The sequence below is a fragment of the Maylandia zebra genome, linkage group LG5 (genome assembly GCF_041146795.1).
Source record: "Maylandia zebra isolate NMK-2024a linkage group LG5, Mzebra_GT3a, whole genome shotgun sequence".
In the NCBI taxonomy this organism is placed as follows: Eukaryota; Metazoa; Chordata; class Actinopteri; order Cichliformes; family Cichlidae; genus Maylandia; species Maylandia zebra.
In genome coordinates this window covers 5,958,272-6,030,360 of record NC_135171.1, presented here as the reverse complement: position 1 = coordinate 6,030,360, position 72,089 = coordinate 5,958,272, and the positions used below count along the sequence as shown (strand labels likewise).

At 41.2% G+C, this 72,089-nt stretch overlaps 2 protein-coding genes and 1 long non-coding RNA gene across 7 annotated transcripts in view; 2 read left to right on the top strand and 1 right to left on the bottom strand.

Annotated features, from left to right (window-relative positions):
* Positions 1-38,837, bottom strand: part of plxnb1b (plexin b1b) — a 95,391-nt gene extending 56,554 nt beyond the window's left edge. The window contains exon 1 of one of the 3 annotated variants that reach the window (XM_014408676.3): positions 38,476-38,837. The gene's annotated coding sequence lies outside the window, so the exon portion shown is untranslated. Of the gene's footprint in view, positions 1-2,680; positions 2,857-38,475 lie in introns of those variants that run through there. The other 2 variants (XM_014408683.3, XM_076883655.1) reach the window with 2 other exon arrangements.
* Positions 38,838-42,883: 4,046 nt separating this feature from the next.
* Positions 42,884-45,420, top strand: LOC143418560 (uncharacterized). Of its 2 annotated transcripts, XR_013098556.1 has the most exons (4): positions 42,884-43,017; positions 43,555-43,601; positions 43,972-44,064; positions 44,697-45,420. It is a non-coding gene; the product is annotated as an uncharacterized LOC143418560 (long non-coding RNA). The 2 variants fall into 2 exon arrangements; XR_013098555.1 differs by lacking the exon at positions 42,884-43,017 and having other exon boundaries at positions 43,430-43,601.
* Positions 45,421-52,313: 6,893 nt separating this feature from the next.
* ube2v1 (ubiquitin-conjugating enzyme E2 variant 1) lies at positions 52,314-58,948 on the top strand. 2 transcript variants are annotated; one of them, XM_004559818.3, is made up of 4 exons: positions 52,314-52,371; positions 53,108-53,256; positions 55,331-55,456; positions 57,506-58,948. In XM_004559818.3, exons 1-4 carry the CDS (start codon positions 52,353-52,355, stop codon positions 57,650-57,652), a joined length of 441 nt encoding a protein of 146 aa, XP_004559875.1. In that variant the 5' UTR covers positions 52,314-52,352; the 3' UTR covers positions 57,653-58,948. The 2 variants fall into 2 exon arrangements, with proteins under 2 accessions (XP_004559875.1, XP_004559876.1); XM_004559819.6 differs by lacking the exon at positions 52,314-52,371 and adding an exon at positions 52,529-52,673.
* The last annotated feature ends 13,141 nt before the right edge of the window (positions 58,949-72,089 follow it).

Sequence of the window (72,089 nt, the reverse complement as noted above, 5' to 3'; positions counted from 1 at the left end):
CTTGCCTGGGGAAAAGAAAAGGGAGAAAGAAAGAGGGAAAGAAAAACAGCGGGGAAGAGGGACGGTGATAACGGACAAAAAACCAACGAAACAGACAACAAATACATACATCAATCACCTGGATCACCTGTTGAGAAAGAAAAAAAGAGAAAACAAGCAAAGGAAAAAGAGCAACATAATAAACAACATCATCATGATGATATATGGGAATATAACTGTAAATACTAAATATTAAACATTGTTGTGCAGCACGTAAGATCAACAGAACACAGTGTGCTTTGAGGTACGAGCCAAAAAGGGTGTAGTTTGTGGGTGTGATCACCCGTGTGTACACCTGTGAGCATGGACACGCTTGTTTTTTTTTTAAAAAAGGTTCCTTCATCATTTAGATGCTGAGCGCCAGTATATCTCTGATGTTGTCTGGGCTGAGCAGACGTCCCACACAAAGTAAGGTCACTGCAGGCTGTTGCTCGCTTGAATCCACCCGAGGCTTGTTTTCCTGCCGGTTGTCTACCCACAACTCTGTCTTCTCTCCACTGTTATTACAACAAAGACTACTGTACCTGTTGGGGGTCATGTTCAGTAACATTGTCGCTCAAGTTTTTGATAACATTTAGTCTCTGAACTCTCTCACACCCCTAACGTACAAGCTATAATATAATAGCTTGTATAATAATACAAGCTACTCAAGTAGAGTCCAAAAAAAGACTGATGTGAAAAATTAAGGACTTAGTGGGCTGCAACCTTTACATGAGCATACAGTGTCACAAAAGAAGGGAGGAAACTAGCAGGAATACAGCCCACAGATGCCGACATGTAGAGCACTCCAGCTCATGTCTGTACCGTTGAAACTAAATTCTTGTGAATAAGATGGCACTGTTCCAAGACAACAATGGAGTACAGGCTGGGATCATCAGTGTGTGCCATCTCCACAATGAATTGCAAAGTGCAGCATTCAAATATATTCAAACAAAAGGCAAAAAGGAATAACCTCCCACTGAATGTAAACACACCTGTAGAGCCACCACTTTCTCTTTGTCTACCTTTGGCGTCAGCAGTCGCACAAAGTACGGCCAATGAGCATTCAATTCAATTTTATTCCTACAGCGCCAAATCACAGCAACAGTAATGTAGACCCTACAATAATGCATACAGAGAAAACCCAACAATCGCATGACCCCCTATGAGCAAGGACTTTGGCGACAGTGGGAAGGAAAAACTCCCTTTAAACAGGAAGAAACCTCCAGCAGAACCAGGCTCAGGGAGGGGCGGGGCCATCTGCCACGACCGGTTGGGGTGGCAGATGGCTAATCCTCCTAACCCTAAGCAGTCACATGTTAGACCCTTGGCTGATTTTAACCTTTGAACCCTTAACACAACTATTGCTGTAGGTCTGGGACGGACTCATAGCCACTGAAGACACAATGGTGAAAAAAAACTACTGCTATAAAACAAAAGATTCATTTCCCATTGACATGCTATTCAAGTACACACACACACACACACACACACACACACACCTCTGTCTTCCTTCCTTTAGAAACCAGCACCATAATCCTCTTTTCCTCATAAAGCAGCTCTTTTTCTGAGAAGCAGTCAGCCGTTATACCTAAGGAATATTAAAGGCTTCTTGAAGCAAGGCTGTAGATGGGATTTTGCAAAACACACAGTGCACTCTTCTAGAGAGGCTAGACAGACCACACACACACACACACACACACACACACACACACACACACACACACACACACACACACACACACACACACACAGGCTCCTTTCGGTGCCTGCCTGAGCACTGACAAGGGCAGAGTGAAGGGTAAATGTTAGTGTGACTGCTGTGTTGTCTGCTCCTCTCTGAATGCTGTGTGTGTAAAACACACCGGTACACAAAGAGCTTCTTTGTGGTCCCATGCAGCTAATGCCCCTTTTCCATAATGTTGCCTTAATGAAACATAGGTGTGTGTTGTTTATGGAGCCAGGCTCGTTACATAACGTACTGAGGTGAGAATGAAGCCTTTAAAAAGTTTAAGGAGCCCTGCTGGAGCTCTTTTAATCAGACTGCAAAGGCATAAAAATTCAAGAGCTTCTCCAACAAAGTCGAGATGAAAATCATGATTCTGTTGAAGCTTGCAGCCACTCCAGAGAGTGAGACGCAGGTTGATAACCACGACAAACAAGCGCTAACACAGCTGCATTCACTGGAGGGCTCAACCGAATAAACCTCAGCAAACAAACAAACATGTCACAGAATAGATGCTCTGTGAAAGTTTCCCCCGTTTCCTTTTCTAGAAGGGAAAAGGGGAAACTTCAGTTCACAATCAGAATCAGTTCCATTCTGGGTTTTGTGCGGTTTTTGTGTGGTTATTTTTGTCATCTCAGGTTTGTTTCTCAGCTGCTGTGACTTTGTTCCTCTGGGCATTCTTCATTTTTGGACATGTTGCTCTTAACGGTCGATTCAGTTAAATTAAGCCAAGTAGTTTTTAAACAATTCTGCTTAAAGACAAGCAGACAAAAGTAAAAGCCACCCCAAAAAACAGTCTTCCACCAGGGCCAGTGCTCCATTTTAATCATGTTAAAGAGAGTGACATTTATTAGTGTTATTTATTAGCCCAGGAGCCACAACTTCCACCAGTTTCATAACTGTTGACAGACAGAAGAAAGGCACTCAATCGCCAACCTCATGATCCACCTCAGGAAAAAAACGTTTCCATGTTTCAAGAAATCGAACATTGATGTTCTTGCATAATCCTGTTGACGACACTGAAAACGGTCTTAAGACCATCTTGTTGACTTCCTCAGACAGCCTCCTATGATGGGCTCTGTTAAATGCCTGAGATTCCTCTTAGAATTGAGCATCAGCCGATGTTTTATTCCAGGTTTAGTGCTTCAGGCAGAATGTGATGCAGCTCAAGCAGGCACGGGACCTTTATGAGCTGCTTACCATGCAAATGTAGCCAGTTTTCTGGATATGTTATGGGGGGAGGGTAGAGTGTTTATACATATACACAGAGAGAGAATGAGCGAGAGACAGAGTTAATGAGTGAGTGAGTCTTTGTGGATGCATTTTTAAGTATCTGTGCAAGTTCATCTCTCCAGAAAATGCCTTGAAGTGCAGTTTAGCTGTGCAGCAGTGTGAGAATGTAGGCCAAAATGTGTCACAATAATAACTGCAGCCAAAGAGCAAGGGCAATGTTTGAAACCATGAGTAATCCTAAACCAGAAACCTGCTCTGCCACAGAGGACCACCCCTGAAGGAGATCTTGCCTTCACTGTTTGGGCCACCCCTGGTGAACGGGCTGCAGGCTGGAGTCAGTCTTGCTGGTCAAGCAGAGCCTGCGCACTGAGGCACATCATGGAAAGAGAAGTTCAGTTTTAAAAAACTGAAAATGTAGATGTGCATACATGAAGCAGAGAGACAGAGCATCACTGTCTCTCACTCTGTCCTATTTTATATGCCTGAGGTTTATAATAAGCTGCTGAAGGACACGGATATCAGCGTGCTTATTAGGCTGTAGGACTGCAACATATTTCAGTTTCTACACATCAAAAATCTGTCTGGATATTACATCCACAGAAGGGCAAACTTAATTGCTATACACACACACACACACGTCATAATGAACATAAATCTACTCGAAAGAGAAAACAAATAGAAAACATTAACCACAGAACATGACTGTGGTTAACTGGACTTCAAGTAGAAATCAGCATCTCTGTAGCAAGCTAGGTTTCGATCTCTCTGAAGCCATCACCACCCCAAAGCATCACTGAAGTGTGCAATGTTGTAGGAACAACTGCATCAGATTCCTTCCCAGCCTACATCCTCTGACTTCATTCCCTAACCATAAATAGTGCTGGATCTCTGAAGCAGGTCCGTGTTCAAAGTTAAATGCTTACACAGGGAACATTCCCCTCCTAGCATCAGTCTTACCTCCTACAGGGAATGCACACTAGCAATCTGCACTCCATAGCATGCATTTTAAAGGGGCGCCACAAGGAACAGGGATTTAAATCATTTCTGGCTCGCCAGACAATAAGGCTGGTAAAATTTTAAAAGGTCTTGTAAAGTTATTTGTGTGTGAAAAGAGGCTGACCTTTTCCTCTGGTAGCCACAGTGGTGGTGTGGAGTGCTGCTCATCCCATGGGAACATAGTTTAGTTTCTGGTTGTCCGTACAGTTCTCTAGGTAGATGTTAAATCATTTCAGTGGGTGTTTTCAGCTCTGTAATGAGCTGAAAAATGGACTGTTCACTGTGCGTTCATCAAATAAGAGGTCTAAGGAACTGAAAGCCATTCATTTGAAATAAGCAGAGGTGCTTTCATCTTCATCTTTCTCCAGGACTTGTGTTATATCAAAACAGAGTGTGTGCACGTGTGGCGTTGGAAGCTTGAAGTCTGGGATGAACTAGACCCATCGTTCAACTGTGGAAACATCTCTGAACGCATTAAGTGCCATGACATATCTTGTCTCATATTTCCAGTGGCAGATGCTCAGTTTAAACATGGCCAAAGTTTCAGTTTATGAAGTCAATAAATGTACAAATAATCCATGTGAGCCCTTAACACTCAGTTTCAAATGATTTTAAAAGTTAAAACTGTTAAGATACTGTGTGAGAGTTCAAGAACAAAAACATGGACACCAGGACCCAGAAATGAGTAGAATAAGTCTGATATTACATATGTAATATCAGACTTATTCTACTCATTCCTAATAGAATAAAAGAGCAGCTTTGCATGATTCAAAGTTCATTAAAATGCTGTATTTATCTTATATTTGGCCTTTATCTGAAACAAGCCGGTTAGCGCCCCTCTCTCCAAAGGCTAAGCAGTACACTGCTGCCTGGTATTCAACTGCAGTCTCTCCTGTTTAGTGGCCTGTTAAGTGATTTAAGTCACAATTTCATACTGTAGATGGTTATTTATACAAAGCTGCTATTTATTTAACAACAGAAGGATTTCAGCTGTTACTTATCTTTTTCCATTTAAAATGTGGGAAAACTTGGACCTAGCCATATGAAATTGTGAAAAGCATCGTTTTAGCATTGGGAATAAAACTCAAATATCACAGCAGAATCTGCTTTGAAAGAAAAACTCAACCACACCCAGCCGTGGGGATTTCAGAGAGTAACCAGGTGTCAGGAAATTAATGTACTGGATCTAAATCTTCCTCAAAGGTGTGTGTGTGTGTGTGTGTGTGTGTGTGTGTGTGTGTGTGTGTGTGTGTGTGTGTGTGTGTGTGTGTGTGTGTGTGTGTGTAGGGCTGAGAAAACCACACTGCTGTCACATCTCCACTCTTAACCGTCTCATTCATCATCATGCTCCAGACAGCACAAGGCTCAGCCGCCCCTCAATCTCCACAAAAACACACCTCATTATACATGAAGGCAAAGGATTACAGCCCTGCTCTGAATTTACCCAAAGCTCCGTTCACAGTGAAACAAAGTCTGAATGACCTGAGCTTGAAATGCAAGCAGGAACCGGCACTTTGCTTTCTTTGCATCAGCAACAAAAGTGATAAATGCCATACCTGCATGATTTTTAAAGAGAAAAGTGTATGCAAAGTGTCACCAGACATGCGGTACAGATACTATTTTCCTCTCATAACTTAGTATGCTTACTAAACTAAGAGTGAATCATGTCTGCTTAACATTGTCTACAGCATCGATGTGGTTACCTCTACAGGACATTTCATGGTGTCTGGATCCCACGTCTCTAAGTCTTTTCCTGTGTTTACAGATCAGTGTAAACACATTAAGATTGGAAAATGATGCATTTTACCTCAAAATGGAACCATTTGTTGTTCAAGAGCTGATATGAGGATGTGTTGTGTTAACACTTCCTACTGCTTCAATCAGACATGCCAAGATCCTGTACCTAATATTTAGAAGTAAAAATAAAGAATTAGATAGTAGAGGAAGCTAAATGCATATTATTAGCATATTTTCGCTCCTCGTTGTGGTTACACTTGCTGTTTTAGAATGAAGAATTAGCACGAAGAATCACTTCCTCAGCTGCTGTGCTTGGTAGGTAACATGTAGAAAACTAAATTATCAGCATGTCAAAGTCTTATCCTCATCTTGCCAAATGCAACTTGTTCTGTCTCAAAATCTTAAGTCAGGACAAGTGAGCAAAAATAAAATCAAACACTAAGGTGACAGGCAGTCGGCTCGTCTTTAAGGACCAAGTTGACCCCTTAGCATAAATGCAAACAGCTCTGAGGCCGACGCACTGCTACAAGGATCAACGAGATTATACAGCATCAGTTACACAGCTGCTAGTGTGTGTGCATCATAATGTCTAACTCACAGTCAAGCTAAAACCCATAGAATAACCCATAATATTTTCATCTGAAACAACTAATCCTGAAGGGGGAGGAGGGTCACACCGCACCTCACCCCATCCATCTTTACGTAATGACAGACCCAGTCAATTCCCAGTACAACCAGTCCCAACCAAGCCAGGGTGAAAACACAAGAAGATGCTGCTGTTGCATATATGTGGGAGGACGATAGGAGCTGGGACAGGTCAGGGGTTTGATTTATGACTCACTCCAACCGTTGTGGCGCAATCAAAACGGATCAGTGGTCCCATTTTCTGTCCTTGTCCTCCTCCCCCTGTGGCAGGAAAAGGGAGGCTGGGAAAGTACAGGAGGGGGTAGTGTGGGGCTTGTTCACACTGTGTGACCATCTCTCACCCCTTCTTTTGTAATAAAAAGGGGGAGGACAGCTACATTAAAAACACAATGGACACCCTCCTAGCCCCCATGAGCCGCCCGCTGCCTGCAGTTAGCAAAAAGAAGAAAAAAAAAAAAAAAAAAAGTGGCCCACTAACAGTACAGCAGTTATTTAATGAGCAATAAGCTGCGTAGTGCACCACAAATTTAAGCATGAATATGCTTAGTGTTTTATGAACATATAAAAACACTAACTGAAACTAGAACACACACACACACACACCCACACACACCCACACACACACACACACACACACACACACACACACACACACACACACACCAAATCGCCCTAACAAGAATGACAAGCCCAGAAATGTTTGTGAAAGAGCTGTGTGTCAGCCTCCAATGATAATTTAGTATCTAATATAAACTGAGCTACTTCAACAAGCTCCAACAAAAGCACAGTACTTTGTAAAATGTGCAGGAAGATTTTGTTCAGGCAACAAACACACCATCAAGCACAACCAGGCTATGAAGGAGAAGATACTGGCAGCTGGTGATGTACGACCCAAATATAAACAAATGACTCAACCAGGATTTGCTGGAGTACTTGGTAGTTTCACTCAATATGACAGGAAGAGCAAACAGTAGTTGAGAATTACAGATGTGGTTACATGGTGGAAAAGCGTGGATTTAACATACCAGGCAAAATATATTTCTCTGTTTTATTCACCGATATCTTACTGGCCCCTGACAAGTTACAGTTACTGTTAAAGCCCAATCCCAGTCGTCGAGGGCTACTATCCTGCAGCTTTTAGATGCATCCCTACTCCAACACAGCTGAATCAGATGGTTTGATTACCTCTTCAGCATGCCATCACATTTGGCAAAGGCCTGATAACAAGAGAAAAACCCAACAATCATATGACCCCCTATGAACAAGCACTTTGGCGACAGTGGGAAGGAAAAACTCCCTTTTAACAGGAAGAAACCTCCAGCAGAACCAGGCTCAGGGAGGGGCGGGGCCATCTGCTGCGACTGGTTGCGGAGAAAGAAAGAAGACGAAAGACATGCTGTGGAAGAGAGACAGAGGTTAATAACAGATATGATTCAGTGCAGAGAGGTCTGTTAATACATGTTGAGTGAGAAAGGTGACTGAAGAAGAAACACCCAGTGCATCATGGGAATCCCCCAGCAGCCTACAGCTATTGCAGCATAACTAAGGGAGGATTCAGGGTCACCTGGTCCAGCCCTAACTATATGCTTCAGCAAAAAGGAAAGTTTGAAGCTGAATCTTGAAAGTAGAGATAGTTTCTGTCTCCTGAATCCAAACTGGAAGCTGGTTCCACAAAAGAGGGGCCTTTTTTTTTTCCCCACCCTGGCTGAGGAATACTGTTCACCTCTACTAGGAGACTTGTGAGACGATGTGGGAACCAGTCTGTGGTGAGGAAAGGACTGCCAGTGAAGGCGTTCTACATTCCTGTATTCAGCTGTGGCCATGTGCTGCACTCACCTTTAGAGATAGGACAAGGAGCTGAGAGTAGAGCTACTACTCATCTGTATTAAAAGGAGACCGTTGTGGTTTAGGCAATCAACAAGGATGCCTATTGGATTCCTAAGGAAGGTGCATTGTACAAGTGTAACCTGAGCAGATGGAAAGCACACTGCAGAGGTTTGGCTGACCTAGAACCAACTGGGTACAGAGTGAACAGTGAATTAGGAATTTCAAAGCTGCAAGACTGAAGAAAGGAAACGTATAGGTGCATAGCAGCACTTCACTGTGTTCATGTGGTTCAGTCGCACACCGCAGAGAAAAACAGCGTTTATTTCTTCTTTGTCTGAAACCCTCACAGGGCAGAAAATATTTGGATTATGTTTAAATCTCCCCTATACTTCATCTTAGCTTCGTGTGTACTGTGGATATGTGAGTCAAATTGACAGTCTACTTCCACAGACTCTCCCACATAGTTATCAGCACAGTAGCCTGACTGCAGTCTAAATACTAGTCATTACTCTGTCCTCCCAGCTGGCATATAGAGCCAGACTCATAGCAGCAGCTCGATGCATCACCAAGACCGACGAGGCACAGACGGTGACATTAGTATGGCACTACACATGTAATTATGAATTATATGGTAAATATAAAGATTTAAACTTCCATCTTCATTTCCATTAGTTTGCTTACATGAAAGCCATTTCCTCAGAGCTACAGTAGAGACAGATAACAGCTCAGCTATGGTGAGTTCAGAAATTCATGTCTTCTCCTACACCTCATGGATGTGTGGATGTGCTCGCTCAGCTCCTAAAAGAGAAGATTAAGATTTAAAGAGTATTTGTTTTGACAGACTGCAGGTCTCCACTTCTTTGGATACGTAGGCTTTGAAGGATTCAGGTAACAGATGCACAGGCTGGCACTTAACTAGAGGCCAGTAATTACACACGCTGAAGCACACACAAAAACATCTAATCAGCATGTAAGCACACACAGTCAAACTACAGTGCTGCTCCAATTCCCAAATGTCTTAATTATTTCTTCTTTGCAGCAGCGAGTCCTCTGTGGTCAAGCCCGTTATCCGAGCTCTGCGACTACAATTAGGGCTCCTCTAGAACCAGAAGAAAAGCCCTGAAAGTGACGGCCTTCAAGCCACGCGGTTGCACAGTTTAATCGAGTGCCCGGTTCTCCTGTGAGGCTGAAGAAGAATATCCACTTTCATTAGACAAAATCATTACGGAGACTCAGTAACCACCCCCACCCGCTGAGTGAGGAAGGACACACCCTTGTTTAATTGACCCACTATTCTCCCAGCTTCATCCCAGCTGGGACATTCATTTATTAACAAATGTTTGATATTACAAGTCTTACACTATCAGTGTCCCAATGAGACAATACGTCACTCTGTTCTGCATACTAACCAGGAGAAAGGCAGGGAGTGGAAGCGTGAGGTAGGAGCACCTCACTGACAAAAAAAGGAGAGCCACACAAAAGTGGAAGGAACCACCGCCACAGAAGGCCCTACTGAGGCAGAGATCTTTTGCCCTGCAGTGGACACCATGTGTGGTGGAGCTCCACAGTGGTCCCAAACCACATCATTTCAAGTTTCTGGCTCCAGCTGAGGTAACGCCTGAAGCCAAAGCAATGCAAGTGCAAGAAAGTAGAAGATCCACCCGGGAAAGTGCTATGCTATCTGCAACCACTGCCGAAACATATTAAGGTCTGAAGGGAAAGAATGCAGTCTGGGACTACAGCAGCAACAAAAACACCCAAATATCACACCAAAAAAGAGAAATACTAGGTAGGTAATGAAATAATAAGAATAATTGCCAGGGAATGTGCATTTGAATACGAGTGTGATTTCACAGAATCAAGCTCAGGGGCTGAGAGAGGTAAAAAAACCTCAGACTAATGGGTGTTAGAGGTATTTTTTAATGTGAGTCACATTTTCCCATGTAGTTAAGTCCTGAACAGTCTATTTTATCAGTACTGTGCCAGTGCTGACCAGTTTTAACCCATGAAATACTGATTTCTTTTTAATTTTTACTTCTTATGAAAGAAACAGCGCTTTTGGCAGCACCACTGACACGTTTTTAATCACAACACACAGTGAGTTCAGTCATCTTTAGTTCATAGTTCAAAGCTTTAAAATAATATCCTTTATTTTCTGCAGCCACCTGGAGGATTAAGAAAAACCTGGATGAAGCAAAAAACTGCAATCAAAGGGAGCTGCTGAATTTTTGAGTAGTTTGATATTTTTTAGCAGTTCAGCACGTTTTACTGTTTAATGATGACACGTGTGTGTTTCTTAAAATCTAACACTGCACTTCAGCACTCCATGATCTCATCTCCTTCCCGTAAACTGTCAAAACCAAGTTTGATACTGCAAAGAGAAGCGCGTGCAGTCTACTGTGACAGAGCTCGTACGCTCCAAAGTCAGTGAAGTAAATTCTAGTAAATTCTACTGAGCTCAGTTGACATAACATTTCAGTTCAGCAGCAGCACACAAAGCAGCGTCCCGCTCGTCAAAGGTTCATTAGCTGGTGGGTTTAAAAAAAAAAAAAATGCAGGGAAAATGTCAGGATCTGATTCGTTAACTGCCTCAACCCCCAAGAGAACACTGATGGTGTTGCTGTGTGAATGTATATGTAGTGAGGTGAGGGGGAAGGTGGTGGAAGTGGGGCCTTCCATCCCCTGAGGTATACGTGTCCCTTAGGCCAAGCACACCTTATTGATCAGCCTCATGTGTTTAACTGTACAGCTCAGTATCATCTGGCCTCCATCCCCAATATGTCCCTTGTCTCATTCAATCCATTCTCTTCATCTCATCACTATTCTACCTCTGTTGCACCCAGTATTGCTTCTCTCGGTCTCTTTGTCATCCAATTTAGCTTTGTGCCTTTCATTGTCTTTGCTGTCTTTCAGCCTGTATCACTGCAGACTTTGACAGATAGGGGAGGGGGGCACAGGCAGACAGCTGCTTAAATAAGACATGTATATAGTATAGGACAAGCTGGAGGACAGGAATTGTTGAGGCAGAGAGGAAATAAAGCGTCATTTCCATTTAGCTGTTGGCTCTGTGCATGATTGGCCACCTTTCTGTGAAAAGTCTGCACAACCTTACCAGATCAGACCATTTAAATACATTTTTTCAAGCAGTGTTATGACAGTTGATCAGCACATGGAAAGAGTTTTAGTGATTGCCATCAACATTAATAATGTGGAGTTACCAAACACTAGGTTTAAAACACTTCCTTTCATTCTTGGGCTCTCACTGTGCTCACACCAACGTGGAAGCAAAAAAATGGCTTAAGCAAGAAAGTTTACCTAGATAAACTTTCATAACAAGTGGAGGGAGACACATTTAAACTGAAAAATAAAATCTTTAACAAACCGGAAAATCCGATACATCTGCTAAGCCGATATCAAAGCAATGCAAATAATCAAGACTGACCCAAAGGAAAACAAGCAGACCAGCAACTTGAACATTTTAATACATTTGATTAGCAAAAAGCAGCGAGCGATGCAGGCTATGGCCCACATGCGAAGACCACATTAGGACTACACCGGAGATGTGGAGTCACATTTCATGCTCAAATGTTTTTATTGGGATTTGAGTGAATTTGCATTCACCTATTTGGAGTGTGGAAATTAAAGATTAAAATAGAAGCTCTGTACTGTGTAAGATTATCAACAATGTATTAAAGCTCTCATTCTAAATCATTCTTTTTAAGTAGATACCTCTCAAAACCAGGCACACTGTGGAAGAGTCGCTCACATCTTTATCTGACAGCACAGGAGGCCAACATGAAAAGCTTTACAGCAGCTGGTAAAAGCACTCATCGCAGTCTGCGTTTAATATCATCACGGTGTGGAGCATCTTCAAAGAGCAGGAGGACGGCGGCATTAAAAGAAAGGCATTGAGAAAATCTTCATCTGACCGAAACGTCAGAGTCAGTGAGTGAAAGTCACAGAGTGGTCATCAGTGATTGAGATTCTGTGCGTCGCTCTGTTTGTCTGGGAAGCCTCAAGATTAATGTAGGTGACTTTAAATTAAAAAAAGAAGAAGACGAAAAGGACACAATCAGTGAAATGAGGGACGGACCCTACTCTTCATTCCTCTGTCATTGATGGAAGTTCAGGCGTATCTCATGCAGCTTGGAGACAAAGATATAGTTTAAAAGAGAGACGAGAGACACAAAAGACGAGAGGGCAACTAACTGGTATCATTTCATTATATTGTTGTGCTTGCTGCCAGTGCTCCAAATGGCTGGATCCAGGAAAGTCATCTTGTCTGAGGGTACAGTTCGGTGGGGTTCAACTCAGCTGTGCTTTATATCAGTTGTAAAGCTAAAACACTAAAATTGTAGCTCATAAATGTCAAAAACCAATGGCTCAGTCTAGGGCAGGGCAACATGACCAAAGATACTTCTCACAATATATATTTGAAAAGTTGCGATAACGATATAACTGACGATATAATTGATGCGAGACAAAATACTTTACAACTTCACAACTTTAGTAGTGCAAAAAAAAGAAAAAAGATTTAACAGTGCAAATTCCTTGCTGACAGATTAACCAAAAGGCATTTCCAGTGGAAATGGGCCGACATATCCTGAGCCTAACCATGGTAAATGGCCTGTATTTATTTAGCGCTTTACTAGTCCCTAAGGACCCCAAAGCGCTTTACATATTCAGTCATCCACCCATTCACACACTGGTGATGGCAGCTACATTGTAGCCACAGCCACCCTATTATACACAACCATGTACAATATCCACAAAAGTTAAAGAGGTGCTTTGCAACATGAAACTGCAGTAAAAAACAGACAAGTCCAACTTTACTCATCTCATTCTTCTTGCTTCCTCCACGTCTGTACCATTGATTCATGAATGCTGAATTCTCTCACAGCTGCTCTATTGCCATGTTCTACTGCATGACTTGAGTTTAAAATCCACTTCATGCGCATGTCCTGTAACAGGTGCCATTTTGGGGTCCCCACACACACACACACACACACACACACACACACAATATTATGTTGAAGCACAGTATGTATCACTCCGCGAGGCTCCTGACTACGGTAGCCGACAATCAATCAAGCGGTGCAGCTTCGTAGCTTAGCAAAGTCGTAGCGAAACATTTGACAGATTTTTGAGCGCCAGACAAAAACCAAACCAGTTCCATATCACTGAAGCAGCATTTTTACAAACGATTCTGGTTCATCTGTTTCCGCCATGTGCGTATGAAGACAAAGGCCCAGCGCATGTGTGTTGTACCCATATTCTATCGCGATATTCCATTTTCATATCATTGCCTAACATTATACCGGTATTACCGTGAACGGTATAGTATGGCCCTGCCCTAGCTCAGTCCATCTTTTATACTGTGTATGGTAACACAAAGACAGAATCAGAAATGAGCCCCACATCCTGCCCCACTGAAAAAAAACCAAAAAAGAAAAACACACTATCCCCACCTGAGTGAAAACAGTTTACACAGTGAAACTAGTGTTAAAGAGCAGATTTAACAGCTTCCTGAATAATTACAACTGTTCCTTGAATGTCACAATGACCAATTAAAAAAATCACATGTTTAATTGTTAATAAAATTGCTTGTGAGCGTCCATGTTTCTCGCCTGAACAAAACACTTGACATGTAATGTATACAAAATTATTATCATCATAACAACAATTACATTTGGCTGCATCCTTCTAAGCATGGCTCCAACTTCAAGTTGGTAACGAAAGAAGAAAGTGTACTTTATTGGTCCCCGTGGGGAAATTCCTCTCTGCATTTTAACCCATTCACTCAGTGAAGCAGTGGGCAGCCATTGGGAGCAGTGTGTAGGGACGATACCTTGCTCAGGGGTACCTCAGGGTAGCTGTTCAGGGGAATCGAACCTCCGACCTTCCGATCATGGGGCCACCACTCTACTAACATTGTGGACGGGATTTTTATGGAGGTGAATTGGGCGCTTATTGACATGGAGACATGGAGCTGATCTGACAGGAGCTTTACAAAATCAGCACCTTTGTTATTAGAACACGCATTTCCTCCACCTGCAATTTACTGCCCCACAGGGACAGGATTTATGATAAGCAGACACTTTCTGAGCCAACCAAAACCCTTGTGACACACACACACACACACACGATAATGGAAGCACTACAGAAGAACGATCTACCTAAGGTACTGATTATAAACCATATTACATCTCACGTGATCACCTCTGTAGGGAAATGATGCCATTTGCTTTCACCTCGTGAAGTAGACGACGGCTCACTCAGTAACCCTTCAAAGACGGCACCGTCTCGTGTTTATCCGTCATCACCAGTTTTGCCATTTTTACATCTGGCTTCCTATTTTGTTCATCCGTACTACAGAAACTGCTTATACAAAAGACAGTGTGATGAAGGACAGAGACTTAAAGATTTTGGCCCATAGATTATGCTTATATCTTCAAGCAGACTTATTACAATGAATAAAGTCCAATTTTTCACAACAAACCAGTTCATGCTTTAATATCCTTCCAACAGCAGATGGCGAGTGCAAAGAGTGAAATCCAAATAAGGTAAGGATGATTAAAAAGCTTTTTGGGACAATGAACCAAAGTTATTACTAAGTTTACTGTCATTACTTACTCAACTGCTTCCACTTCTATGTAGCACACTAGGTTTGCAGGCAGCAGTCTACATCAACATCAACATCATCAACATCTACATCTACATCAACATCAGTCTACAGTCTGCCGTGTCTGATTTATCTGGAGCAGCAGACACCTCTGTCTAACCCTGATCTCATTACTAGACAACGCACAAAGACAAAACAGTGTAAGGCACAGTGAACCAACAAAGAACACGTCAACAAGTGCTGTTGTGGAAAGAATTCGCAACACTACCTCATGATGGGCTCAGCAGGCCTGCACAGTGCTCAGATGACTCCAGCTAATCTGTGGATGAAGTTTTAGCTCATTTAAGCAGATTTAGTTTGTATCACTCCCCCCATGACCCCCTGCCTCACCCTCCAGTCATAGTTAAGATGTCTGATACGCTTACATGCACACTAATCTGCAGACCCCGTCCGTCCCTTTGAGCAGATGACACCTCAGGTTCTACACAACCTGCTGCAGGTATGATGCGATTCACATTTATAGTGAAAAGAGCGCAATAACATCCAAAACCTCATTAAATGTTTTGTTTTTTTCCACAGGAAAAGATTCTGTTGTGTAATGACCAATTAAAAATGTCTTATTTTAGCCATTTGGTTATTTAGAGAAAAGACAAATGGCTTGGAAACTTATGTTCAAAAGTGAAGTCGTTTAATTACTGTCAATAAACATTCTGGATGCTGTTATTAAAAGTGAGCCGTGGGGGGAAAAAGAAGAAAATATCAAACAAACGCCACCATGTCCAAAGTGACACATTTACCATGAACTCCGTAACTGCACAAAGAAACACTTTATTTAGCTCACATTAACCCATATGGAAAAGCTAGATATAAATCTTATAAAGTTTCTGTCTTGTGTGAAACTTGTATGAAAAGCATATAAGAGTGAAAACAGATATAAGATCCCCTGAAAAATTATATAATGAAACTTGTATGTTTTGGATATTTACTAAAACAATATATGAAAGCAATGCAAAAGTGGCCACTTTCATGAGTAAATCATGTAAGCCTTATGTGATTACTCATGAAAGTGGCCACTTTCATGAGTAATCACATATAAGTTTTTACTGTTTCTTTTCCATATGGGAACCTTCAACGTCAACTTAATAAATTATTGGTCGAAAATTGTCAAGAAGCCGTCAAACAGGTGTAGTGTGTCAACAAATACAAAGTACTGTATAAAGACTTAAAATATTTTGTCACATTTGACCTCTGACCTCTCCTTTAAGGACAAAGTGTACAAATTTACAAAAAGTAAATTCTGCCCACAGTGAGCGGCCTCGGCGGAGCGCTGCACTCTTGAAGTGCTTCTTGTTATTAATAAATTTAATGCTTCCATTGTCCTGATTCCCAATTATTTAAAATCAAGGTGTAGGCCTACTTTTCTGAGCTCTGTAACAGCAGTTCTGTAGGTGCATAATGATGCATTACGGGAGATTAAACAGGATATAAAGTATTTAATATGATCTCCAGCTTAGGCATGATTACTGCGATTGATGGGAAAACATTTTTCTGCAGAAGAATTACAATTTGCCAATAAAATGTATTATGAATAGTGTTCGAAACAGTGCTGAAGGAATAGTTTAAAGAACCTCCTACACTGCTCATCATTATCATTTTCAAATCAGTATTTACTAATACAGCAAATATTTATTTAACCATAGAAGTAATATCATTTAATGAGTACAGACAGCTGTCCAGGAAGAGTGCAGCAAGCTGCAGAAGTCTGTCAGCATATATAAAAAGAATAATACAGTATGTTTAAAGCTGGTGCAATACGTCTGAACACACGAAGAGAGCAGGACTGAAAGATTATTATTATTATTATTATTATTATTATTTGAATGCGCTTCAAAAATATCAAAACTATAAATCAAGCTGTAGAGACTGCAGGCTTACATAGAAAACATGTAAATAAATAAAAACAACAACACAGAGCAGCGTTTCCCCGTCTACCCTGGCTGCTCAGTTTATGGCTGCTCTTCTGCAGTTAGCTTTAGATTTTTAGCTGCGAGTCTACATGCATGCGTGTTGGCTTTATTTACTTAAAACGAAGCTAGTGACTGAATAATGAAACGAGATGGCTTTAATAAACTCTGCCCTGCTCTTAAACTGCCTGCACTGTGTGGATGTTTATGTTTAAAACTGTGTTAACATAAGCATATTTCAATGTTCTGCATAATACAAGGTCAGGTGTGTGACCTATAAAAGTAAATGATGCGCTGTATGTGTGAAAGTGGAGGAGTCTCCAAACACAGCTATAAGGCTCCTTTAAAAAGTGACCCAGTGTTAGCATAGCATTCACAGGCTCAACTCACATACACGAGATATGACTAATTATGCACATGTCTCGTTTTGCAGTTGTAGAAAAAGTGGTGAAGCAGTAATTCAGTATTGTTTTAGAGTCAGTGAACATACGTGCATATGACGCTTGGATGTTTCTGCACCGAAGATATTCTGGCTGCAGCTAGAGACACCAAGTTCCTGGGATAGCAGCTCATGAATGAACAGAATACAGAGCAGAAAAAAGCCATCACTAGTCCAAAAGCATACAGATGAATTTTCACTGACTGCAGCAAAGTATACGATGGAAATCAGGTTAGTTGATTAGCAACTGAACTTTCAAAATATGACCGTGGGGACTGTCCGGTAGTAAATCAGTGTTACCAGAGGAATGTTAAAAAAAGATGAAAAAAGCTTAGCTAGGGCAAAACAGCTACACAATTACGTGGGATCATCTTCTGTGCTTATTCAAATATATGTGTCAGCTATTAGGAGATAACCTATTAAACAGAGACTGAGGCCACATATGTGCAAAGCACACTAAAACAAAAACAAGACTACCAAAAAGTATTTAGGAAATCAGCTTATAATCACGTATTCTGGAACAACCATTACCAACATTCTGTTTCTGATTGGCTAGTGCCTACTGAGCTGAGGGGCTCTCCCTCTCCCTCTACCGTTATTAACTCTAAGGAGTGGCCAGATGTGTCATCCAGTTATTAACTCTAAGGAGTTAATAACTGGATGACACATCTGGCCACTTTTAATCAACTGCTAATCACATCATATTATTTACACAGTATTTGTGAGGGACTTGGATTAGTACACATCTGGCACTGTAGGGAAGGATTTCTGACAGCAGGACGGGGTATGTCGGATCGAGTAGAGCATTAACTGTCCTGCATGTGTTTTCATGATAACGGTGACTCTGGGCTTCCAACATAACCAGAGGGCAAAATGCTCAGTAAAAATGAAATCAAGCAAAAGTTAATTGACCAGCTGCTGGCCTACATGGCCCAGTGATGCCGTTTCCCGCCAGTCGTGCATTCACCCAGAATGTTCACTGGCTACTAATGAATCAGTGATTGTGCGAGACTAGACGGTGCGAATGTTTCACTTGCAATTGAGACTAAACATAGATGTCCGTAAAGTGTGAAATGTCTCCGAAACATGGCGAGTGTGTTCAACCAGCGTCCGCCTTCCTCACCACAGATAAGATGGCACCATCATAGTCGATGATGGAGCCTCTCCTGTCTGACTCAGACACAGCAACCAATCTCTTAATGTGAAGAAAAGCGATCTTTTCAGCAACTCGCATCCAAATAAATTAAATGATTAAACAAACTTTAAAAAAAACAAAACAACAATACTTGTTTATGCAAGTATTTTTTTCATTGTGCTGGACATGGGAAACTCTTAGATGTTTCTAATATCTCCTTGCTCTCGCCTGCTGAGCACACATACAGATGTTTTAGCATTATGGCTCAGGCACAGCTATATAAATACGCACTCCAGGAGACTGTAGACAAAATGTATTAATATGCAGTATTAGGATATAAACAAGTAGGGAGTGAAGAAGGAGGTCTCAGTGCATCGTGAGCTGAGCACTGCAGCCCTCCAGCAGCCAGAGCCGACAGCAGCACACCTACACCGTGTTTGGCATCACCTGTACCTGACACCGTATTGACCACACTCACAAGAGTTCCCTTTATTGTTTTGTTTATGATGTGTACTTTGAAATTGGCGCAAAAGAATTGAAAGTATTTACAAACACTGCTGATGATTTTTTTTGAAGGACAAGATTTTGCCGACTTTTGTTTTTATATATGCCTTTCAACTATTATTCTTTTGTAGCAGTGGAATTGTGCAGGCATGTGGGCAGGTGCTGATTTAGTGAGTGCTTGAGTTGCTATTCTGTATCACTTGATCATAATCACTTAGTTGTGGTTAGGTTTGACTTTGTAACATTGTAACAGGGTGTGTGATTCCTTGTGCTTCCTCGTCCCGCTGAAGAGTTAGAATGTGCCTGGTTAAGGGGAGCAGCTTAATGAGGTTTAGATTACCCATTCAGACCCCCCCCCCCCAAAAAAAAGAAACATCTGGTTGTGAGAATACACAAATGGTTCACCCTCCGACACCATCCGCCCAATCCCACCACAGCAGCTTCCTCTCTCCCCCTCTCTGGCTAATCCTTTGACTTGGTCGTCCACGCTACCCCGGCCTGGTAATAACTAGACTTGGCTCCGTTTTCACCATGTAATCAAAACACTGGGTTTTGTGGAAGCACAGAGGATAACAGACTGGCAGACTGGTGGGACAGGGAAGAGAATCGGAGGGGAGAAAAAGAAAAGAAAAAAAAAAAAAAAAGCCCACAATAATCTTCACAAAGAGGAAAAAAATAACAGGAGCATGACAGAAGAGGGCTGACCAAAAGGAAGGGAGGCATGAAAACAAAAAGCCTCCATTTGCGTGGCCTGAGCTTCTGGTTTGGTGTGGGGAGGAGTAATTGGGAGCAGTCACTAACACTTTAAATAGCTGATGAGTGCGGTGGGATGCGGTCTGGGGGGAAGTGGGTTTGACACCACAAGAGGAGGAAAGTCAAATCCCATGAGCAATTGTGTAATTTGAATGAATTGACAGAAATAATTCAAAAGCTCCGAGTGATCCTTCTGCAGAGAGATCTCGCTGTGGATAAAGTCAGCACCGGGCAAAAGGTTTACGATAAGTCAGTAGAATGTGCTTCTTATTTTTGGCTATGTGGTCAGTTTTAAAATGCAGGGAGTGACCATTTAAATCTTTTTCTTATTTTATTAAATCTAATACATAAAACTGTCAAGTTAATTTTCAAGAAATGCCTTAATTACGACTTTGACCAAGATCTGGCTGTTATTTATTTATTTAGGCTTTAGCCGAAGCAAGCATTGAGCCTGAGCGTACATTGAGCTTAAAATAGACCACCGAATTTAAACAAAAACAACACAGAACACTGAAAAATAGATTTAATTAAATGAATAAATGAAATCCAGCATTTTAACCTCCATAAATTTTCATTTTATGCTTGTCTTTCACTGCAAGTGCAGTTAAAGGTGCATGATGCCATCCCACAGGACATCCTAATGGCAAACATGTCCTAGGAATGCTGTCTTAAAATAGACAAAAAAAAAAGTAAAACCTGGAGATTTTCCCATCTGCTCTCAGGGCTTTAAAAACAGAGCGGTTTTAAAATATACAGGTCTCTGCCAGCTGATCCCACAGCTAACTATGCCCTCTGGCTGGGATTCGTTGGGTCTTGTTTTGTGGTAAATCCCCTCTGGTGAAAGATCACTTAAACATTATTCAAGGTTTTCCTTTGACCCAGACTCCAAGGGTGAGGTTTGGAGACAAGTTTGAAGTTGAAACTATGGAAAGGAGTTTTTGTAGACCTATAGGCAAGATTGATGGGCTGATAAGCTTGATGTGGCAGGAACAGGAAGGACTGTGGTCGATGCTCTGATGTTTGTTCTCCTCATCCCATTTCCTATTACAGGATTAAAGTTGACCTGAATCACACTGTGGTTCATCAGTCTAAGCAAACAGGTTTCATATGCATTATTAGACAGTCTACAGCACTGTTACTTTAGGTAGGTACATTCAGCTGAAGTTGGGTTCTTCATCCTGTTTCGTTTGACTCAAGTTCAAATGAAGAAACCTGTTTAAACAACATTAACACAAGAACAACCCCCGTTTCATGAAAAGGGCCGTGACAAGAATCAACCAAGCTTTTCATAGCTAAGAAACAAAACGTGACTCGACTGGTGACACTGTGCGTTCGCTTAGCAGACCAGCCAAAACAGGCAGGCTAAGACCAACTCCTGTCCTCCTACAAACTCTACAGGAGGAGAGATTACAGCATGCCTAATACTACAATTACAAAAGCACAGAGAAAGGGGCAGAGCAGAGAGGAAACTACCTCAACATTGTACAAGGCCCAGATTAAAACTGGGGGGCGGGAACACTGTCACATTCCCATGAAGACGAACAGGACACGTTCAAAGCAGCTGTCACAGAAAGGTTCTCGTATAAATAGAGTTCCAAAGACAGATGTTACCAGCCAATATAAACGCCTAAACTTAGGAGCATCGCTTTTGGCTCACTGAAGACTGAATTTTGGTAAACATGGCAGCAAGGTCTTGGCTGCTTTATTTTGTCTGTTCATTGGAGCTGGCACATAATCATATCCCAAACACATCAAAAAACCCAGCTTTCACAGGAGGAAATGACACAGCATCACAAAAACCAACTGTGCCACCATTCCTGAAGTTGTTAAGCTGTCGGCTTTAAAACTACCCCTGACCGTGTGCTTTTGGCCATGGCCGCTCTGTAATTAAATACCAAAAATTTCTGTTTTTCCTCCATCTCAGTTTCTTGGAAAATATATACAGCATCTAAATACAACTCCTGCCCTGCCCTCTCAGGCTCGTACACACATTGATGATGCTATCCTGCTCCATTCCTAAAGCCACATCTGGTTATTGCACTTCAGAATGAACAAAGGTTATACCCACAAAGTGCAATGAATAAGAAAGGGGGAAAAAGTAAGCCATGCAGTCAAAGTGAAACTGAAATAGCCTTGTGGTTGAATTCCAGAGGTAAATATGTTCCTGTACCCCTCTTCCTTGGGAGAGTAGTGCAAGCATAGGGATTATTCTTTTAACCTTGTAGTAAACCAGAAAAGACTGGGTCTCTCTCTAGGATGAATGTTTCCAGCCACAGCTCAACCATTAATTCTAAATGTGCTCTCACACTGAAAAGGACAAGTAGTGTGCCATCTCTTTGGCCAGTTCTCTAATTGCATGGAGAAAAGGATCAACTCATCATTATAATCTGACAACAATGTGTCATGTGGGCCAATTTCCCAATCCCTCTGTGATTTTAGCTGCGAGTCAGTAGTGGGAAAAACCATAATGGTGACCATCACCCCCACTTGCCTATTCCTTACTCTTAAAAGTGTTAATTATCTCATATCTATACAGAAAACCTGGTAAATATTGCAAGCATTAAATAAAGTAGGTCAAAGAGGAGCATGGCCATCCACCTACATTTTCCAGTGTATTTCATATTTTTTTAACTTAAAAAAAACAAACAAAAAAAAACAAAAAACCACCATCTTAAACCATGGCTACCTGTTAACTTCTGCAGTCAAGAGTTTACATAGACTCCCCATGGGCATGAATATCATGAGAATTTCATTTTTTAATGAATTATGTGAACTGTTCTATTTTTGGGGGGTGGACTAACTGAACAGCATACTTCCTAAATGACTTTTAAAATGCAAATACTCCTTGAAACATATAGCTCAGTCCTTCTCTCGTCTGATCATAACACATTTCTCCAGAAGGCAGCTGGCTTGTAATCCTGTAACGATTGCGCTTGGCAGTCGATACCAATGTAAAACTTTCACAGTGGACAGTGACGATGACGTTCCAGCAGTTTGCAGTTCATGACCAGCCCTGGTGGGTTGGTCCTGAACATCCTAACCAATTTCTTCTCATCTGAGGGTGACAGTGTGGTTCTTCCAGACCTTGGTAAAGTGTTGGCACATCCAAATACTTTGTGCTTACATACAGTTATCATCTGTTAAACTGTCTGAACTGGTATTAGAAACTGTAGTGGTTATATAAATCTACAAAGGTCTACAAAGTCAATAAAAAAAAATTTCATTGTTCTGATTATTGGTCAGTCCACTGAGTGCTAATTTGTTAAGCGTGCACACATATAATCTGCTTTTCCCCATCAACTAAATCAACTTACTAACTAAGTGCTTGATGAGGTGCTAATGCTGTTACACTAGCTATAAAAATAGTCTGGTAATAACATAATGTAGTGGGATAAAATTGACTTCCTGAAGCCCAGGATATCTTCATGAAATTCCACTAAAACATAGAATCAAACAGACTGATGTATGACATCATCTATGTCTGCAGCTAGCAGCTGTTAGACTAATAAGTCAGAGATCTAAAAAGAGGTCACTGCCTGTTGATTGAATCCTACCAGCGCAGGGCATCGGGTCATGAGGCCATTATAGTAATCAATTTGTTGTCTACGATCAGCAGGCAGCACAGGGAACTCGTTTAATCGATAAGGGCCATGAGGACAGCCTCACTGTAGCCGGATAGCATCCTGGGTTATCCAGGCCTTTAGGCCAAGAGTTTGAGACTTTTTTAGGAAGCATTTAAGTTTTTATCTAGTTTTTATTTATTATTTAGTGGGACTACATTGCTAAACAGCATTAAGTCACTCAGTTTGGAAGCAAGTAATCAATGTAAATACTAAAGAAGACTTAAAGTTTTCCTTTGTTTTCATATATACATAGTGTTACAATGGTGAGCACTGACATGAAACATTGCCAAGGTTTCAAATAATGACAAATAATTAAACAATTCAATTAATTAGTTAATGTACAAGTAACCCACATGAGGCAAAAACAAACAAACAGGCTTTGTTCTGCTCTAAATGCTCTGTTTTTTCTACTGTTGGCCAGTGACAGCCAGTATCCCTGATAGCTAATAGTCATCTCTACTGCACTGACTTTCAGCTCCAGTTTATTTTTGCATGCTACCAGAGTAGCTTTGCAAACTCTAGTAGTAAGTAGCCAAGTCATGGAAATCTGTAGTGTGAGCCAGAATACGCATAGGTATCTATAAGAACAAACCCGATAACATGCAATCCATTTTAGATCCAACTGCATGCTCACTGCCAGGACCTAAATCAGTGTAACACAAGCTCATTGTAAGCAAAGGGCACATGATGACTAACAACTGTCAGCTACTCAAATAGAAACAAATGTCTAATGTGTTGCTGTAAAACAACAAAGTTGAAACAGGAGGGGTAGTTAGTGCTATAAAACTTTTATAGCTTCTCCGCTGATAATCGCTGCTGCTGAAGAACACTTGAGGTAAACCACCTACACTTCACAGCCCAGCTCTTTGCCTGCACACACACACCAACTAAATGAGGGGAAGCCAAACTGGGTACACTTTAAGGACGCAAACCGGCAAATAATGGTCCATCACAAAGCATTTTTAATTTTATTGCAACAGCATCAATATTTCTATTTTCCAGTAGTCACCATTGTATTATTCTACCCGGTTTGTGTATCACTACACACTACAGTCTTTCCAATGTCTGCAATTTGCAAAGGAAACTTTTTAAATCCCATTATTTCTCTTTAACCAATGACTCTTTTCAACCAATGAATTTTCTGTAAGAAAACAGATCAGCATAATAAACATATGTTGCTTTTTAATGTTCACAAAAGCTCATAAACATCTCTAGCAGCTCTGAGGGACTTCAGTTTTATCAGGCAGAAGCTTCGTGGTCTCAGGACTTGGGCTGACATTTGAGTGGAAGGAATGTTAATGCCCTGTTGGGCCTGAGATAGTCCTGCCTGTTTACAGGGCAGCACAGGAGGAAGAAAATACAAACTGAAAATAACGTTCAAGAAATACATTTAGGATAGAATTTTTCCCTAAATGAAACTAATGCTGACAAAGTTGCGATATTTACTCACATCATCATCAGTTACATCACTTTATAGCCTGTCATTCCTCATGGATGGAGTTAGGACCATCCTGGTACAAGCGACTACTTAGCCGATCATGCAGGACGCAACTTATTTTATGTGTTTGGAAAAAAATTACCATCATCCTTCAATGCTGGCTTATTAATTCTTTTTAGCTACTTTTTCATTCAAAATTCCAGCAGGTGCAGCAGGTGCAGCAGGTGCAAGACATTTTAAGAGTTTTCTTGTATACAAATCATTTCACAACATTTACATAGGATTCAAATTTGAGCATTGACCAGGTCATTCCCTAAGGCTCAATTTAATCTTTTTAAGCCAAACACAGTAAATGGATGCACTATTTAAAAAAAGTAACAAGGGAATGCTTGTTACTTTCAAAGATAAAGGCACAAAGGCAGAAGGTTTGCAGCAGTTAGTTGGAGACACACTGGACATAAATCTTTAGATAATTAGAGTTACTCAATTTCACTGTTTGCTCCATTTTCACAATATGAAAACAGCCATTTATAAATATTGATGCTATTTGTTAACTGAAGCTATCAGCATACACTGCAATCACATATTGTTTGATTTAAAATCCGTTGTAGTTACGCACAGAGGCAACATTTTAAAAAGTTGTACCAGAGTCCAAATACATATATACCCAGCTGTACACCACCCAGGGAATAACAATATTAGTCGTGAGCTGCTGTTAAGTTACATGAACTTGAATGGTGTGGCTTAAAAAAATAAATAAATAAATAAATAATCCCACAAACTCACCAACACACAAACCCCTTCAAGGAGCTAACAAAGGCCTGGTTCATTTGGAGCCAGATTAAAACTACCAAGGGGGAAACATTATTCCTGGTAAGCAAGGGGGGAAAGATCCCCTCCATTAAAAACATGAGAGGTCCAGTATTTTGTGACGCAAGCTGCTGCTTTACAGATGTTATACCAGCCCACACATGCAGACGCTGTTCACAAAATGAACAAAATCAAAGGTTCACATTGAATTAGATATCCTTTAAGTCAAACAACACAGTGAAGAGCTACACTTAGGCCAGTATACTGCTACACTTCAGCTCATCTAACAGCAAAGGCTGCAAGGAAACATTGTGGGCTCACACGGAGTTCACACTCACACACAGATGCAGTTACATCTTATTGCAAACATTTTAACCTCAGTCCCCTGCTTTGTTAAAACAAAGCCCTGCTGAGGGAGGATTATATCAGTGCAAGGGTAGCAGAGCCCCACGACCCATGACCTCTAAGGGAGTATGAACTAACAGGAAGTGTCATGGTAAGAAGACACATGATAGGCAGCTTGTAAAAATACTGCTGTGCTGGGACAACACATTTACTTTCTGCACATGACGAGCAGCAGGATATCGTAAGCGCACCAGTAGCTCCTGCTGCCAACAAGAGCGAAGATAACAAGAGCACATGGGCATTTGAATCATTCAGCTTCACAGCTTTACAGATGTGGGCCTCGTTGCTAAGGGTAGCCGAGATAGCATTAGCATTAAGTAGGGTTGCTGCTAGCAGTCAACCAAACCGTCAATGAGGATTTTACTTTTCATTGGTCGGTTGTTCATTATCCCAAACTTAGAAAGCGAATATACACCTTATACATATATATAAGAAAGTTCAACACAGTGAAGCTTTCTTTAAGGTCCCACAAAATTCTTATATTGCCAAATGTATTCACTCATCCATCCAAATCACTGAATTCAGGTATTTCAATCACTTCCAGACTGTTCTACAAACATCTGTGAAAGAATCGGTCGCTCTCAGGAGTTCAGTGTGGATGGATACCACCTGTACAGCAATTCCAATCATGAAATTTCCTTGCTACTAAATATTCCAGTCAACTGTTAGTAGTATTCTAACAAAAAGGATGCAATAGAAACAACAGCAACTCAGCCACTAAGCAGTAGGCCATATATAATAACAGAGCAGAGTTTGGTGGAGGGGGGTTTAGGGTGATGGTTTTTTTTAGGAGTTGGCCTCAGTCCTTTAGTTCCAGTGAAAGGAACTCTTAATGCTTCAGCATGGGAAGCCATTTTGGACAATTTCATGCTGCAAACTTTGTGGGAACAGTTTGGGAATGTCCCCTTCCTGTTCTAACATGACTGTGCACCAGTATGTCCATAAAGAAATGGATGAGCGAGTTTGGTGTGGAAGAACTTGACTGGCCTGACTCTACCTTTGTGATGAATTAGAGTAGAGACTGCGAGCCAGGCCTTCTCGACAACAACAGTGTCTGAACTAACAAATGCACTTCTGGATGAATGGTCAAAAATTCCCATAAATGTCCCTAAACCTTGTAGGAAGCTTTCCCAGAAATGTTGAAGCTGTTACCGCCGCAAAGGGTGGGCTGACATCATAGTAAACCCTATGGATTAAGAATGGGATGTAGCTCCAGTTTATGTGTGTGTGAAGACAGACAAGTGAATACTTTTGGCAATACAGTGCATGTTTGTCTGCATACAGACAGTGAACAGAGCAGGGTTTTCACCCATGGCAATCGTGCTCCTGTGCAGTCCTCCAAAATTCAACTGCAAATTGCTGGATGCGGATGATCACTCAAATGCTGATTAACAAGCTGGACCAGAATAGAAGAAAAAAAAAAAAATCTAAAATAATAATGCAGCATGAAAAAGACTGATAGTAGCTGCAATGGATACTTTTGTTTTCAATACTTGGTTTCACTTTAGCTCTTTGTATGTTCTGTGCTGATGATAAAGGGTAGCCAACAAACTGGCAGACATAATCTGTAATCTGCTATATTGACAACAAATACACTGCAGATACTGCCTTCAAAACTGCCTGCAGACTGTGTTCACGCTAGGGCTGGGCCATATTATACCGTTCACGGTAATACCGGTATAATGTTAGGCAACGATAGGAAAATGAAATATCGCGATAGAATGGGAGTAAAATGCGCATGCGCAGTGCCTTTGTTTTCATACGCACATGGCCGATTGTTGAGTGAAACAGATGAACCAGAATTGGTTTGTAAAAATGGTGCAACTTCAGTGATGTGGAACTGGTTTGGTGTTTGTCCGTCAGATACACAACAAAGCACATTTTTTTGCAGAACATGCAACCAGCCGTCGTTATTGTCGTATTTGTCGGACTAAGATGCTCTTAAATCTGGGAGTAATCTGGGTCCTAAACTCCGTATGCTTCAGGTCAAACAACACTGCAGCATCACTTAGAGTTAAAAACTGTCTAAATTCTTTCATCTTTAATAAAACGATCAGCATTGCTGCTTTACCAGGTGTAACTATAAAGTTTAACTTCCAGGCATCCATGAAAACAAAAGTTATTACATTTAACGGAGTTAGAAGTTAGCAGGAAGCTAGCGGAAGTTAGCTCGCTAGTTTCGCTAGTTACCTAAACATGATATAGCATGTTCTGACTGAGAGATTTCTGAAAAAAATCAAACGTACAGCTCTGCTATCACTTCCAACATAAATGAAGACAGGAAACTAAACAGCAGTGACGTTTGTAGGGTTACTGAAGTTGGGCTAGCTGGTATATAATGATGTGCTACGTGATCGCTAGCGACACAGCTATGTTAGCATAACATAAACAGTGAAGCTGGAGGACGAACACTAACACTTTTCCACTTATAAAAGTTAACGTGAAGGTTCTTCATGATTAGAGACAAATGCAATCGCATGGCAGGATGCTGTAAACGGACCAAACTTCAGTCAGGAGAACAACTGAGATAATCCATCCACAATACGAGGTTAGTCATTAATATACTGCAACAACATGGGAATAGAGCAGCTGCCAGAGAATTCAACATTAATGAATCAATGGTACAGAAGTGGAGGAAGCAAGAAGAAGGAGTTTAATAAAGTTTGATTTATCTGACTGCTTTTTTTCGCTTAATGTGCCTTATAATCCCGTGCACCTTATGGTCCGAAAAATACGTACTGCACACTGCAGTTTAATGTTGCAAAGCACCTCTTTTTAACTTCAGTGGATATTATACATGGTTATGCTCAGGATATGTCAGCCCATTTCTACTGGAAATGCCTTTTGGTTAAACTTTCAGCAAGGAATTTGCATTTGCACTGTTACATTTTTATAAAGCTTTAATGTACATAAAAACCAGCTTCTTGTTTAAGTGAAAATAAATGGAAGGTTGTCTTTTTGCGCTAGTAATGTTGTGGAGTTGTATTTTGTCTCGCATCAATTATATCGTCGGTTATATCGTTATCGCAAATTTTCAAATATATATCGTGATAAATATTTTTGGCCATATCGCCCTGCTCTAGTTCACGCTACATCTGCTCAAACCTAAAACAAGCCTTAGCTGGCTCAACAAAACCTAAGACCACTGTTAGAAATACCGGGTAACTTTCTGCTTCAGGCTCTGTGTGTGCTCACACAAAAAGAGGCATTTCACAGGTAATATGACTCTTCTTGCACACAAAGTGAACCGTGGGAATGCGACTCAGTCCAGTCACAGACATTATGACAAAATGGTGATTAAAAATAGAAAAAGTGAACTATACAAGTAAAATGCAACAAGAAACTGATAAATCATTGAATTGAAATTATTAATCTGGTGATCTAACAGACAGAGTAATACAATAAACATTTTAATTCAAGATATTATCTTGATACAAGATATATACAAGACATTTGCAGAGCTCTCAGTCATAGTAAGCATGTTAGAAGAATAGACAAAACTAAAACATGACAATACTAATATAAATTGTGAATTATAAATTATACCTCTTTTACAAGAGGGTGGCACACAAGGAGAATCTAATTATATTACAGATATTGCACATTTCTCACTGTGGGGTTATTATTGCACATGGTGAGAAACTTTAGCTTTTTGGAAGATCAAACAAAACTTTTTATTGATTGCACAGATACTCCTGATGGTGTCCCGTCTTCTACTTACTTCAATTCCAGCAGTGTAAAACCAAACAAATATAGAAACATTTGTACACTAAAATGACTAATGTACAATGTCATCATTTCTATGACAATGTGTAGACCGTTTGCGCTTTGTTCAGTGGTTTTAGTAAGGTACGGCTTAATAACTTGCACATATAAAATCTCTAACAGAAAATCTGTATCGCACTTAAAACATGCTGTCAGTAAAAATCAGTAAACACGTGGCGCTTCTAGACAATTTTAAACCGAAATTTAGACCAAGTCTCCATGGTAATATAGCCAGGTAGAAAGAGAGCAACTTTCAAGTCTGACTTTAAGCTTGACATAGCGTGCTAACATGCTAATCCTGCTTTATAGCACATTCCTCAGGTGTGGGATCATTGCAGGAGGGCAAGAAAGTCAAAAGTACTTTCTGCAGGCAAACATTCACTTATCATTCATCAGGTTTATCCACAGCTTTGCAACATACAAAGAGTCCAATGTCAGCCACTTAGCATGGTCATTCAATCTGACATTAACAGCATCCTTGCTGGATACAATCATTACCACAGTTCTATTTGTGCATCCACATGTAGAGTAGTAATGGGAAAAGATGACTGATAAAAATATTCCAATTAGGTACTCCCAAAACCTAAGGTCATATGTGAAAACAGCCTGGGAATACTAGGAAAATCTTTAGTTGACAGACATTAAGTACCCAAGTACTTAAATTAATACTACTCTTCTGAGACCAGAATTTCTTAAGAAATTCATAATGAATTAAATGCTTGTTGCAGACCCTACTTTGTTAGCCTTGAAGATTTAAAAAAGGTAGAAGTTCAGGTTTTCCAGTTTTGTACCTGAGTCCAGCAGCAGCTTGCCAGGGGCCTGAACTTTTAACATGCCTGTCCAACATTCAGCTTTGGCCTACCATAGCAACCTCGTTTTCCCAGGACTCCCCCCCCCCAGGGGGTATAATGGGACTTAAGGGGGGGGGGAGTCCATTTAGGGGAGGGGAAAAAGGGTGTTTCTAGGGAAACTGAGCGTTCACTGTTCTCCAGCAGCCTCCATGGTTGCCACTTGGCAACAGTTGACTGTCGGCATTTCAAAATGCTGCTTTTCATGCTTGTCTGTGTGTCATGAAAAGACACACACACACACACACACACACACACAGACACACACAGAGTAAGAAAAGAAACCCAGATAGTGTCATCACAGCAGATGCTTCTCATATTGTTGCCTCTGGAGCCAAAAACCAAAGCTGACTGATGTCATGTGGATTATATTAAATTCTTCTCCCTTCAAATCACAATTCAGGATGAATGGCCACCTGACTGCAGCTAAGCAATGCAAGGGACAATACAGAAAAACTTAGGAGATTTCTAATTGCCATCCCCTTAATCTGCTACTAAATCACCACATTTCAACATGAAAACAGTCATGTATGCTCAAAAAGTTTTCAAAAGCAGTTTTCTCAATATGAAAGCCTGGACTCACAAGGTTATCTTCCAGATGGAGGACACTCCCTCTTCCACCACACCCACTCACCTGTCGTTTCTCTGAGTCTACAGCCAAAACACCAGCTGTTTTCCAGCTAACAAACAAGAGAACGGAAGAGACACCCGCCCCCCCTCTCGCTCTCGCTCTCCCCCCCTCTCCTCGAGGTATGCCTACGTGTCTCTAAGCTCCCACCCTTTCCTTACAATCTCCTGTCTGGTTGGCCGGTCTTTTCAGCCTCCTCTTCAACAAAAGAAACAAAAAGAAGGCATGGCCACGTTCTCTTTATGAAGAGAAAGAAAAGCGTGGGGAATGCAGAACACCATTTTTAAAGCTGCAGAGACCAAAAAGCAGAAATTATCTGCAAGCGAGACAAAAAAAGGAAAAAAAGTTTTCTTGCATTTCTGTGGAGCATGCAGAGGAACGACCAGGTAACTTCAGCCACAAAAAGCCAGAAACAAAAAGCCTCAGTTTCATTTTGAGTTGAGTTCTGGATCAGTTTTCAGCCAAAGCATGCAAAGTGAATTTAACAAAAAAATAAAGAAATAAAAAATTACAAGTATGCATGTGGCATGTTCATATACTCCTGCAGCTGCAGGATACCTGGAATTTAACACCATCCATCCATCCATCCATTCACTACCGCTTATCCTTTTCAGGGTCGCGGGGAATTTAACACCATGCTGCCAAATCTTTTTCACTGCAGGAACATAACGTGCAACAATTATCTCAGGTTCTGTTTCCAGTGAAAGCCAAATTGTTTTTAAACACACTGCATGTTAATGTCCATTGTGGCATAATTATTTACCCTCACATACTGATTACAGATACCTAATGATACATGCCTGAAGACCAATTAAATGTTGTGCTGCTGCTCTATATTTCAATCCTGTCATTTTCACAGTAAAGTTCTTATTCTGTCACCATATTCTTTGGTTTTGTGATTTCATAACCACAATTGTACTTTGTGTAACAGTATTAAGTTTATAGTTTGTTTGTTTTTTAAATTTCTACAATTTTATTAGTCAGTTCTGCCAGCAAAGCTCACTGTGGTATAGTGATGTGTTACCGTCTGGCATGGTGGCAGCCAAAACCTTAACAGTGAGACTTCCACTGAATCCAAAGTGGCTGATGTCATGTTACAGAACAACAGTGACTGGGTAATGAATATAAATAAATCTTGAACACATTGGATATCATGCATCTCCATCTCCAGTTGTGTAAAGACAGCACAAAAGAAATGTGAGCATCTTTCATTCTGGCATGTTTACTTTGCCTCAGGTCCATTTTGGCTCACATACCAATATGACTTTAAACAACACCCAGCACTACACACAGTTTCCAGACAAGGAAACTGTGCGTAGTTTTTGCAGTTTCCTAAAAAGCCTCTTATCTTGTGTCTACATTGATGTGGGTTTATAATTAGGGTCTATTACAACCAGACTTTGATTGCAGGATTAAAGCCCAGGTTAGGTTAGGCCTTAAAAAAATAAAAATAAAAAAATAAAAAAAATTCTTCCATACTTTGGACCTCACGAAGGTACAAGAACAAAGGCCAAGTGTGAGATTGCGTGGTTCAGGTAAAGGCAGAGGTCATATCTTCTCTTTGTGAGTACACTGACAAAGCTCTTCTCATCCATGTCAACCTATCGCACAGCAGGGCCTCGTTCTTTCAGGGCCTTCTACAAACGGCTGCTTCAGCGCAGAATGACAGGATGCTGAAACAAATGAGAGCTGCAGAAAGTGTTGAGTGCTGAGTTAGGAGCAATGAATGGAGAGGAAGAGATGGATGAAACTGCAGAGTTACGGCATGAATTAAAGTATGGCATCACTTTCCCCACAATTCAGACAGAGCTGTGTTTATGGGTTAGCTCCATTATTACAACGTTGTTTTATCAGATTAGTAAAGAAAACTGCTGTGAGAATATGGTGTGAATAGAGCCTGAGGCAGACAGAGACAAACCAGGTTTTGTTTGTACCATAGTGCCTGTAGCCGTCACCATCGGGTCACACGTTTAGCAGCAAAATCATAAATGGTGCCACACAGTGTACAAACATGAACAGGAAGTAAATGCAGACCAATCTTTACTTCTGTATTTGTCACAAAGAAGCAGCTTTCATTCAGAATTAGTAATAAAAGAATATTCTGCATTGCAATTGGGAACTAAATGTGTAATGCAGCTGCAAAATTCCTGTAAAAGCTGATCCAGATCTGACAGTGAATATGCACATTTTAAATCTGCTGCCATCTCACGTAAACAGTAAACTTCACTTGATTCATTTCAATATTCTTTAACCAATTGAGTTTTATTTGCATAGCACCAAATCACAACAACAGCCAACACTAAACTACTATATCAAACCAACATGAGACCTTTTCATTTTTAGCTCAATGTTCGACATGAATCCCCTCGTACGTCTGTGATGTCAGGCAGCACAAGAGTTCGGTTGTAGTTTTCAGTTACCTCACTGCAACTCAGGAGGTAGACTGTGTTTGGGCAAACCACCGTGTCACGTGTACTCCTGCTTTGAGACTGACCTTGTGCAAACACACTAGCCTCATTCAAGAGGGAGCAACTGTAAGCACATACACGCACACGCCAAAGAGCAAGGGGTGGAAGCACACAGCCCATTGTAATAAGTTAATAATCCACGTAACTACAGAGCACTTCACTTGCTGCTTCAAAGGGCTTTTGACTATCAAATCCATTTTACATTCCATAGCACTGCCTGTATCTGGGTCTCCATTTACATATCTGAATAATGAACAAACTCGTCTGTCTAATTAAATCCAGAGGCGCTCCTCAGTCACCAAAAAAGGCTTTTCAGAGCCAGATAATGTGTACAGTAGAGCACAAACTGTCCAGTTTGGGGCTTCGAATTAATGTCCGCCATAACCATCGTTAAAATGCTGGTAGGTTAAACTAGGTTACAAAAATCGAGAAGTGCATGCCTAGCCCAAGCGTCAGAAATATTGTGCCACGTGCCGCAGAATGCGATGTCAAAAATCACGGCGCAACAGAGTAAGCTTGAAACATCATTGGGGTGAGGGGAGGTAGACACCGTGGAAGAGTGACACAGAGTAATAATAAACAATGATCAAATGTGTAGTGTTGCATAAATACATAGGAGGCTTTATGGGCAGCCCCCAGCAGACTGGGCCTATTACAGCGTAACTAAAGGTCACAGACTCATCAGCCTGTAAGCTTTATCAAAAAGGAACGTTTTAAGCCTAATCTTAAGCACAGAGACTGTCTCCCAAATCCAAACAGCTGGTTTCACAGGAGGACCAGCTCTCAGGTTCTGGAAGCTGAACGCTCTGCCTCCCACTCTACCTTTAAACATCCAAGGAGTCAAAAGTAAGCCAGCGGTTCGAGAGTAAATAGCTCTATTGGTGATGACATGGCCCCATGAGGTCTTTGAGATGAGATGGGGTCTGATTTTTCAAGACCTTGTATGTGAGGAGAGGTATTTTAAACTAGATTCTGGATTTAACAGGGAGTCAATGAAGAGAAACTAATATGGGAGAAATCTGCTCTCTTTCTAGTCCCTGTTGGTACTCTTGCTGCACCATTTTTGATCAACTGGAGGCTTTTTAGGAAGTTGTTAGAATACCTGATAATAATGAATTAGTATCCCGGCATTTTTGACCAGTTACCCAGCAGACAGTGTTGGTGTCTGCTGGGTAACGTTGTGTGACAGCCGGAGGAGGTAAAGACGGCATTCTTGGTATCAATACTGTTGCAAATGAGTATCTAATGTAATAGTAATTTTTATTATCAACTTCTGATTCAACCTTATATAAATAACCCTAGCTGTAACACTACGGGATCTCTTCAATTGATTTGCATCAGTCTGTGGTGAAACGTATGGCACCGCGCAGTAGGGGCTCATGTATCAGATTCCATGTCTGTCTTTTATCCCTCCTCTCAGGGTTTGCAACACCAGCATATAGTCCTTAATCTTGGTGCATCTGTTGGCCCACAAAGCTCCATTAAACAGCCGGACCACTCCGATAAGGTTATTGACTTAATGCTCAGTGACATAATTAAATTGAGTATTTAATCTGGCCACTGGAGTGGAGGAGCCCCCGACCCCCGCCAGACAAGAAGAGTGTTCATATCTTGCTGCCATTACAAATAATTTCTACTCTGATCGCTATTGAGGTGACCAGACTGGCTGAGAGTTGTCCTTTCCTGTCATCTGCAATAAAAACTAGAGCTGTGCCATATCATGCCTACATGCCTGAGAGCCCTGTGTCAGCCTCTAATCACAATTCAGTACCTAAAAGAGAGCCTCCAACAAAGCACTGTAGTCTGCAAACTATGTGAGAAAACTGTTCCCGCTGAAGGTGGAAGCCATAAATATGTTTCACCACTTCAGGCAAAAATACGCCATCAAATACAACCAGGTTACAAAGGAGAAGATACTAGCAGGTGGTGATGTGTGACCAAAATGACTGACTCAAATGAGCATCACTGGAATAATCGCTAGTTCCACTCCACACGACAGGAAGAGCAAACGGTAGATGGAAATTACTGATACATAAGTGGAAAACCAAAACTTTAAGCAGATTATTAAAAGCTTCACCTACAATCCCAGTCAGAAATATTTTACAAGGTTACTTTAGCCACTGTTAAAGTGTTAAGCAGTTATTTTTCACTTAAAATGTCCAGGGGAAAAACTGGCTAGACTACTTTTGTGCTTACAGTTGACTTCAGTGGGAAATCTACGTTGTCCCTTCGACCGTAGCTGGAAACCCCTCTTAACCCTCCACTCAACCTGACGTGCACTACCCAAGAAAATTAACTATAGGTTGGGTCAATGCAACCTGCAACGATGTCCGTGAGCGTGGTGGTTTTTCCTTTATTTATTATTTTTTCCAAACGGTGCAGACAATTTACATTACAATGCATCCACTATGCTGACCAGGCGTCAGACTTCAAGCGGATGTCAAAAAAGTGTAACAGGAAGGACGACTCGGCCAACAGGTTTCCAGCAGAGTATAATCTAGGCTTAACCTTCAAGCTGTGACAAGGCTGGCAATACAGAGGTGACAAAGGAGGCCGAGTATAAACTTCCTCCTCTTTTTCTACATTTTTCACAACCAAGACTTCAAAGAGAAAACGATCTGAAAATGTCTCCCTTTATCCCATCTTTAAACTAAAATTACACCTTCCCCCTGCCTTCCTTTAACCTGTAAACATTTGCTGATTTCAGGCATACCCCAACAATAACCACTTGGTACCTTTTAGAGAAAACGTCACACTTTCCGTACAGTATTCACAGATGCTTCATCAACGCCTAAACTGATGAGCTGCTGCTGTGAACAGCCATCCACAGTTCATCAAACCTTCATCCGGCCTTGAATTCTCCCCACCTGTTCATTACAAGAATGACAGCAGACACTAACCGATACAAAGCTGTTCCTTTAGTAAGGCAGTGTTTGCCTTCCCTTCAGCTCATGACACCACCTGACAATGGTTTGCTGTGAGGATATTGGTTTTGACACCACATGCTCCTCCATTTGCCAAAACGAGAGCATTCAACACCCAGCCCCCATCACCTTTTGACCTCTGGCACCTTGCTTGTGAGAGAGTTTGTGAGGTGAGTGTGGTTTATTAGAGAGGCACTTAACAACCTCTGTTGCTACAAATCCTGGCTGTTGAATGCTGACATCTTTCAAGGCGCTTACCAATTATTACTTAAGTCAGTCCTGTTATGCATGAGACCTGTTCAGTTATACCGAGAAATCAAGTCAAAAAGCTGTAGGTACAGAAAGGTAAGAGCACACTTGCTACTATACTGTTAGAATGAAACATCTGAAGAAAATGGCAACCAAGCACTGATATTTTCATGTAAAGTTTTCTCCTGTGCATATTCTAAACTAAAATTACTGCAACAATAAATAGCTGTTCATTTATCTTGCACCTTTTTAAAACTCCAATTTTCTTCCATTTTTGGCCGCTGGAGGTCGAGCATTTATACCCCATAAGGACCCCATAATGAGGACATTTACAAGCTCATTTCACAAGACCAGAAAGCTCCGTTTCCTGCTGACTGACTGTATCCATGTACAAGCAAGAAAACATGTCAGCTACTGGTTTTGCTGGTCAACAGCATTTCACTCAGGGACAATGAAAATACGTGCCCCACTTAAGTCAGCCAGACCCTACTTTAGCTGTTGTAACACCAACACATGATGAAAGAACTATACAAAGACTGCAAGAAGTGACGAGTTTTATCAGATGGGAAAAAAAACAAAACTTTGACTCAGTCAGCTGGACTACACCAGAGTCTGAACTAAAGTCCATGTTTGGTTGTTGTTTTGCTGTACCGCCCTGCATCGCTGCAGCCTCTGGCTTTCACAATTTAGCTGCTTGAAAACCTGAAGAAAGACTGCCAGTCACTTTTTATTTCAAGATGCTAACAGCAACAAGCAGCTCATGATGGTTCTCCCAGCCTTGGCAACACTCTGAAATACATGAGCAATTATTGCCATTATAATTAGGAGGATCGTAATAAACCTTCAGCTCTGTGATGAGGCAATAAAAGACACTACACAAGACAGGCCGAGCATGATCCATGGTCACACACTCACAGTCCCTCTTTTGGAGAGCCCCCGTGACACCTGTACCAGAGTGTATATTAATATCATAATGACATTTTACACAAGCAGCTACAAACTAACACAGACCCAGATCTGACCTTTGCCTTTAAAGAATATCATTAATAGATGAGGACAAGATCTCTCTCTTCTGGTTTTCCGATTAAAAGCCTCTCCAGGCAACACTTTCGCGTTGAGAACAAACTGTTGTCTTATGATGGGATTAAATATTTTTATGCTAGTTTGGGCTCAAAACTGACTCTGACATTTTATTTTGAAAAACTAAATTTGTTTCGTCAATGAAAAAGAAATTCTGTTTTTTTTGTTTTTGTTTTGTTTTTTTTAAATCAACGGACCGAACACTCAACAGATAAAAAAAATAAAAGGGGGGTGACTTTTAAAAAAAAATTATATTTGCACTCAAGTAATAAAATAAAATAAAAAAAGACGCATAATGTCCCATAAAAAGCAAGGAGTGGAGCAGCGGTTCCTGGAGGACGTTACGGAGTGAGTTCACTTCAACGCTAGCTAACCCAACTCTCATCAACCTGCTCCAACTGCTCCACCACTAATAGCGAAAAGTCTGTAAATAACCAATAAGGAGCACGTGTGTGTGGATTTGTGTGAAATCCACATAAATATTGGTAAATAAAGGTTTTCACCCATTTCCCCGACATTGCTGATCACAAGGCAGAAGTTTGAACACTTAGAGGAAAACAAGTGGGAAAAAAATCCCAGTTTGATTTCAATGGGACAGATTTTCAGAGACTCACAGCACAGCCCTCACCCACACTCACCGTGCTCTGTGTACAACTCTTCGGTCACTCAGCTCTGGTTTACTCCTCCTTACAGCGAAGTTTTAGTAAAGTATCCAATTTTTCCGCAGCCGGTGCTTGTGCAGACAAATTAGCGGGCAAGAAAGCGAATCCTCCTCGATATTCCTGCCGCTCAGTCCATGCTTGGAAATTTCCTGTCAGGCGTCCAACTTTCACAACTTTACACACCTAATTTACTGATGAAAAACAGCGTGGTTACTCCATGTAGCAAAAAAAAAAGTTTCTCCTGGTTCTCTGCTTGGTTTCATTCAGCAGCTCTCTGCCTCCACATGCGCCCTGTAAGCAACAGTGAGAATACTTCGCTCAGCGCCCAGCTCTCCACAGGCGTAAAAAGGGGGCTGGCGAAGGGAGGACACATGACGCTCCCTTCAAGTGCTCCTCGTATTTTACATAACCACGTGCGAACGTAAGGTAATCTGTGTTAAATAGCAGTGACCAGCTTTAGCTGCACAGTGAGAATGTGAAATTCACAGAGAAACCCCGGGATCCCCCCACTGACATGACCGCTGCAGACAAAATAGAAAAAGTCTGTTGCTTTATTACGCATTCAGATTGTGTATCATGTTTTTAAAAAGTAACTATGTAATAAAGTAACTAATTACTTTTGAAAATAAGTCATCAGTAAAGTCGTTACTTTCTTGGAGAAGTAATGAGTAATTAGTAACTAATTACTATTTTCAAGTAACTTGACCAACACCAATATGTGCTTCTTAAAAGATTTTGAGTGGTTTTGTCTTTTGTTGTTCACCAGACCACAACCTGCGAATTTAAATAGATAACTTTCACTCCATTTTCATATTTGTAGTACAAAAACCAGTGACTGTTAGGATGGAAAGTTTATTGAACGCAATAACAATAGTGTAAAGTCTGTACTTCCACCAGTTCCTGAATGCAGCATCAGTTGCTAGAGAGCCGGCTGATGCATGGCAGACCCCTTCTGGCCAACAGGAAACATGCATGGACTACATCTGCCAGTGTGACCATAGACTTTATTACATCAAATAGTCCTGCTTTAAGAAAAACTGACGTCCATTTTTCCAGCCCCAGGAATCTATCTGAGATCAAATATATTCAGAGAGACTCAAAGGGCCAAATATGTGATAAAAACACAATCATCAGAATAACTCTTTCAATATTGCAAATGTATGTTGCTGAGAATTCATAAAGTCAACATACAGAAATATTAATAGATAATCTTTTGCTGACTGGTTTGAAAAAAACAAACAAGCAGCAGTTGTTTACTATAGTGAACCATGAAACAAACATTCACAACACATTAAGTCAGCGTGACTGGAACTGTTTGTTGTGTGGGATGACTGTGGTGTTATTCAGGGTGCAGTTCTTATCCACTGTTCAGTTTAGAGATGCCATGTCACACTGCGGATCAACAGAGACCACACAGAGATCACAAAACCCGCTCCACACACTTTTTATCCTCAAGGAGAGTCTCTCTCTGAATCTTTGTCTTCTCCTGTGAAAAGAAGCCTTTTATCTTACCCTTTTTAATTCTCCTGTAATGAGGTTTGAAGCTAGATAAACTTCAAAGATCACACTCAGCCCCACCCACCACGGCACTTGTTAAATCCCCCCGAGCTCTAATACAAGACAGTAGAGTCTGTTCTGCTCTCACTATGTACACTCATATTATAATAATCATGTATATTTATCAGGGACATTTGCATCCAGAGCATGGAGCTCTTTTTGTGTCACAAAAGAGTTGTACGCGATGCACACACTACAGCACAGATGAAATTAGTGCAAAAAAATAAGATCATATTTTTTAGACATTGCTATTTCAGATAACTGAATTATTTCTTTTTGATTATGCAAAGATCCTCAAAACCTCACTGAAACATCAAAGAAAGTATATTTACATATAGTCTACACAAGAATATCTCTCGAGAAGATAGAAGCCACATTTTATTAATATAGGGTTGGGTTCCTGTTTTCTTTTCATGCCACTTCATAGTCTTAGCTTCTTAGCTTTATATCATGCACATTAAAAATATTAAACATTATTGTAATCTATCACCCTTCTCTGGCTGCTTGCATGTACAACACAACCAATGACTGATCAAGCACCTCTCCTTCAGGTGAGTGGCCCAGAGACATCCAGTGCCCTTGGGTCCAAGCCGTTCTCAGGTTTGTTCCCCCATTTTAAAAAGCCTTGTTATCCTTGTAAGGAAGAGTACTCCCTTACTTGTATTATAACTTGTACAGCACTTTAGGAGCACTTTATGTAACATCACACTTTAACCCTCTGGGTTTGTTCAAAATCACGACCCTTTCAGCTTGTTTGTGGCCAAAAGTGTCCACCAACAGATTAGGTTTTATTACTTTTATGGGGGTTTTTTTGCCATTTTTTCTGCATAAAGCTTTTAACTAACTTCAGTTTTTTTCATAAATATAAAATAGTTATTACTTTTCACATTTTTAACCCTTTAAACACCAGTTTGTTTGTCCACTGCACTAGCTGGAAGACAACATCACATCTCGCAATTTTCTATAATTGCATTGCTACTGGAATTTCTTGTATTATTAATAGTAGAGTCTGGGGCATGTAATTGATTCACATCAACATTGATTATAATGCATTGTTATTTTTGTGCAGGGAGAGCAAAAACATAAAAACTCCCTCTCAGCTTGTTCGTGGCCAAAAATGGCCACCCCCTGTTTACGTTTACAAAATGCTATAAAATTAATATATATTAAGAATAATTTCCACTTTTTTGGACTTGATTTTTTAGATTAGCACCGGTCCTAGTCATGAAAACCAAAACATAATTCAAATTCAGATATTATACCCTTTGAAAAGCGTAGTAATAATATTATGTATTATTACTACGCTTTTGGGGGAAAATAGTAATAAAGTTCAGATTTTTTAGCATATGAATGATGCAGGTCATCATTGCAGGTCAGTAACAGTAACAGTAATAATGATTTATTTTTACTTTATTATTATTTTTTTCTTTGGGGAGGGGATAAATGACCAAAAAGAAAATCACAAAAGGTGTGTTATTGGCCAGAAAAGCAATTTAATGACCAAATAACCACTGAAATGACCAATAAAATGATCAAAATTTATATTCCACTATGTGTGTTCTTCTGTGTGCATCCTCATTAGCAGCAAGATGTACTAACCACAGTAGAGTGGTTTTTATAGGCACACTTTCTACACCTGGTACAAGGGGCTGCTGTTACAATCCTGGAGGTGCGCCTTTTGCACCTTCTTCTCATTTCGTTGGTGGGGTGTGGGTCACACTCTGGTTCAGACTAATGTATCTTGAGATCAATGGCAGAAGTGGCTGAGAATCAGGGACAAGTGTGTCTTGCAGTTGTTGAGGTCACCAGCATGTGTCCCAGCTCTCCCAGCATCACTCTTCATTTGTAGGTTGTAGAGGACTCCCCCACTTCAGTGAAGTTGTTTCCGGTGGGACAAAGGCATCGTATCCCAAGACATCCAGGAGATTGGAGAAAAGAGCCATCAGCCATCAGTTAGTTTTCCTTCTACAACTCGAGGTGCCAACACCCTCTAAGTTATCCAAGCAATATTTGTGCCTATTGTAGTCCAGGATTGCTTCTTGCTTTCACGCATCCTTTATTCCCCATCACTGACTGCTGGTTCCTTGTGTGTTGCTGTCAAAAGAAGCACATTCCTCCGTTGCTTTGGCATGTGGGATATCGCTGTGGTAGTTTTGGTGAAGCCAAAGACAGACAACAAAATCTTCCTCTGTTGCAACTGGAGGAGCTGGGGAGGAAGCTCTGGGTTGTTTCCCCTGTGCCAGTTTTCATCTGAGGAGTTCCTCTGCCAAGGTGACCAAAGGAAAGACGTTGTCCTCGGAGCTCCTCCGTCAGTTGGAGTCTGAACCCCTTTCCCTTCTTTACTTCCTGAGAACTTCCAGTGTTGTCATCCAACATGCTATGTATTGCTTTATTCTGGTTTAGGCTCACATCTCCACTTCATCTATAATCCTCCAATCCTCACACCTTGGCCTCCCGTGCAGCTTTGTAAGGGTGCACAGCAGCTAAAAGATCTCCTTTGTTATAAAAAAAAGTCAAAAGTAGATCTCAGGCTGCTAATGCATGAAACTGCATACAGGCTGAGCCCTGGTTTGATACCAGTGGGCACTGGATTGTAGAGCAGTCTCTCTTCAGTGGTTTTCCTTTCATGAGGGATCCACTCAGTCACTCTCCTCGGTCTCAGAAAATGCTCCTACACTCAAAAAAGTGAAATTTGGTGGTTATTGCATTTACAAGACTCTAACATGTAATTTGAACACAATGAATTTATGTTTCTAAGGTGAACGTAATAAAATCATATAAGATCTACAAGAAATTTACCAACTTAGCGCCTCTTAAATTTATTCTTGTTGATATGACATGATAAAATCTAACAAGAGTGGTTAGCTGCCTTAAAGACTCGCGATATCACAAGATCACGTGAGATTCTAAACAACAAGAGGCAGGAAAGCACATGGTTTGCTTCACGGTCATCTTGGAAAGGTAAGAGTGAATCTATCTTCATCCATCTTGATGAAAATACTTTTTGCACAAAGGTATCATTAGTTTGTCGATTCTTTTCAGTTCTATTTATTCACATTTGTTTTTTTGTTTTTTTTTTTAAAAATATCTGTTTGTTTATGCCATTCTAGCTAGCTAACACGTTAGTGCAAGAATATAGCACAATGTCATGCTAGCACGATAGCCTAATATGAAAGACTTAGCTACTCCAAATATAGATATTGTTTATAACTTAACCTCTGCACATAAGCTAGTTTGGCTCTACCACAGAGACTGTTGTGATAAATTTACATTTTACGTGTGGGTTGTTGAAATTTGTAAGTTTGTAAGTTGCAACTGATGGACAGTGGTTTATTTAACAATTTATGTGTTTTTAGTACATTGAGGAGGAAAGACAAAACATGAACAGATATGTTTTCCTGTTTTTTAATTTTTTTGAAATTAAATATTTTTCTACTTAATAAACTTGGAGACTTGCAGTTCCCTCCTGTAAAGATAATAAATGTTTAATCTTATCAGGTGGTGAAAGGTCTGGAGAGCTGGCAGGCCAGTTCATCAAATTCATGGTGAGCTAATATTTTTCTTAAAAATTATCACATTCCCATGTTAAAAATGTAATATATTCATTTGTAAGTGACATATAGTTTTGAGACCAAGAAAACATTGCATTCTGATTTTATGTACACATCATCTAAACTTTCTTGAATTGGGGGTATGGCATGATTAAATTAATACACAAATTACAAAACAATATTAAAATGACAGACTTGTCTAAAATGCATAAATACTATTTGAAAAGATTAAGACTGTAAAACAATAGCCTCTGTATTTCTCACAAATTCCTGGTAATTCAACTAATAGTTCTTTAATCCCACTGCCAGGTCGTTGAGATGGATTTCCCTATATATTTGTTTTTTTCCCCCTCTGTGTATAAAGACTGATGCTGTTGAAATCAGAAGAGAATACATCGCCAAAGGTCTTTGCATGTACCTGAATGAAGATCCTGAGAAGCTGGTGAAGAATTACCTGGTATGTTAACTTGCCTGTATCCTTAACTAAGGAGATGATCAAAGATAAGCTTGAACTACATACAAAAAGTTTCAGGGGATGGGGTTTTCCTATAAATTACCGGTGGCTGTAAAAAATACCTTTTAAAATAGGAAAAGTAAGAGCTTTAAGTTTCTCACTGGATACTACACACACCATTCTTGAGTGTTTTATACTATCATTATTATAATATCATTATAATAACCTCATTCATACACACATTCATACAAGATTTTTATGTAACATTTACACTTCAATGGATGTATCAGGAGCAACTTGGGGTTCAGTATGTTACCCATTGATAGTTTTAGTATCAGATTAGAGAAGCCAGGGATTAAACCAGTAGACAACTTGCTCTACCTCCTGTGCCACAGTCACCCCTATCACAAGATTTTGAAAGACAGGACATTGTTGAGGTATTGAATGAACTTCTCTTGAGTCAGGAAAAATATCGGGCAGTCATTTTTGATTACATTTACATTATTATAAGGCTTGAATGAATAAAGCTTTTAGGTATTTTACATTAATGTAAAACAGATATTTACTTTTAAAACTGTTTGCAATGGACATTAGTGAGAAATCATTATCTTTTTTTGTTTGTTTTATTGTCACAGGAAGTTGATAAAAAGCATCGCCACTGCCATAGCAGAGACAGTCTTTGGAATCTGTGTCATTCGGTCAGAGGGTGCGGAGCCTGGCGATGACCCTCAGGATGTTGTGATTGTTCTAGAGGGGGTGGAAGTGATGGGTGAGTTGGGCAATGTAGTTTTTGCAGTGACAATGTTGCTTGGTCTGGTCTATTCACTGAACCTGAGCTACCCTCTGGAACTCAGGTACACCTTTGAGGTCCTGCACAAGATTCTTATGGAATTAGATGCACACGAACTATCCAACAGCACACAAAGTACAGGTTCTCAAAACACTATTTTCTCGTTGAGAAATGTTCCCATTACAACAGCTACACCATGTATCTGGACCATGAACCTAAAATAATTGCAGATATTTTCTTTTTTGAAAGTGCATCTGTTGACCTTCAAAGTAGTTGTATTGGTCATCGGAAAATCACCTGCTTCAGCCATTCATTGTTGTTAAAAAATTGTTTTAACAGGTTAACTTTCCACTTTGTCCACTACTTTTTTTCTGTTATGTAACTTGTACTTGCATTTCATGTATTCTTTATACATTATGTGAAATTTGCTATAAATTCAATAAATTGGAGAAAACAAAAAGATGTGTATGACAAATTTTTATTTACCTTTTAGATGTAATAGTGAAATGTATGTTAACCAGACTCTAGACTTTGTTAAATGCTCCAAAAAATTACTCTTTAAATTAACTTAAAATAATCATGGAAAGAATTTCCACGTGATTAAATTGCTTTCTATTAGCATTAAAGACTTGTGTTGGAATAACTTAATTTGTATGAGTTGGTTCAACTCAATTAACTTAAGCTGGGACCAAATTTAGTAAATTAGTTGGAGAAAACCTACTGAATTGAGTTGGAACAAAACTCTTTAAGTTGGATCAACACTATTAAAATATATTGGATCAAAATGCAGTAAATACGTTGATTCATCAATCTTTAATTAAGTTGGTCCAACTTGAGTGCATTAAGTTGGAGTAACAGAATTGCATAATGCTAAAATAAAGCAATTTAATCACGTGGAAATTCTTTCCATGATTTTTTTATGTTCATTTAAAGAGTTATTTTTTTGAGTGTATGTTCTTTTCCATCAGCTGCTCGGCCTCCACCTCCATGCCCCCCAACCCCAATCTTCCCCCAAAGAAGAGGATTCAGGCACTGGCTAGTACTCTTCATCAGTGGTGATGCAGTCAGCTTCTTTGGAGATTGTCCCCTCATCTTCTGGAGAGGAAGTTTCTTCATCTTGGGCAGATGACTTTTCTTCAAGGACAGATGACTGCTGCTGTCCTTGCTCTCTGACCAGATCATATAGGCAGTGCTTGAAGCAGTGATGACCTTCTTGCCATACAGCCAGAATAAATGATCTGGAAGCTGTTAGGCTTACTTACAGCAGTAGCTCTGTCTGCACCTGCAGAAACTCCAGGACACGTTTGGTTTGAACTCTGTAAAATGTCCTGTGATTGGGGTTTTTTTGTTTTTGTTTTTAGAGTTAATATTTTGGGTATGGTATCTTTTTATGAAAAATACAAGAGTAAAACTGCTTTTAACATGTTCTTCAAAGCTGAGTTTGACTGGGAACCTCAAAGCTCAATATCCTGCATCCACAGAAATTCACTGCAGCCTATGTAATGTTTAATGCATCATTATTTATTCCAGTCTATCTTGCAAATACATGTTTGTGCTGCAATGTCATGCACAAACACAAACTATTAGATCCTTAAGATCAAACCTATGTCAAAATTGTTTCATTATTTTGGTCTATTGGAGTGTGGTAAGCCATCAAAGGCTGCTACTAGAAACTAGGAATGTTACATGAAATCGCTTGTTTGGCCAAAAATGGGTAAATGATGTAATTTGGTAAAAAAACATTAAAAACTACAATTTTCATGTGTTGAGTTTAGAATGAAAGCAATTTTACCTAAATTGCATGATATAGTGTATATGGTGTATAGTGAATATTATTGATATTATTAAGGAGCTGATGTTGAAAATTAAAAAATCTGAAAGAAATACACACCTTTGGGAAGTTTCATTCCACTTGCATTAACAGAACGAAAATGGTTGAAAAAAGAAAAGTGAAGTGGCCACAAATGGCCAGGATAGAGCCCAGAGGGTTAAGCAATATTTGCACATCAATAACATTTGCACACAAGAGGTTTAATTATTTATTGAATATTTATTGAGTATTTTAACAATTCGCAGGTAGCCTTTGTTCCAGGTCCTGCACAGCTGCTCCTCATCAAGAAATGTAGTGGTTGTCTGTGAGAAGGAAAGAATTGTCACTGGGAGCAAATAAGGTTTACCATTTAGGAGAACTTAGGCAAATGTGTCACATGTCTTTTCTGTGTCCTCTCCAGGGTGTTTGGGCAAATGTTAAGGTGTAAGGGTAAAGTGTAGAATATTTCATCTAAAATGTTTAATTGTATGAAAATGGTCAAATGTATGTATATATTTATTTAATTAAATGTTGGTGTATTGTAGAATGTTGGTGGAAGGTTGGGATTTGGAGTTTGTGCTGTGAGAAGGCTTGACATGCCAGTAATTGTCATAGCCTCAGAGCTATATGGGCTAAATGCTTCCACCATACTGTACCATTCAACACAGCAACTTCAGTGACTACAGACAGCCTTTCCAAACTAACTTTCACGAGTCCTTCCTCCAAACTTTCAACATGTCTATCAGACTCCATTCTAACTAAACTGACCATGGATAGACTCGTCATTAATTCATTGTTCAATTTTAAATATGATTAATTTATAGCAGGACATGTACTCCATGCTGGCTGCTCCTAGTTAAAAAGCTTTTGCTTGAACCGGCTAAGCTTCAGTCAGAAATGGCACTAGTGAAGGCTACAAATGACTTTTGTGGGGTGATTAAGCTCTTCGGGCTGTGATGCTCTGTTCTCCATACAGCCAAAGACATGTTTTCTACCACAAGGTCTTCTTTGTGTTGTGCTTTTTAAAAACATAACTCTTGCACAGCTTTTAATTCCACTTTTCAGTTTTTATGCATGAGTTATTGTTTTTGTTCTTCTAGTTTCTGTATTGAATTTCATTCAGACTTAAACTTTTATTCTGTTTCATATTTCAATATTCTTTCTTTTATTTCATTTCATGTAGTGCTGCTTTTAATTCCACTATGATATGATGTCTATTGGCTGGTAGTTATGGGTCTGGTAATGCCATGGCTTTTGTGTGTAAAGCAGTATTCCTATATTTCTGGTATTAAGTAAAGGATCTGAGTACTCCCTGATGACGGTGGAAGAAAATGCTGTGGACACATTGCTCCAAAGTAGGCGTTCTGATTAGTTGAGATCTCATGTTATTAAGGCTATAGGATGAGATTTACACTATTTTCACATTGAAACTAATCAGTGAAACTAATGATTTATTATCTTTCTCACCAATTTATTCAACTGTTTCCTTAAATTCCACTCACAGAACACTTTGGTAAAAAGAAGTCCTGAAAACTGTTTGACTAAAGTGGATTCTGCCAGTGCCTCAGCAACAGAGAAATGAAGTAAAAGAAAAGGGCTGAGACAAGTTGGAACGTGTCCTAATGTACTCCTGCAGACCACGAAGTGTTTAGTTTAAATGCACCATAAAACGGTGTGTTATTGTTGGACTGCTGTTACCTTTTAAGTTAACACTTTGGTCTGTGTAGATATTTGTGTAGACTGTGTGAAGGTTTCCGAGCACAAGCCTGTATTCATAACAGGATGACAGAGAAATGAGATGGAAAAGTGGGAAAGCAGAGTGTGAATGAGCACGCCTGTCGGTCAAGAGCAACACATTGCATTCACATCCGTGTGAAAAACACTGAGCCATTCATCTCCAAGTTTTACTCTCTCTGTGTCTTTCTCACACACACACACACACACACACACACACACACACACACACACACACACACACACACACACACACACACACACACACACAGGCTCTGCTCTGAAAGCCACTTGTCCTTAGAGAGGAAAGAGGAGCTCGGTGGCTGCCTATGATGGGGGATGGAGGACTGATTGGGAGACTGGCTGGTAGGCAGTGCATGACTGGGGGAGGTGTGGGTAGGCGTGGAGCAGAGAACAACCTTCCCCCATCCCCAGTATGTTCATTACTACATACCCAAATATGTGACTCGCTGTCCAGTCTCATCTCTATTGTGACTGATGGGAACAAAAATTCAGAATATAAGTAGCTGAGAGAGAGAAAGAGAGAGTGAACTCCTACAGGCTTGAATCTTTTACATGAAAGAACATGCACTGTTTCCATCCTTACTTCTGCAACGGGTAAAACGTCACCTTTACTTTCTGCCTAGGGATAATTCCTCTTGTGCACCTGCCTACAAGAAAATGAAGATGTACACAACCCTTTACAGTAAACAACTGAGCTTTACCACAATTCTACCAAATTCGACTCGATTTAAGAAAGAAGAAGATGGTATTATCAACGATTTTCTGGAAATGTAAACCATGAACACTTAAACAACTGCAATTTTGCTGGTAAAAAGTATTCAAATTCAGTGAAGCACTGAATAAAAAACAGAAAAAGTAATAACCAATGTTCCCTCTAATTTTTCACGTGTCTGAGCGAACACACAAACTCCCTGAGCGGTCCCTTGGACCACTGTGAGAAACAGCAGGCATGTGCACTGTGGTCACGCCAGCATCCAAGCTACATGGTTTATTAAAATAATCTGATTACAGTATTTACATTTATGTTAGACTACTTTTAATTAACTGCTTTAGCCCACTTACAATGAAAATGTAAAAAAATCTTGTTCATGACCTGTGTAGCATGTTAACTAAATAAATAAATTTAAAAAAAAAAAAAAAAAAAAAAAAAAAAAAAAATATATATATATATATATATATATATATATATATATATATATATATATATATATATATATATGACCAATGTTGGGTAATTAATTATATAGTTACTTCTTCAAAAAAGTAACTGAGTTATGCAAACAAAGTTTTTTGCAGCTGTTTACCTAAAAATGCAGCCAAGGCGTTTTTATTAAATAAACATTTCAAACTATTTATAGAACAATCAGCTGTTCTGCATCAAATCTGATGCCACACAAATTATTTGTTCACTCCAAAAAATAATTTCTGTCCACTATGAGATGAAGGAGAACAACAGCCTGATACCTGCAGGCCTGACAGCAGCAGATGTATCACTGCTGTAACACCTGTAACATTCAAAAGTCGCCTCATTGTTCTGACACACACAACAACACTATTGACTACACTACACACTAACTACACACTAACTACACAAGATTTGCGCTAAACATCGCAAATCTCTCACATCTCAAAACACCGCCTTCACTCCTAAAACTTCCCCCTTCCTAAACAACTAAAGGCCATGCTGCCATATCAGTTTTTGATTGGTCCACATGGTACATTTTTCCACCAATAGGAAAGGGTGGAGTTTTTTGGTTTTGTTTTTGCTCACAGGCTTTAGAGCGTTTTCCTTATAAAACGCTGTTTTTACCGTTTCTTCCCGCAGTAAATATAAACAGCGATAGTATTCAGGAAGAAAACCAAACATTGCAGATATTTTTATCATAACTCTGGTTTTGCGTGGCCGATCAACACAATTTAAAAACTGGTATAAAGTCCACACTTTTTCCGTCAATTGTTCCGTCTGTCCTGCTCACATCTCCAGTGGTTGTACACGTTGTCATTAACGTGGCTTCACTCCACATCAGCCGCTTTGCTCGCTAAAACACCGGTGTTGGCGCATAAAGACGCTGTCATAGCCTGTCAACGATGTGGATTAGCTGCGTATATATTGGCTGGACTATGGGATAAGGTGGCATCGTTCTAATCCCGTACGGGAGCAGCCAGTCACTTTCTGACTAACACTGCAAAACGGAACATTGGTAATAATCCCTTTGGATGGTGTGATCACAGACTATGTGTAAATGATGCACATAGTCAACATACCATGCTGCTGAATGTGAAGTCCTGCTTTAAAGTTACAACTTTAATGTTACAGTGTTGTACATTGTACACTGTCACAGTACATTAAAGCTAATGCTATGTCCTCATCAGACATGACTGACTGTAGTTTCACTCACCAAGAGTCAGAGGTGCAGCTCAGTAATTATAATCACTGAAGTGATGCCTAGCATTGAGCTTGGCTATAGCCATTGCTGTTGGCATTAACTGTCAGTTATGAGGCCAAACCCTTACTATTCCAGAGTTGAAGAAGGAAAGCAAAACTATTTTTGTACCAGACTGTAAACTTGTTTTTTTCTTAAGTAAAGTTAGAAATGTTAAAATAATAACTCAAGATTAGATTTTGTGATGGTCCTTGGCTTTGAGATTTATATCTGAAGTTTTGTTATTCAATGTTGTATTTGATTCCCGTTGTTGCTTCTCAGTGCTGACCTAAAACTCATTGTCAGGTATCAGGTTGATAAGGTGGACTTGTTGGTAATAGTGCAGCTGTATCTGGATAAATCATGTGCTGTATTTGAGTCTCAGTCCTCATGACGTCACACAGACTGCAAAGTGATTTCCATCAGAAAACTTGTCACTTATATTAAAAACATTTTCCTTCACCCTCCTCTCGCGGATCTGAATTGTTTTGCTATTTTCAGACAGAAACACATGCACTTACTTTTTCTTATTGTAGTTAGTAGGCCTACACCACCCTCTCCCTCATGTACTCTCTTTGGGTCTGCTTTTTGAGATACTAATTTACTGGGTATGAAGTGACCGGCTGGATCTTTGCATATAGATTATATCGTACTGTGAGTAAATCCCCCTGCCACTGGCATCACAATCATTTGTAGTAATTAAACCATATCTACCCCTCAACCCATAAAACTAAATGCATCTTTTTATTTTTCATATTTACCAGCTGGATATGTTCCAGTGTGAATCAATGAATCGAGGTCATAATGTTGATTTAGAGAGTGTATATACATTTATGGTTGTGTGATGTTCAACTATAGTCCATCAGCCCGTTGTTGAAAATTAAAATATATTTTAGCAGATTATGGTCTGAAGTGGAAAATGAAATTACAACACCGTGTACATGTAGCTTTGCCAGTTGTGTAGATCATTTTCATAAATGGTCCGTTGCTATGAATTATAGGACCACATTTTCCCCTCTCCTTTCATAAAGAACGGTATCCTGTGCTAACCGCTCTAAAGATGTTCTGGGGCAAGAAAATGTGAACTTAAGACTATTCCGCAAGTTTACATTGGCGATATTGTACCAGTAGATGGCGATGTCGCATACGAATTAGACACCGGTGTCGGTGGCGTGAGCTATTCCGATATTGTACCAATATTATTTATATTGTTCCAAGACAAATCAAATGTGAGTTCAGCTCGTGTTCTGGCCTTCAAATAAATAAAAATAAATAAAATAAAAGTGTCGATTAGTTCTTAAAAAATATTTGTCGTGAACAAGTTATTAAAGAGGCAGTGTTAGAAAGCTAGTTTATGTCGATGCTTTTTAAGGTAAGGAGTAAAATAATAACATTAATAACAATAATAACAACAATAATAATCATAATAATACATTTCAATTATTTTTCGGGCGGGCATGCGCAAGCGATATTTAACATACGTACGCGCTTCCGTAAAGCAGTGACAAAGATGGCAGTCGCCGGACAAGGTAAACCGACAGTTTACGTGCTATATTGTCGTGATTTGCAGTTAGAGCGAAAATGCCCAGCTTCCCATTTAGCAACAGAGTAGATGAACGGTTCCTAAGCGTATCGCTGTAGTGATATTTTGTTTGTAACTGGGCTTTGGTGGCAAGAAAATGCTGTTACTAACGCTGGTTAGTTAGCTAAAGGACTCGCTAATTTGGCCCACGGTCCCTGAGCGTTACTCTGCCGCCTGCAACACCCACACTATATCGTTTTGTAATCATCGGGGGTCTCTCTAGTGAAAACAATCAAGTTTTCATCCCAGGTGGCATTTATAGGGTCTACTATGACGTTTTTGTGGTAATAGTTGAGGTGACGCCCGTAGCTAGCTTGATGTGTAGCTAGATGAGTATTTTGCTCGGCGCTAGCTGTAAGCTCAGTCACCGGAGACACAACATTCCGGAAGAAGCGCTTGAAAACACAGCGTTACAAACAAAATGAAGCAATTGTCTCTGTTTACTCAACGCGTCGAGCTTCTGTATTTGATTACATTTAATTTTATTCAGATCAGTGTAGTTTTGTTTCTCCTTCATTCTGGTTATGTTGTGTTGAAAAATTTGACCAGATTGATTGAAACTAAGCTAAGCAGTATAATTTATTTTTTTCCTTTCTAAAAGAAATCAGTGGGTTATCCTGCGTCGTGTCATGGCACAGAAGTCGCCTAATTGTCATTTGTTTTGTGTGTCTATGTTTGTAAAGGCGTCAAAGTTCCCCGCAGCTTTCGGCTGCTGGAGGAACTGGAGGAAGGTCAGAAGGGAGTTGGAGACGGTACAGTGAGCTGGGGCCTTGCAGATGATGACGACATGATGCTAACTCACTGGAATGGCATGATCATTGGCCCTGCCAAGGTGAGCCACGTCAAGCACCTGCTCTAACACTTCAGTATGTAATACTGATCTTCTTCAGTCGGCCACTGGGCTTTCTGCCTTGGAAGCTGACTAAAAGGGGGTTTCTTTTTAAACATCACAAGACAATAAAATGCAAACCACACGGTAAAGATTCTGTTTGACCATGTGGCTGTGCTGCTCACAAGCAGAGATTTCACGAGCCGATATGATTTGTTGAAGCTGTGTTTGTCACACCCTTGTGTCAGCAGGAAGATTATTAATTCAACAAGATATAATGTGCATGAAGGTGAGGCAGGAAAAAGTCAAATATTAGAAAAGCCAACTTTGAAAACCTTAACAAGTTGTAAGCCATACATGCAGCTTTACAGTGCCGTGTTTCTGTGTGGAGAGAAACAGCACTGTAAAGCTGGTACTTGGATGAGCCTTTTTTTTTTTTTATTTATTTTTTTTATTTTATTAGAAGCCATATTCACACACACATTCCCGTAGCTCTTATTTCTAACTATCACACACTCACTCTCACTCCAGTGGATGCATTGGGGACAATTTGAAGTTTGGTAATGTTCGGTGTTGCCCAGGGAGACTGACATACAGCCAAGGAAGGAAACATTGATTTTCCAATTGGAGCATACTCAGCATCTCACTTATTCCAAACACAGTGGGTTGAGTTGATGCCAGAGAGCTCTATTTTGGTTTCATCTGACTACAGCACTTTCTCCCAAGCCTTCTCTCAATTATTTAGATGTTCAAAAGCGTCTTACCTTTGAAGGTCTTTTTCCCCAGTCCAACCTCGTGCAGCTCTATAATCTTGTCTCTGACATCCTTTAACAGCTTTTCGGTGTTGTCCATGATAGTGGAGAGGTTGGAATGGAAGTCATTGATTCTGTGGACAGGTGCGCTTTACAAACATCACGAGTTGGGTCCAAAAAAAGAGGTGAATGTGGAGCTGCCTAAAAAGTGTTACTCTCCTTACATTTCTATGTTAAAATGGCCATCTTTACAGCATACCTGTTTATAGCTGTGTTAAGCAGTGTTGACCACTGTATAAATTAGAGGTGGTTGTTTTGATTGACTGATGTCCTGACACAGGGAACTCGAGCTAATCGTGGTCTAGTAATTCACCTCTTGTAGTCCAACCTCTCGACTTTGTGTTGTTGTTGCCTTCTACAGCATTTTAAAGAAATTGTCTGACAAATAATAGAAGTCCATGCTTCAGTTTTGGTGAGTGATATTCCAGTATTTTATGTGATTTTACTAAATGGCACTAATTAGCAGAAATGTGTGTCTATGAGTGCAGTTTGCTAGCTGTAGCTGCTGAATTAGCACTCTAGCTGCTTGTCCACATATTGTCATTTCTGAAACAGTAGTTACCCAGTGAATGTTCCCTGAGTAACTGAGCCTCAGGTTTTGGAAACTCTGTGTGCTGAAAGTTGGAATACGCATTTTTATTTATTTATTTTTGTTATGAGCATTTGTTTTAGGGGCTTGTGCTGCCTTTGGTTGCACCTCCATGCTTTATTTTGCCCCCCAGAGAGGTGTGATGATGTGTGTGGTTGACAATAACGAGAAGTCTGAACTAGTTAGCTTGCATTTTTCCCAGCACTGTTTATGGCAGCCTTGCTGGTTTACCACAGCATATTCAAATGTTGGTAAAGTGTGACTCCTGTGTGCCAAGTTTTTCTTTTCAGCGATTTCACCTCTACTGCTGATGGCTTATAGACAATGTAAACAAACATAAACTTTAAAAAGAGCTGCTGTCAGCGTTGAACCTTATTTGATTTCATCTATGTCTCTGCACCTTTATCAGCACGTCCTCACTAAAGCTTTGTAGTGACAGATTTAATATAAATGTTTATTTTTTGAGCCGAATTCTTTTATCAGGCTTTGTAAAGCATGCAATATGTTTTTTTTTTCTTCTCACAGTAGTCTCACGGTTCAGAAAGAGAATAAAAAGTTAAATGGGCTCTAATGTCAGCAGTTGTTAATTCCAGAGAACTGGTGACAGTAGAGCTTATTAGAGTTTGTTAGACTTTGATTCTTTGAGCTAACCAGTCTTCTGTTCTTTTCATTGCAGACTGTCTATGAAGGCAGGATCTACAGTCTGAAAATAGACTGTGGATCCAAATACCCTGAGCATCCTCCTCATGTCCGCTTTGTGAACAAGATAAACCTAAGTGGTGTGAACAGCTCAAACGGTCTGGTAAGTATCCCTGCAGATATTCTTGACTGAGTTATAATATTCACTCACACGTTTTTCTTGGTAGGATTCTGAACTGTAAATGACTTGTGCAGTAAAAACATAATTAACCAACAAATAGTCTGCTCCTGGTTGTAGCTGCTGCTGCTGTAGGTATAACATATGGCTCGAGTCTCAGGAGTAGTAGGAAGTAGGTAGACTCAACAGTTTTCTGCTTTTGTGCTGCGCGGTTATGCAGTTCAATAAAATATTTCACTTCCAGTGAAATAAAATAATTATCATGTTGAATTCTGTTGCACAAAGGTGCTTATTCTGTCTTTCATTATAAAGCTAGCATGACTTTTAGCTTTTTAGAAGGGCTCCTGTGTCTCTACAGAGAACTCAAAAACTCACTCGCTGTTTAGTTTGAGCAGATGGAACTCGAGGAATTTCAGGGGAAAAAGTTGGAAAACTTGCATTTGTATCTCATTTGACTCTGGACTCTGCGGTCCAGGGTATAATTGGCAGTTTTTGAGTTCTTTTGATTTTACCTCTATATTCCACCTTTAAAACTGTTCACCTTGCCCTGTTTGGTATCATTCTTTTCAGCACAACCTCACGTCTGAATTTACACTTATGTTGTCATTTTGACATACTGCATTGACACAATTGATCAATCTAAAATCAGACAAAAAACATAAAATCCAGGTAGGAAAAAAGTTTTATTTTTTACTGTAACAACCACAAACATGTTTAACGAATCATTTTTATAACTTGAAATCCAAATGTAAATAGTAAATTTTAAAAACCTGTGCACACGTTTTGCAAACAACAGTTATTTGCAGCTATTTACCTGGTATTAAAAAAATAATAAAAATTATGATGGGGGAAAAATTATGAATGTTTATAAATGAACTTTTTGCAGATGCAGGCTTGATGAATCCTCAGTCTGAAACTGGGATTTGGACGTGACACGTAATAGACTACACGTTTGTCTATGACAACAACAACAGACGTTATTTATATAGCACATTTAAAAACCAGTGGTGTACCAAAGTGCTTAACATGCAAGAGGGTAAGATGAAGTAACAGGGGAGGATGAAGGCTATGTCAAAGTACCAACATGGTAGCAGGTTAAATGGCATTAAAAACACAGAAGCAAAAGAAATGCATATAAAAGCATAAAAGAACAATATATGTAAAGGATAAGACAGTCAAACATTTAAAAAAAAAAAAAAAAAGATTAAAAGTAGTTAAGAATAGACCGAAGATAGAAATAAGCATTTAACTAACAAACAATCATTAACTGGTAGAAAAGGCGAGGCTAAATAGGTGGGTTTTTAACTGCGATTTGAAGGATTGAATGGAATCAGACTCGCGGACAGCGATGGGGAGGTTATTCCATAGATCAGGTGCAGCCAAGGCAAACGCTCGGTCACCTCTAGTCTTCAGCCGGGATCTCGGCTGTACCAAAAGTGACTGGGAAGATGATCTTAGTACTCTAGCAGGGGTGTATAATCTAAGTAGCTCAATGAGGTAGCTTGGAGCTATATTATTAATAATTCAGAAGGTGAGCAACAGGATTTTGAATTGAATGCGATACTTAATGGGAAGCCAATGCAGGTCGGCAAGGACAGGAGTGATAGAGACATGGCGTCCACTACCAGTAAGGAGATGAGCGGCCGCATTCTGAACAATTTGCAGTCTATGGAGAAGAGTCGAGTTCAGACCAAAGTAAAGGGAGTGACCAGCAATAGCTTAGCGGAGGCCAACTGGAGCAAACAGTGGCATCTGCTCAGTGTGTACGCAGGGTTTCTGGAAGGAAAGTTCTTACACCCAAAAGCTTTCAAATGGGTGTTACAAGATTTTGGTACTAATTAAATTCAAGGAGGGAAGAGGGAGACTGAGTCTAGGTAAGATGTGTTGTCCACTCTGAAACACCACATGGGATCAAGCATTCGGTCGTGACACCAGTTTCTGTCTATAATTGTCTTTTCTATGTAGATTGAACCAAGGGTCATTGGTTACTTAATAAAAAGCACCTCCACCATCCTTCTGCTCATTTCCCTTCAGGTCGACCTAAAGGCTGTGTCATCACTGTCCCGGTGGAAGAATTCCTACAACATCCGGGCAGTGCTGCAGGAGCTCAGACAGCACATGATGATGAAAGAAAACAACAGGCTCTCCCAACCACCTGAGGGCCAGGTGTACAACAACTGAAGTTCCTGCTGCTATTCATTACTCTCTGACACACACACACACACACACACACACACACACACACGTGCATGCATGCATACTACACAAGACTCTCTGCTCCCACTTCCTCCTTCGGGAGCCTTCCATTGGACGGAGAGAGGGATGTGCAGGTGAACCCAGATTCCTGACCTGGTGCCCAATCACTCTTTGAGGTTCACAGTGCAGACCAGACAATGCAAAACAAGAATACTGTACATCTTACTATAATGTTATTTTTTATGATCTTTGTGTTCTACATCCAGATTGTAAAATGACTTGAGTGTACCAATTATGTGTGTTTTCTGGGCTTTTCACATGTGGTGACAGTTAGTCCCTGATGTATGGGTATCTTGAGCCACTTTTCCATTCAAAGTACTTTAGTTCCAACGAATATTTTCAAGGTTCCTTCTTACTGTTGGTAGCTTATCATTCCAGTGTCAAGATTAGAGAAATGTAATCCACGAATGACTTTACAGCTATGATGCTGTGACAAAACAAAGGACTACAACGACAGTGAGCATGTCTTGCTGCTGCTGTTCACTGTGATTTAACACACCGTCAGTGTCAGTGCATTGAGTAAATGTTGGAAAAGAAAAGCAGCAACAGCGGCAAATCATGTTCAAAATGTCTATAATGGATTGAATGAAAAAACAAACCACTTCTGTAACCCCAGCTATAATAGCGCTCTTCATTTTTGGGATGCCTCAATACTTGAAAGATTTCCCTGAAATAGAAATAAAAATCTACCCTTTGCTTCTGCGATATCCCGATGATGTGAATTTGAGGGGCCTTCCTTAAACAAGTGTATATCTGGTACACACAATTAAACTGCTACTAGACATTCGTATCTATCAGCAGGGTACTGCTGGCTCATCACTCGTGTTCTCAGGCTTGTCTTCTGTGTGCCATAGTGCTTTGTGATGGTAATTAATTATTAGCAGCCCGTGGGATGAGGGAAAGGAAGGGTGGGGCGGGGGGGTCGACGCTGTGGGTGGGGTGCTTCGGGTCCTTGTGCTTTCCGTGTTTGGCACTTTTCCGGGATCGTCACTGTACCGTGGAACAGGAGCAGCTGTGATTGTTTTGTTTTTCCCTCCCGTTTTGGGTTGTTCACTTTCTGGGCTGACCTGTGTACATTCCATGGAGTTGTCTGCTCTCATTCAGTGATCACCCACTGAACACAATGTACTTGGATGTTTATTTTATAACGGGTTGAATCTAATCAGGGTTATGGTGACCTGTTGCATGGTTTTATTTGAATTAAACATTATTACTTTTCCACAGGCTTGTGTCGTCATTGTCCAAATGGAAGGTTTTGAAGAAAAAAAAATGGTAAATTGAAAATAATGATTCACTATTTTGATTATTTTGATTAAGCCACAGATGGATGAAAATTGATCAGATTCATACTACTCATCCTGATGACATGAGCAAATAAAGAGGAATTATTGTTGTTCACCTGAACATTTGCACTGTGTACTAAAGCTTTAGAACATGGTTCTTCAAATGGTGTCTTTGGTCTGTTTGAAATTTCTCAGTTATCTTAAGTATGGCCATATTTTATAGGAGAACACCCCCATGGATATGGTAAAAGAAGCACTCAGCTCACATAATCAACTCTCCTCCTCAGAACATTCTTTTCTTTTTTGAGTATTTTTTTAAATACACGAGGGGTGACAATACCTCCAGTGTATGCGTAGATTATGAATACTGATGTGTGGTGAACAAATACCAAAGACGCCACGTCCCAGTGGCCCCCAGGATTACAGGCCCATGGCACTGACCTCTCCCACATCATGAAGACCCTGGAAAGGCTCATCCTGGACCAGCTGCGACCCATAGTAAGACCACATCTGGATCCCCTCCATTTCGCTTATCAGCCTCGTCTTGGAACTGAGGACGCCATCCTCTACCTGCTCAATCGTGTCTACACCCATCTGGACCAGCCCGCGAGCACTGTGAGGGTCATGTTTTTTGACTTTTCTAGTGCTTTCAACACCATCAGGCCGACCCTCCTGGGTGATAAGTTAGCAGCGATGCAGGTGGATGCTTCTCTGGTGTCCTGGATTGTTGATTACCTGACAGGAAGACCACAATATGTACGTCTCCCACAGTGTGTGTCTGACAAGGTAATCAGCAACACAGGGGCACCACAGGGAACTGTCCTCTCCCCCTTCCTCTTCACCCTCTACACCACAGACTTCAGCCACTGCACAGAGACCTGCCATCTTCAGAAGTTTCCTGATGACTCTGCGGTGGTTGGATGCATCAGCAGGGATGATGAGACAGAGTACCGGGCTGTGGTCGACTCCTTTGTCACGTGGTGTGAGCAGAATCATCTGCAGCTCAACGTGGCAAAGACCAAGGAACTGATCGTGGACTTCAGGAAGACCAGGAAACACTTGACCCCTGTTTCAATTCAGGGGGTCAGTGTTGACATTGTGGAGGACTATAAATACCTTGGAGTACACATTGACAATAAACTGGACTGGGCTAAAAACACCACAGCACTTTACAGGAAGGGCCAGAGTCGTCTCTATTTTTTGAGGCGACTGAGGTCCTTCAACATCTGCCAGAAAATGCTGAGGATTTTCTATGAGTCTGTTGTGGCCAGTGCGATCCTCTATGCTGTTGCATGCTGGGGGAGCAGGCTGAGGGTCGCAGATGCCAACAGACTTAATAAACTGATCTGTAAGGCCAGCAATGTTGTGGGGATGGAGCTGGACTCCCTCAAGGTGGTGTCGGAGAGGCGGATGCTGTCCAAGATAAAGACAATGTTGGATAACACCTCCCACCCACTCCATGACATGCTGGTCAGTCACAGGAGCACGTTTAGTGAGAGACTGAGATTACCCATGATGCACCACTGAACGACACAGGAAATCTTTCCTGCCTGAGGCCATCTCCCTGTACAACGCATCCACTTAACACACTGTTTGCTGCTACAACTACACATGTTTCTTTTTCAGCTATTTATTAATGAGTGACTTTATATATATATATATATATATATATATATATTAGGGGTGCAACGATATTCGTATCGATATTGAACCGTTCGATACAGAGCTTTCGGTTCGGTACGCATATGTATCGAACAATACAACATTTGTAATTTATTTTATCAACTTTCCTTCTGACGATGCTGTCTGTGTTGAGCGCTCAGTGAATCTGTGTTCGACTACTCCGCCTAGGCTGCACTGTCGAGCGCAGATCCACTGAGCGCTCAACACAGACAGCATAGTCAGGAGGAAGAGCGCAGGGCAAGCTAGCGAGACAGAAGTTAAGCTCTCCTTGCAAGATGGACCTCCCCCACCCTCATTCAGATCTGGCGTTTGGAATTATTTTGGTTTTCATGTGACGTATGACCCTGAAGGTAAGCGAGTCATGGACTAAAGTAAAACAGTATGTTGGATGTGCCATGCAATGCTCAATTACATGGGTGGGAACTAGTGTGTTAGCGCAGTTAGCTCGTTAACGTGTTGGCCGTCTAGCCCCATGCACGGGGCGATCGGCGGTAGCTCGTTAACGGAGATTTGCCGTGTTGTGGCGTTAAGGTCATTTCAACGAGATTAACCTGAAAGCACTAGTGGGAACACAACGAATATGACTGCACGTTTACGCCGACATCATCCTAGTGCAAAGACAAAAACAACAAGCATGCTACTAACTTTAGCCGAGTCATTTAGACAGCTGTTAGCACATGATTCTCCTTATGCTGCTGAGAATATAGCCCAGAAGAAGCGGATAGTATAGCTTTTATTTTGGAAAGAGACATTTCTCTGTAATAAACTCTCTTTTCCAAAGATGAGTGATTCCTCAATCAGATACAGGGCTTGCAAAATCGCTAGCCCGGGCTATTGTAGGAAAAATATATGTCAATGCTTTTGCATTCTTTCAGAAATGTAGCTGGGTAATTATGTCATTGGCATCGGTGAGCCACTGTCAATATGTGATCATTGCACCCCTTTAACTCAAAAGTACAGTTTTTAAATTTAACCCTAATCCTTGTGCGTGTTTTTTATTTTGACAGCGAATGCGCACCTGCGGACCACTTATGTGCAGCCCTGGTTATTTAGCTTGTCATATTGCAGCCACAGAAATTCTTTTGTCCATGAAACCATAACGCTGCACTTTCTTTTTGCCTTATAGTCTGATTTGTCATAACTTCTCCGTTTTGTGGTAAGCTTTTCTTTGGCTGTCACTTCTTCACCCCGACCTGTCTTATTTGGCTCAGCAGAACTAAAATATATATCCTGCTACTTTTACACACGGACTCACATAACGGTCAGCGATTCTCTGCGCGATCAACCTCTCACATGTTTAAGCTTGCTGCGGGAGATTTCACTTGTCATGTTTGCGTAGTAAGCTAACGATTAATAAGACGATGTCAGAGGAATTGGTGCACAAATTATCATCACTCACAGATCAGTGCTTTCGCTCTCTATACACCGTTCCCACAATTGCAAAGTGAAAGCAAAAAAACAAGCGCAAATTCAAACGCGATTTCAATATGTCACATATTGACAGTGGCTCACCGATGCCAATGACATAATTACCCAGCTACATTTCTGAAAGAATGCAAAAGCATTGACATATATTTTTCCTACAATAGCCCGACGGGCAGGGCAGAGATAGATTTTGGTAGCCCGACTGAAAAAATCGCTAGCTCCGGGACGTCGGGCTACCGATATTGCAAGCCCTGTATCTGATTGAGGAATCACTCATCTTTGGAAAAGAGAGTTTATTACAGAGAAATGTCTCTTTCCAAAATAAAAGCTATACTATCCGCTTCTTCTGGGCTATATTCTCAGCAGCATAAGGAGAATCACGTGCTAACAGCTGTCTAAATGACTCGGCTAAAGTTAGTAGCATGCTTGTTGTTTTTGTCTTTGCACTAGGATGATGTCGGCGTAAATGTGCAGTCATATTCGTTGTGTTCCCACTAGTGCTTTCAGGTTAATCTCGTTGAAATGACCTTAACGCCACAACACGGCAAATCTCCGTTAACGAGCTACCGCCGATCGCCCTGTGCATGGGGCTAGACGGCCAACACGTTAACGAGCTAACTGCGCTAACACACTAGTTCCCACCCATGTAATTAAGCATTGCGTGGCACATCCAACATACTGTTTTACTTTAGTCCATGACTCGCTTACCTTCAGGGTCATATGTCACATGAAAACCAAAATAATTCCAAACGCCAGATCTGAATGAGGGTGGGGGAGGTCCATCTTGCAAGGAGAGCTTAACTTCTGTCTCGCTAGCTTGCCCGGCACTCTTCCTCCTGACTATGCTGTCTGTGTTGAGCGCTCAGTGGATCTGCGCTCGACAGTGCAGCCTAGGCGGAGTAGTCGAACGCAGATTCACTGAGCGCTCAACACAGACAGCATCGTCAGAAGGAAAGTTGATAAAATAAATTACAAATGTTGTATTGTTCGATACATATGCGTACCGAACCGAAAGCACTGTATCGAACGGTTCAATATCAATACGAATATCGTTGCACCCCTAATATATATATATATATATATATATATATATATATATATATATATATGTGTATATATATATATATATATATATAAAAACACCCAGCACGCCCCTGCCGGTGGTACATACCGTGCAGGGGCCTGTCCTTCCATGATGGTTCCTCGTCTCCCTCCTCTTTCTTGGGTTTTTGCTGCCTGAGGTATTCACTGAGCACTCGGTCAGTTGGGGCCATCTTCCCAATGTATTCTTGGATGTTCGTTGTCTCATCCTGGACTGTGGTGCTGACACTCACCAGTCCCCGGCCCCCTTCCTTCCGCTTAGCGTACAGCCTTAGGGTGCTGGACTTGGGGTGAAACCCTCCATGCATGGAAAGCGAAAAAATAATTTCCCCCAGGGATCAATAAAGTATTCTGATTCTGTTTCTTTTTTTTTTTTTTTTTTTTTTTTTTTTCTGGCCTGTCCCGTTTGGCTCTTTTGCCATCAGAATTGTTGTCTAAAGGCAAAGAAAGATGCCCAACGGATTTACTTTACCAAACTGACCATCCCAGCCTTGCCGTAATGGTCCATTTGATTCACCTTTTATTGTTTATTTTATTTTCACTTACTGAATACGGGACAGACTTGACTGGGGGAAAGAAGGGGAGAAAGAAAGAGGGAAAGAGAAACAGCTGAGAAGAGGGACGGGGGAGAAGGGCAAAAGACAAAAACCAACAGAACGGGCAGAGAAAAAAAAATGCATATATCAATCACCTGGATCACCTGCTGAGAAAGAAAAAAGAAAGCAAGCAGAAGAGAACAAGAGTAATAGAATAAACAACATCACAATGATATATGGGAATATGACAGTAAATACTAAATGTTAAACATTATTGTGCAGCACATAAGATCAACAGAACACCGTGTGCTTTGAGGTAGGAGCCAAAAAGGGTGCAGTTTGTGGGTGTGATCACCCGTGTGTACACCTGTGAGCATGGACGCGCTTGTTTTTTGTTTTTTTAAAAGGTTCCTTCATGTAATAATCTGCTAGAGGGTGTGGGGGGGCCACAGCCCCGTCCTCCAGGGCGTGAAGCAGGTGTGGAGGAGATCAAAACTCCAGACATCCAGAGGCCCCCAGAACACAAGAGACCAAGGAAGACCAACAGAGGGGCAGCTGCGCCACTGTCCCAGAAAGAGCTGAGGAGAGTCTCAGATGAGGGCTCACTCAGCAGCCGCGGAGCAGAAGCCAGGGGGAGTTGCAGTGACGCGCCCGTGAGCTCCGCCGGCAGCCAGCTGCGCCTGAGTGACCGAGCCTCAGGCCGAGAGGCCGGGGGCACCCCACCTCCGAAGTGGCCCGAGCGAGCCAGGCCAGGCCCCGATAAGCGGCCGCCAAGGAGTGAGCCGGTGTGTATGCAAACGTACACCTATCTGGAACAACCCTGACATATTACAAAACAATAATATGATAAACTTTTCAGATTGGAGTGATAAAGGAATCAAATATTTAGAACATATACTAGAAGGAACAGAATTTATTTCATTTGACGGACTAGTTACACAATATGGGATCAACAAGAAAAGATTTTTAGAATATCAACAAATTAAATCCATAGTAAAAAAGAAATTTAAACCGGGTCAAGTTGAACTACAAACACCACCAAGTGTGGTTCAATTTCTTACTCTTAAACCCCCCAAATTACTATCCAAAATATACAGAATGCTTTCTAAAACAGATGAATCAATATCACTTCCTATTGCAAAATGGGAAGCGGATTTATCAGTTAACTTAGACCTAAACTTCTGGTCTCAGATTTGCTTAAAAACCTTTCATTTAATTAGAAATCCCAGTCTTCAATTAATTCAATACAAAATATTACATAGAGTGCACTATACAGGTCATCGGATGTTCAAGATGGGCTTTACGTCTACCAACAACTGCTCACACTGCCAAACCAATTCACCGGACAATTATATCCACGCTCTTTGGTTCTGTCCACCAGTTCAGAAGTTTTGGCGCGAGATATGTGAAGACTTATCGAAGTGTCTGAAATGTAACATTCCAACTTCCCCCTTAGTGTGTTTGTTGGGCAGCTTAGATAATGTCACTTCAGAAAAGAATATCGCCCATATGGTTTTCACTGCCCTATGCATAGCCAAGAAAACAGTCCTCATGAACTGGAAAAATAAAAATAATCTTAATTCTAACCAATATAGAAATTATCTATTAGATTACATTAGTCTTGATACAGCCTCTGCCACCACATCAGATCAATTGCTCTGGGCTCCTTTGATCAGCTCCATCACCTAGTGGGGGTGGGGGGTCATAGTTTGGTCCCGCCTTCACTGTTGTGATTGGTGTGGGGGTAGGGACAGGCTTAGGGCGTCGGGGGGTTCCCCGGAGGCATCTTCCTTGGGGGGCTCAACCCGGGGTAGCGGTCATGTCCGGTTAGGGGCTCTGTTGGCTCTCCGGTGACTGTTTCCTCGCGGCTGCGTGCAGCGGGGCTAGGGGAGGGTCTGTGCTGATGGACGTGGGTTACTGACCTGGTAGCCTGGCTGCCCCTGGGTGGGTCCGGGATGGGCGTGAGGTTCTGGGGGCGCTCCGTCTCTGGGCTGGGACCTGGACCGGGCCTCGGGGGCTTGGGTCCTGGTTGGTGTGTTGCCGGGGTTGTGGGCGGGTGGGTGCATGGGGGCCCAGCCCTGGAGCAGGGTGCCGCCGGTGCGTCGAGCCACCTGGGGGGCTCTTCAACTGGTGGGGGAGATTGTCACATCTTGCAGGAGCTTTCCTCTCCTCAGGAGCTCCCTCTGCAGGAGGGGGAGATACAGGAGAGGTGGAGGAAGATCTCAGCCTGGGTGTTTATTGTCTTATGTAGTCTGGAAGATGAGTGGATGGTGGGGTGGGTGCAGTTTTCTCTGTGGTGGGGTTGGGTGGACTGTCCCGGGCTCTGTGGGGCCGGGCGGCGCTGCTGCACTGGGCCCGGTCTGGATGGGCCTGGGCCCCCTTTCCCTGGCGGGTCGCGGAGTATGGGGGTGCCTACTGGGGTCAGCGGGGGAGCTGGCCCCAGGGAGGGGTCACTTGCCCCTCCCTTCCTTCCCTCCCCATCTCCAGCTGCCTCCCTCTTCCCGCTCCACCACAACCACCCACACATGCAGGGCCTTGGAGTAGGGGTATGTCACCAGGGTGCAGAGGAGGCTACCCCCCCCTCTGTCCCCTTCTGGCTGCCTCTGCCTCAATTTTATCCCACAACTTAGACATTCACATTACTCACACTCTCATAACACATACATATAGGATCTTGGGGGTGGGCACGATACACGGAGTCCAAAGTACCATCAGGGTGTACACCCCACCCCTGGCATCGTTGCCCACCTCTCAATTTTAAATACACGTAGACATTGAGGGCTAGCAGGAGGGACCATGCGCTTACCTGCTGCTCTCTGGCAGGTAGCTCCAAGCCCTCCTGGGTTTTAAATGCACCTTAGAACACACATGCATCAACACTACAATGAGCGGGTGGAGGGAGGTTCGGAGTCTTCTCTCACCCCCGTTCTCTGCGACCTGCTGGAGCAGGGGGGCTAGGACTAGGAGGAGGAGTTGGCCGTCCGACTGTGGTCTGGAGTGTGGGGCCTTCCTGCTGCTGCGGAGTCGGGGCGGTCTGCCTCCCCCCACCGCAGGGAAAAGGGAAACACCACCTGGGTCTGGGTGCAGTTCCCCCCTCCAGGGGCGGGGGCACCTAGACCCGGTTCGTAGAGTACGCTTGGGGAGTGTGATCGTGTGTACAACGTCTCTTTATGTCTGTCTCCAAGTTGGTTGAGTGTGGAGTAAGTGCATATGAGAGCATGAGGGTGGGAATGGATGTTTGTATCTGTGTGTGCCTGTATGTCTGTGTCTATATGTCAGGTTGGGTGTCAGGCGCCACCTCCCTGGGGACATCTCAGGCCCTCCAAGGTTTGGAGGCCTATCTCCCCCTACCACCACTTCCCCTGCCAGTGGCGGACCCCCTCAGACATCGGTGCGTTGGTGGTTCTTTGTGTCCGGGGATGGGCGTCCAGGTACACACCGGCTCACTCTGATTCTGTTTCTGATATAAAATGTCAAAAAAATTACAGATCTGGGACTGTTATTCAGTCACTTGGGTTGTTGCTGTTTGGTTAGGTTTAGGCAGATTTGCCAATTGCTGGGTGAACGATAAAGTCTTTTGCAACATTTAACACATTAGAAGCTTTTCCATTTTCTGGATTACCAAGGTAAGCATTCTGGAAGGTTTTAAAAGCACCATTTTCAGTCACTAGGTGCTTAGACACCACTCTACATTTAATCTTTAGTCATTAATCTATGACTTTCTTCCACTGTGTTTCTTCCTGTTAAAATCGAGTTTTTTCATTTCACTGTTACCAAGCTTTCTGTCAGTCTGTCTATACTTTGTCCATGTGACCAGCAGACTTAGTTACATTTAATTAAATTATCTAATTTAGAAAACGTTTTTTAATCATACTACAATTTCATTATGCCTCCAAGCAGAGGTACTGTACACCAGAGGTGGCGAAGGTATAGATGTACTTTACTTAAGTAGAAGTACGGAAACCTTTAAGAAATACTTTGTGCAAAATTCTCTGGTAAAAGTTGAAGTACTGAAACACCTTCTTTACTCAAGTGAGATTTGGCAGGTTGGGAAAGCATAACATCGATTGTAGGGGCTAAATAATTTCTGTTGTGAGCACCCGCAGATTTTTGTGCTCTGATCAGCTGACATGTGCTGCTGCTCTGAGCTTTACTGCTCTTTGTACACTTACACAGCTGAATTCAACAAGATCTATCCTAGCATTTCATAATGTACCTTGGCCGATTTCCATCCCCTACACAAACCGTATGCTGTTTAAACCATCCATCCATTCATCTTCTTCCACTTATCCGGGGCCGGGTCGCGGGGGAGCCAGCCTAAGCAGAGAAGCCTACCTCCCTCTCCCCAGCCACCTCCTCCAGGTTGTCTGGGGGAACACCAACACATTCCGATAGATATAATCTCTCCAGTGTGTCCTGGGTCGGCCTTGGAACCTCCTCCCGGTGGGACATGCCCGGAACACTTCGCCCAGATACTCGAACCACCTCAACTGGCTCCTTTCGATGTGGAGGATCAGGGCTCTACTCTGAGCCCCTCCTGGATGGCTGAACTTCTCACCCTATCTCTAAGGGAGAGGACAGCCACCCTTCAGAGGAAGCTGATTTCCGCTGCTTGTATCCGTGATCTGGTTCTTTCGATCACTACCCACAGCTTGTGACCATAGGTGAGGGTAGGGACATAGATCAACCAGTAAATTGAGAGCTTCGCTTTTACACTCAGCTCTCTCTTCACCATTATGGACCAGTACAGCATCCGCGTCACTGCAGCTGCAGCACCAATTTGTCTGTCGATCTCCCACTCCCGCACTTCTCCCGTCACCCCGAGATACTTAAACTCCTCTACTTGGTGTAGGAACTCGTGTCTGACCTGGAGTGGGCACTCCACCTTTTTCCGGCTGAGGACCACGGCCTCAGATTTGGAGGTGCTGATTCTCATTCCCACCGCTTCACACTTCTTATTGTAAGTTAAAAGGGCTAGAGGCATTGATTTAACATTTTCATCTCCCGGAAATGGAAAATGCACAAAATCCTTAATGGTACAGTCTGTCATTTTTTGTGGTTATTTAAATTTAAATTTTTAATAAAAATAAATAAATAAATAAAACTAAAAGCAAAAACATGAAGGAAAGCAGCCATGCAACCAGCATCTGGATAAAACGTCGTCCTATTCCTCTTCACCTGGTCTGAAGTCAGGGCTCTTAACACATGAAAACCTGCATAAGCCTGCTTATTTATTCCTGATATGGTCATTTCATATTAGCAGATTAAACGCGGGACCCTCCTGTCTAATAAGTTAAATAACAACAATAGCTGGTTATAAAATCACATTATGTCAGCTAATGTTAGGCTGGAGTGTCTAAAAAAAAATCACAGTTTGTTGATTAGATTCTCATGTTGTATCTATTGTGTGATCGTTTATTCACTGAGTGTTCCAGTCTAGCAATTTTAGATCCAATTCAAAGAAACGTAAACATAGAGTCATCCTACAGTCACTCCAGATGAATCAAAGCCAGAGTTGTTCGTCCTACAGCAGCAGGCGGAGCTAGGGCTATGCACTTGAATTGGGAGGAGTAAGAAAACAGATCTCAGTTGACTGTAATCTGTAATCTACTGGCATCTACCTGTGTTACTTTACACACTGTAACTTAATACCTTAATACCTTAACTTTCACAGGCATATGATATAATGTGAAAGTCACAGCAAACTACAGTTATTCCATTGTTTTATTCGTGCATTTGCCATATTTGGAGGGGCATTAGTCGTAAAAGTAAGCTGTTAGCCTAAGCTTTACGCTGGTGTGGGTCGCCACTGAGTGCTTGTCGTCAGTCGTTCTGTGCTAAACAGCAAGATGCTTTTCTGAGAGGAACCAGACACATCATTGTCGCTTAGCAGCTGTTGTTTCATTGCCACTTCTCTAGGAAACAGGACAAAGGGTGACACGTGACCTGAGTCTGTGGGGGAAAACACTGGTGAATGAGTCACAGTGGGTGATACAGCTGGGTGCCAGTCATTCTCTAATGTGCTATAGAAAGAGCTTTCAAGGAGAAGCAATCAACTAAATGCAGTGTTATATGTAATTAAATAACCTCACTGTCGTAGTTCACGCATTGGAAAGTGATCTTATATATTAACCCTCATTCAATCCACAGTGAATGAGGCTTCCACATTCAACCCCTCTATCAGCTGTAATGTCAGCTTGCTCAGTGTGTGCTGAGAATCTCTCAGTCACTCTGTTGTGATCTGCTGTGATCAGCTGGATCATTTTCATTCTAATATGGATAAAAAAAAAATTACAGACTAAAACATGTAAAACACCCTACATGCAATAAACACCAGAATAAGGAGCTTTCAAATCAACCAAGCCCAGGACCATCTCCAATCTGCAACAAAATGTTATGGTAGAAAATCTGAATATTTATAAGAATAGAATAGAATAGAATTCCACTTTAATGCCATTGCACATGTCACAAGTACAAGGCAACGAAATGCAGTTTGCATCCATCCAGAAGTGCTTTAGCCATAATATAGATATATGACAAAATATATCTATATTATTGGTGATGTATGTTCTATTTCTGACAGAGCATTGAATTTCAGCCCTGTTTTTTGTTTCTATTGATTACTTGAAAAAAGACCAGGTAGGACTTTTCCAAGACATGCTTTTGCACTAATGTTCACACTTCCATAATGAGTGACAGAGAAACCCCAAATCATGACGTAGAGTGATACCAGTTTACTCACAAGACCACTGACCTCATCTGAACAGCAAATCCACATGCATAGAGTGCAATCAGCAAAATTAAAATAAATTGTACAAAAAGACCTAAAGGAGGATATCTTGACCTTGTGATATGTAGTGAACAGAGACAGTGCTGCCTAAAACATGAATTTAATCTCCCCTCTAGCTTTGAAGTGGTCCAGCTCTCGCCCTTCTTCGTTCCCCTAGTTAGTCCCTGATTATCGAATATATGCATTCACACATCATCCTAATAATTAATTCCACCGGCTTGATTACACTGCATTTGTTACATTCACATGTAAAGCGTAGTGTTCTAGTGATGGTGGTGGTGAGGTGAGTTCGTGCAGTTGTGGGAGCTGTCAGATGGTCACTGGCATACACACTCCCAGATGATCAGGTGTTCAGGCCTGAGTCAGGGTGCTGTGCAGGCGCCCATCTGCTTGCCAGGTTAACACCAGTTTCTCTCTCTCTCTCTCTCTCTCTCTCTCTCTCTCACACACACACACACACACACACACACACACACACACACACACACACACACACACACACATGTTGAGCAGGCTAATTACTAGGGGTGCAACGATATTCGTATCGATATTGAACCGTTCGATACAGTGCTTTCGGTTCGGTACGCATATGTATCGAACAATACAACATTTGTAATTTATTTTATCAACTTTCCTTCTGACGATGCTGTCTGTGTTGAGCGCTCAGTGAATCTGAGTTCGACTACTCCGCCTAGGCTGCACTGTCGAGCGCAGATCCACTGAGCACTCAACACAGACAGCATAGTCAGGAGGAAGAGCGCAGGGCAAGCTAGCGAGACAGAAGTTAAGCTCTCCTTGCAAGATGGACCTCCCCCACCCTCATTCAGATCTGGCGTTTGGAATTATTTTGGTTTTCATGTGACGTATGACCCTGAAGGTAAGCGAGTCATGTATGTTGGATGTGCCACGCAATGCTTAATTACATGGGTGGGAACTAGTGTGTTAGCGCAGTTAGCTCGTTAACGTGTTGGCCGTCTAGCCCCATGCACAGGGCGATCGGCGGTAGCTCGTTAACGGAGATTTGCCGTGTTGTGGCGTTAAGGTCATTTCAACGAGATTAACCTGAAAGCACTAGTGGGAACACAACGAATATGACTGCACATTTACGCCGACATCATCCTAGTGCAAAGACAAAAACAACAAGCATGCTACTAACTTTAGCCGAGTCATTTAGACAGCTGTTAGCACGTGATTCTCCTTATGCTGCTGAGAATATAGCCCAGAAGAAGCGGATAGTATAGCTTTTATTTTGGAAAGAGACATTTCTCTGTAATAAACTCTCTTTTTCAAAGATGAGTGATTCCTCAATCAAATACAGGGCTCGCAAAATCGCTAGCCCGACGTCCTGGAGCTAGCGATTTTTTTCAGACGGGCTACCCTGCCCGTCGGGCTATTGTAGGAAGGAAAAATATATGTCAATGCTTTTGCATTCTTTCAGAAATGTAGCTGGGTAATTATGTCATTGGCATCGGTGAGCCACTGTCAATATGTGACATATTGAAATCGCGTTTGAATTTGCGCTTGTTTTTTTGCTTTCACTTTGC

Coding starts and splice junctions, on each gene's coding strand:
- ube2v1 (XM_004559818.3), top strand. Junction 53,257..55,330: donor TGATCATTGGCCCTGCCAAG/GTGAGCCACGTC, acceptor TTTTCATTGCAG/ACTGTCTATGAAGGCAGGAT. Junction 55,457..57,505: donor TGAACAGCTCAAACGGTCTG/GTAAGTATCCCT, acceptor ATTTCCCTTCAG/GTCGACCTAAAGGCTGTGTC.